This window comes from Plecotus auritus (assembly GCF_963455305.1).
Source record: "Plecotus auritus genome assembly, chromosome: 3".
NCBI classification, from domain to species: Eukaryota; Metazoa; Chordata; class Mammalia; order Chiroptera; family Vespertilionidae; genus Plecotus; species Plecotus auritus.
The window spans coordinates 172,514,233-172,585,289 of record NC_137772.1 but is presented as its reverse complement, the minus strand read 5'-3'; the positions used below and the strand labels follow the sequence as shown (position 1 = coordinate 172,585,289).

The window sequence follows — 71,057 nt, the reverse complement described above, 5'->3', positions numbered from 1 at the left end:
CCGGTTAAACTCAACGGAGCTGGGGCTCAGTAACATAGCTTTTCTTACTTTAAACAGAACATTCCGAGTAGAGTTAAGCAATGGGACGGAACAGGAGAAGAGCGGAAGGTGGTTAAGTTGTTTGTAGACAAAGGAGCTCGGGCGGCCCTCGGCCCTCGAGGGGACGAAGCGGGAACCGCCTGTAGCCGAACAGCTGCGCGGAGAACCCACCAGGCGGAGGGCAAATTACACAAAGTAGTTCTAGTTTGGGGTGAAATGTAGTCTGAGGTAACCGGTTAAACTCAACGGAGCTGGGGCTCAGTAACATAGCTTTTCTTTCTTTAAACAGAACATTCCGAGTAGAGTTAAGCAATGGGACGGAACAGGAGAAGAGGGGAAGGTGGTTAACTTGTTTGTAGACAAAGGAGCTCGGCGGCCCTCGAGGGGACGAAGCGGGGGAACCGCCTGTAGCCGAACAGCTGCGCGGAGAACCCACCAGGCGGAGGCTTGGGCGTGAAAGGGGAGAGAACAGATGGCGAAGGCACCCCGGCACCCAAAGTGAGTTATTTGGGGGCCCAAAGCCAGGGCCGCGACGTCTTCCTTACCTGAGTCAAGACACCCTCTCCACACAGTCGTCTCCACCCCACGCCCTAGCAACGCTCCCTTCCGGCGCCTGACGTTAGGGGTGGGGCCCCACTTCCGGTGACGTAGGTCTCAGCGCTGGCTTGGGCTGGGGGTGCAGCCATTGTTTTTCTTGGTGCTCCCTCCTCTGGCCCTTCCCAGTCTTCAGATCACCCCCCTCCCTTCAGGTCCGTCCTGTTGGGCCCCGGGAGGATGGCGGCCTTGCGTGGGTGGAACGCGCTTCTTCCCTGGTTTTGCGGTGGCCATCTTAGAGAAGAGAATAAGGGCTTAGAAATGGGTCTTTGAGGAGGGAATGGGGCAGATTAGAAGTGGGATGCTGGTTGGAAAGAAGCATTGTTTATGGAAATTGTCTAGAAGACAGACAGGTAATTGAGATTTTGAGGGGAGAAATGAGGAACATTGTAAAGGCGATAAGCAGGCAGATCATCCAAAAACCCCCAATCACCAAGGACAGGAATCTAATTGGTTTTGTTTGGCACAAGTTGTAGAACCTCAAAAGTCAGTAATAGTACCTGAGAATGCTTGGTAGGACGATGCCCTAGTCTCATTAAAGGGAATTTTAGAGTTGAGACGAGAGCCCTAGCTGGTTTGGCTCAGTGGATAGAGCATCAGCCCGCAGACGGAAGGGTCCCGGGTTCATTCAGTCAGGGCACATGCCTGGGTTGCGGCTAGATCCCCAGTAGGGGGCGTGCAGGAGGCAGCTAATCAATCACTCTCATCATTGATGTTTCTATCTCTCTCTTCCTCTCTGAAATCAATAAAAATATATTTAAGAAAAAAAATTGGAGAGCTAAAGAAGGTCAGAAAGTTATGACTTGATAGTGGGAATCCAAACATTTATATTCTGAGCCTTTGTTCTGGAAACTGATACAAATTTTTTTTTTAATAGTTCTTGTCCCTAAGGTGGCTAGGCAAACAGGCACCAAAGTGGGTGAAAGTTTAAATGGAAGTACAACAAAAGCCAAGAAGTGGTCGAGACTATAAATTCATACTAGGAAGAAATCAGTGGGGCCTAAAGTGACCAAGGAAGGCTTTATGGAGAAAGGGGACTTGTGGCCTTTGAAGATTAGATCGAAAAAAAAATAAGTAAAGTGTTGACACAGGTAGATCTGGTGATACTATTTTGCAAAATCAAGAAGTAGAAGTGTGATATGACAAAAATTTGTGTATGGTCCCAGGTGTAGGTGGCAGTCTGGGAGATCAGTTTGAATGCTGAAATATTGTATTTTTGGAACATTTACCTGGTTTATAGAGCTTAAATGTGACTTTGGAGAATCTATCCTGACAGCAAGGAACTGAATATGGCTTCAGTGAAAAGGATCATGGAAGGGAAGCGTTTTATTTTTACATGAATAATTTGTAAACAAATTATCAGGTTTTTTTTTTTTTTTTAAATTATCAGCCCTTGGGCTGAAGAGAGTGTGCTCTACAGCCTTTGATTCATATTAAGATCCTAAAAAGAAATGTGTTAATGGAAGTTGGGCCCAAGCCATTCTTGTCAGCAGATGATTCTTAATCTTGTCTGCATTAGAATCTGGGGAGCTTTTAAGACATAGTATGCCAGTTTCCCATCCTGGACCAATTAATCAGAAAGGGCTGGGCATAGCTATTTTTAAAAGGCTGCCCAGATTATTTTAAGGTGCAGTTAGTGCTGAAAACCACTGACCTAGGCACTGTTTTGAATTTACAAAAGCTGTTCTTTCACCTGAGTGCCCAGGATGATTTCTATGAAGGAGGAGCAAGCTGTTAAAGTGCTTCTTAAAACATAATTGCTAAGAGTAAAAGCTTCATTTCACGCTCAGCACAAAGCATTTTAGAAAAAGCTGCTGTTTTGGCAAATCAGTTTTAGATTGTTAGGAATATCTTAATGTAATCTTTATGAAATCCTCAACCTCTGAATTTACTCAACATCATTCATGCAGATTGGTGGGGCCAGAGTGATTTTAAGTGAAATGTGATTTTTTTTTAAGGCTTTAAATTGCAGTAACCTGGTGAAATTGTTGACACTGTTACTGTGACCCATAAGTACTTTTCATTCAGACACCTGCAGATCGAAATTGCGGAGGAAGAAAAAGCTAAGGGTTTGAGAGGATGGCGAATGGGTACTGAATCAGCATCTAAAGTCAGGCTTCACTGCATTCAGTAATGCCTTGTCCAGGTGACAGGATCATCAACTGATAAAGCTGTTCTATGTAGCACCAGTAAACAAGCCCACCAACTTAAAAAAAAAAAATAAGCAAAAAACCTAAACTGCCTTTCAGTGGAGATTTTAAAATAAAAATGCACCACACATTTATTCTTTCTATTTTTAAATGCTTTGTTCATTTCTTTCCAACCCAGAAAGTTCCTGCTTTATCTGAGATCCCTGCTGAGCTTTTTCAAACTTTTTTTTTTAAAGCCAAGTTGAATATCTTTGAAAAGGAAAATACAATGAGAAACCAAGGCATTTACACAGTGTCATTCTAGGTACAGGGGTGGGCAATCTTTTTGACTCGAGGGCCACAATGGGTTCTTAAACTGGACCGGAGGGCCGGAACAAAAGCATGGATGGAGTGTTTGTGTGAACTAATATAAATTCAAAGTAAAGGAGCGGAGGGGAGAGCAAGAGAACCGAATAGAACAGCTGGATCCGGCCCGCGGGGCCGTAGTTTGCCCACGGCTGTCTAGGAGCTAGCTGGGATTAATACCCTAAATTAAATCTCATCTGTGCTGGTTCTGTCTGGTGATATATTTTATTATATACTAGTGGCCCAGTGCATGAAATTCATGCACATTAAAAGGAAATTAATTAGAGGAAATATTTTAATATTGCTATTTGCCCTTTCTCTATAATAGAAGTGTCAGAGATGAAAGAAAATTAGTAAAATGTATAGGAAAATCTCCCTCCACTCAGAGTCTGGGGTGTGCCTTGGGACCTAGAGTCAAGTCCCCGCCTACCACCCACATGTGCTTCAAAAATGCAGGAGACCCAGACCCGGCCAGCCCCACCCCCATTTGGTGAAACCCAGACCCAGCCGATCCCACCCCCATCAAGCCCCTCTGGGTGGGGGGCGCAGCCTCAGGTCCCCTGGCTTGGCACCAGGTGGGGGGCGCAGTCTCAGGTCCCCCGTCAAATCCCGCTGGGCGGGGGGGCACAGCCTCAGGTCCCCCGGCCTGGCGCTGGGGCGGGGGGCACGGCCTGAGGTCCCTGTCAAGGCCTGCCAGGCAAGGGGTGCGGCCTGAGGTCTCTTGCCCTGGCCACGTGCCATGCAGCCTCAGGTCCCTGCTGTTCAGCCATGATGTTATGGCATCCCGGCTAATTAGCATATTCCTCTATTATATAGATAGACTAGAGGCCCGGTGCACAAAATTTGTGCATGGGAGAGGTGTCCCTCAGCCCAACCTTCACCCTCCCAATCTGGGACCCCTTGGGGGGATGTCCGACTGCTGGTTTAGGCCCGATCCTAAACGGGCAGTCGGACATCCCTCTCACAATCCAGGACCGCGGGCTCCTAACCACTTGCCTGCCTGGTTGCCCCTAACCACTCTGCCTGCCAGCTTGATAGCCCCCTAATTGCTCCCCTGCTGGCCTGATTGACACCTAACTGCTCCCCTGCAGCCCGATCACCTCCAACTACCCTCCCCTGCTGGCCCGATTACCCCCAACTGCCTTCCCCTGTGGGGCTGAGGGGACTGGGGGACTCTGGCTAGATGAGGCGAGGCTGAGGGGACTGGGGGACTCTGGCTAGATGAGGCGAGGCTGAGGGGACTGGGGGACTCTGGCTAGATGAGGCGAGGCTGAGGGGACTGGGGGACTGAGGCTGGATTAGGCAGGGCTGAAGGGACTGGGGGACTGAGGCTGGATGAGGTGGGGTTGAGGGAACTGGGGGACTCCAGCTGGATGAAGTACGTGGTGCCTGCTGCCCCCCAGTGGGGCTAAGGGGACTGGGGGACTGAGGCTGGATGAGGCGGGGCTGAGGGGACTGGGCGCTGCCATCTTGTGGCTGTGGGTGCTGCCATCTTGTGAGGATGTGGCAGTTAATTAGCATATCCCCTCTTTATTGGCTGTGAGCACCACCAGCTTGTGAGGTTGTGACAGTCAATTAGCATATCCCCTCTTTATTAGATAGGATTATATAGTCTTATATTTTGAAATTAATAATTATTAGTTAAAAACAAACTCTCTGGACTAATGAGTTAAAGTACATATCTCTAGTGATAGGAAAAAATATTTGTTAGAAAATCAGTTTTTTCAGCTTTTATTTATTTTTATTTTTTTTAATTTAAATTTTTTATTGTTTAAAGTATTACATGAGTCTCCTTCCGCCCCCCCCCCCCCGCCATTGGCTTATCCCTGGCTGCTCCCACTTCCCAGCACGTGCCCTCACCCCCCTATTGTCTGTGTCCATTGGTTATGCTCATATGCATGCATACAAGTCCTTTGGTTGATCTCTTACCCCCTCACCCCCCACCCTCACACACCACCTTCCCTCATAGGTTGGACAGTCTGTTCAATGCTTCTGTGTCTCTGGTTCTGTTTTTGTTCATCAGTTTATGTTGTTCATTATATTCCACAAATGAGTGAGATCATGTAATATTTATCTTTCTCTGGCTTATTTCGCTTAGCAGACTGCTCTCCAAGTCCATCCATGCTGTTGCAAATGGTAAGAATTCCTTCTTTTTTTTTTTTTTTTTTTTTTTTTTACAGCAGTGTAGTATTCCATTGTGTAGATAGATGTACCACAGTTTTCTAATCCACTCATCTGCTGGTGGGTACTTAGGCTGTTTCCAAATCTTAGCTATTGTAAATTGTGCTGCTATGAACATAGGGGTGCATATATTCTTTCTGATTGGTGTTTCTGTTTTCTTGGGATATATTCCTAGAAGTGGGATTACTGGGTCAAATGGAAGTTCCATTTTTAATTTTTTGAGGAAACTCCATACTATTTTCCACAGTGGCTGCACCAGCAGTGCATGAGGGTTCCTTTTTCTCCACATCCTCGCCAGCATTTGTCATTTGTTGATTTGTTGATGATAGCCATTCTGATAGGTGTGAGATGGTACCTCATTGTCGTTTTGATTTGCATGTCTCGGACTCAGCTTTTATTTTTTATTTTTTGCTTTTTTAAAAAATATATTTTATTGATTTTTTACAGAGAGGAAGGAAGAGGGATAGAGAGTTAGAAATATCAATGAGAGAGAAACATCGATCAACTGCCTCCTGCACACTCCCTACTGGGGATGTGCCCGCAACCAAGGTACATGCCCTTGACCAGAATGGAACCTGGGACTCTTGCATCCGCAGGCCGACGCTCTATCCACTGAGCCAAACCAGTTAGGGCTCAGCTTTTATTAATGAAGGAATTTGAGTAGTCCTTGAGATACTTTAGACACTTTCAGTCTTTCAGAAAAACCCTATGAAACTTAAACTTTAACCCATCAGAAGACTAAAATATTAAATTTCTTTGTTTCTGGTTTGAATGTTGTCAACTAAGTCCTGGTTCATCTAATTATGGTTTCTGGTTGGTAGTTAAGTATGTAATTAAAAATAGGAAAATTATTCTATAAATTGCAGTTGCAAAAGATTTCAAAATGAGAGATGGGGGAAGCATTGCTTTAGAGGAGGGTGAAAAGTTGGGGCCTGGTTACAACTTTTTAGGCAAAGTAGCAAGGAGCCATTCTCCCTTAATATTTATATGATATAGGATGTCCCCAAAAATGTATATACACACTTTGAATAATTATAAAGGCAGTGTTGATTAAAATACATTTTTATTTTCAAAATTAAGTAAATAAAAATATGTTAAGATGCCAACAATGACACAAATTACCTAAAAACATGACAATTAAAATTTCTCTAAAATTTGTTTGTTTGTTTATTTATTTACTAGAGGCCCAGTGCATGAAATTCATGCATGGGAGTGGGGGGTTCCTCAGCACGGCCTGCACCCTCTTCTATCTGGGACCCCTTGGGGGATGTCCAACTGCCGGTTTAGGCTGGATCCATGGGCAATCCGACATCCCTCTCACAATCTGGGACTGCTGGTTCCTAACTGCTCACCTGCCTGCCTGCCTGCCTGATTGCCCTTAACTGCTTCTGCCTGCCAGCCTGATCGCCCCCTAACCACTCCCCTGCCGGCCTGATTGACGCCTAACTACTCCCCTGCAGGCCTGATTGCCCCCAACTGCCCTCCCCTGCCAGCCTGATTGCCCACAACTGCCCTCCCCTGCTGGCCTGTTTGCCCCAACTTCCCTCCCCTGCCAGCCATCTTGTGGTGGCCATCTTGTGATGATGTGAGGGTGGCCATCTTGTGGCGGCCATCTTGTGATGACGTTGTGTGTGATGCGACCTAGGCTTTTATTATATAGGATTTGAGATAGGGAGGGTGGGAGAGAAAAACATTGCTTTATTGTTCCACTTATTTATGTATTCATAGGTTGTTCCTTTTTTTTTTTTTTTAGTTTCTTTTTTCTTTTTAATTTTGTTCATCATTTATCTATGTATACCCTCTTCCACCACCACATACCGTCCCTCCCCGCAGCAATCCCCACAGCGTTTTCCTGGTCAATAAGCTCTCTCTCTTTTTTTGTTCTTTCTTGCTCAACCCTCCCAACCCCCTAACTTAGTCTTCTTTTTAAAACAATCTAGGCTTAAAGATGAGCTGAGGTTAGGAGAGAAGAAGGAACATGAAATTTTCTAATGGACAGACAGACAGGAGGGCAGGTGGGCACAGGGTGGGGACCTCCATGTCAGATTTTCTCCAGCTTGGCAAGGAGGTCGTCATAGATTCTGATCAGCTCATCAGTTTCTTTAGTCTTTTGCTCCATGGCCTTCTCTAGTGAGAGGACACACATCTGCTCCTTCTTCAATCTCTCCTGGAGGACCAGGGCCTCTGCCTGGGCATAGGTTGCTTCTTATATGTGCTCTGACCAGAGATCAGACCCACAACCTTGGCATATTCAGACAACGCTCTAATCAACTGAGCTACCCGGCCAGGGCCAAGATTTCACCAAAATTTAATAAACCTTCTATCTGTTGTTCTTTTTGCTGTTATTAATTCTTACTTGAGGATATTTTTAGACAGAGTGGAAGGGAGAGGGAGAAACAGAGAAATATCCCTGTGAGAGTGAAACATTGATGTGAGAGAGACACATCGATTGGTTGCCTCCTGCACATGCCCCTACCGGGGCCAGTTATCCAGTCTGAAACTGAGGTATGTACCCTTGACCAAAATTGAACCCCGACCTTCAGTCCACTTGCTTATGCTCCAACCACTGAGCAAAACTGTCTAGGGCTATATGTTGTCTTTTTATTCCACAACTTCTCTGTCAGTTTTTCTGACCTATGGGTAGAAAGAATACATTGAGGTGGTATCATTTGATAGCAAGTTTTTTTCCCTCTGTTAATCCTCACCCAAGGATGTTTTTACTATTGATTTTTTAGAGTGAGTGGAAGGGAGAAAGGGAAGGGGCGAGAGAGAAAAAGAAACATTGATGTGAGAGACACACATCAATTGGTTGCCTTCTACCCAGGGCAGGGGAACGAACCCGCAACCCTTAGGTTTGTGGGCCAATGCTCTAACCACTGAGTTATGCCAGGGCATGATAGCAAGTGTTTTTATGCAAGGCCTATATTTGATGTGTTGTGAGTAGCATTTCAAGTAGAGTTCTAGACAGCTCTTTCTCCAAAGTCTGATTTAAAGCTATCAGGACTTTCCCTGCATTCTGTTGTAGGGGGAAGAGGCAATATGGTTTATTTTTTAAAAGAGTAAAAGCTTGTATAAGAATCTTTGAAGATTTAGAATACAACATTAGTAATATTAGTTAAAACTATGTTCATATGTTAAATACTATGTTAATGTATGTTAAAACTATGGTATTAGTTAAAAAGTTACTCTACTTTTTCTGTAGGACTTATACTAGTAGTTTTTAGGATGTTGATCAACCATAGTCTCTTTTTTCTTTGTCTCTTGAGTCACTTGAGAAAAACAGAGGAAGGAGATGACCAAAAGAGGAAAGTTAGTTGGAAGCCAGAACTAGAGAATTAGTCTAGATAACTAATTCTAGGAGATTAAATACTTTATAAAAAATAGTTGATATTGCCCTAGCTGGTTTTGCTCAGTGGTTAGAGCATCAGCCTGTGGACTGAAGGGTCTTGGGTTTGATTCCAGTCAAGAGCATGTATCTCTGGTGCAGGCTCGGTATGCAGCCCTGGTTAGGGTACGTGAGGGAGGCAACCAATCGATGTGTCTCTGTCACCTTGATATTTCTCTCTCTGTGTCTCTCCCCTTCCTTTCCATTCTCAATAAAAACATCAATGGAAAAAATATCCCTGGGTGAGGATTAGAACAAAACAAAACAAAACAAAAAAGAGTTGATATTACTAAATGTCAGAGTAGGACTTACTGATTTTGTGCTAGCTTGTTCCTCTGCACCTTCCCGTCTCCCTGTGTGTGTGGTAGGTAACTCCATTGATAGCTCCTCTAACTCTTGGATGTGCCCTTCAAGCTTGTTTGGTTGGGGAGCCTCACCTGGTTCATATAGAGTACACTAATTTCCCCTTTCATCATTTTAAAAATTGTTTTTTTATACCTTGAAAATCTTACATAGAATTCCCTTATGTAATCAAGTCCTTGATGGACTAAAGTCCTAAGTGGAGCCTTAGAAGAAGGAATGGAAGTACTCAGAGCGCATGAATACAGTTCTTTTAAAATTTGTAATTAAAGCTGAGGCATTTGCCATGTCTATGACTTAGTGGCCATCTCACTTTGAGTGTCCAACTTAAAGATTCTCTGTTTTCTATTCCAATACCTTCTATATGATGATTTATCTTACTTTTCGCAAACCAGTATTTTAGGAGCAAATGTCTTAAGAACAAATAAAGGAGAATGATGTTATTAGAAAGAACAGAGGAAGAAGTAACACATGTACTAAGCATTTTTATATTTTTATATTGTTGCATAGTAGGCTAGATGGCAACAGAGATTTGCATGTTCCTGGAAAGTGGCTGATCTGCCAAGGTCAACATTTCCACTTCATTTATATTCAGGTATGGTCATGTGACTAGTTTTTGCCAATGGAATGTGAGTGCAGTATTCTCTTCCGGGCTGAGGTGGTTAAGAGGAAGCTGCACCTTCTCCAATTTCTTTAAAAAAATTTTTTTTTTGGTAATGTATTTTTGATTTCAGAGAAGGTAGAGGGAGAGAGAGATAGAAACATCAATGATGAGAGGGAATCATTGATTGGCTGCCTCCTGACTCCCCCTATAGGGGATTGAGCCTGCAACCTGGGCATGTGCCCTTGGCTAGAGTCAAACCCGGGACCCTTCAGTTCACAGGCCGACGTTCTATCCACTGAGCCAAACCGGCTAGGGCTCCAATCTCTTTTTGTGGCAGTTGGTGAAGCGAAGTGTGGAAAGTGACAGTTACAAGATGAAAAGAGCCTGTGTTCTTGAATTACTATCAATACTTGCACAGGGATTGTATACAAAGACACTTCTGTAGTATTAAACCATGATATTAACACAGTTTGTACTTTATCTGTTAAAGGAACTTGCATTGCTCTAACATACATCTTAATTTAATATTACTCTACCTTGTGAAGTAGATATTATTTCTTTCATAGATGAGGAAGAGAAGTAACTTCCATTTAGGACAGAGCAGATTTGATTGAAAAGCAAATGAGTTCTCCATTATAAGATGTTGAATCTTCAAGAAAAGACATTAGTTGGGATAGAATAAACCCCAACCTTTCAGATTACGAATTTTAGTTTATACTAGTAATTTTTCTATGGGCACTGACAAGATATTGATAAGGTAAGAAAACTCTTAATTGTTGTAAGTGAATTTAGATTTTAATGAGGCTCCTTTTTAAAAAAATCCTCACCCAAGGATATTTTTCCATTCATTTTAGAGAGAGTGGGAGGGAAGGAGGGAGAAGAAGAGAGATAGAGGGAGAGGGAGAGAGAGAGAGAAGCACTGATGTGAGAGAGATACATTGATTGGTTGCCTCCTGCATGTGCCCTTACTGGGCTGGGGCTTGAGCCTGCAACCCAGGTACATGCCCTGGACTGGAAATCAAACCCACGACACTTTGGTCCACAGGCTGATGGTCTAACCACTGAGCAAACAGGCCAGGCTAGGCTCCTTTTTACTGGGTTGCCTATCTCAGATTTACTATTTTGATGTTTTGGGAAAAGGATTTTGTGGGAGGAGTAGTAAGACAATTATTCAGGGCTGCAATACTTATTAGCTATGAAGGCCTTAAGATCTAAGCCTTCATTTATGACTGTGTTCACTGTTTCACCCTTGCTCACCTATGTTCCAGATGTCAGGGTCAGGAATCTGATTTGTCAGCATTAAAAAGTTTTTCACTTGGTTCCAAACTCAGAGAAACCACTTTTGGAAGATTAAATGGCTCTGAAATAAAGCAGAACAGAAGTTGTAGAAACAGTAGGATGTTCCTTCTGTGTTTTATTCCTCTCACTCAGCTAAGACTTCTATAGCTATGAAATATGGAGGGCAGGGAGCAATAGAATTTGATACCACTTATCTGGCCCCCAAATGAAAAACTTACGTTTACCATTGGCAATTCTATGGACAGTTAGCTTCATGTTCCTTGAGCCTTTTGATTAGGACAACATGACAAGCATTATATTTGCCATTAGCTATCTTTCTAGATACATTTGGATTTTTCTAAAAGGCAAAAGTTCTTGTTAAACGGCTATCAGGTTTTGCCTGTATTCCACCCTCCATTCCTTTCTGGAAATGCTGAAGACATTAAGAACTGAGAACTGCTAGATGCTATGTATGGTCAGAAGCCTTTTTTTTAAAAAAAGTATTTAATCTTTTGTATTTTGAGTTTATTTTCCCCCCTCCAGTGACTTAACAGTTCTTATGAGGAAAACTCACCTTTCTGCATGAGGCCAGATGATATTGTAAACTGCTGGCTTGTAGCCCATTGTTTAGGTCAAAAGGACATATTTCTAAGGCTTTTGGTTCCATGCTGCCTAAATATCAGGGACCATGGATTGGCAAAGAAAATATTGACATTTGAGATCAGGTGGCCTATTTTCTGTTCTCAAAAGAAGAATGGTATGAAAGATATGGGTATCTCAAGTCCTACTTATGAACCTTTTGGATAACTCAAAGCAATAACCTAGCCAGTTAGATAATAGGAGAAATTCACTGCTTATAAGCCTTGGAAGACCAAAAACGAACATCTATACATCTTTTTTAGTCTTTTTTTTATTTTATTTATTTATTTATTTATTTTTTAATAAATCTTTATTCAGATTATTACAATTGTTTCTCCTTTCCTCCCCACCCCCCGCATAGCTCCTCTCCACCCGGTTCCCACCCCACCTTCTGCCTTTACCTCCCCCCCACTGTCCTCATCCATAGGTGTATGATTTTTGTCCAGTCTCTTCCTGAATCCTCCCATACCCCTTTCCCCCTGAGAATTATCAGTCCACTCCCTTTCTATGCCCCTGATTCTATTATATTCACCAGATTATTCTGTTCCTCAGGTTTTTAATTCACTTGATTTTTAGGTTCACTTGTTGAGAGATATGTATTTGTTGTTCATAATTTTTCTCTTTACTTTTTTCTTCTTCCTCTTCTTTAAGAATACCTTTCAGCATTTCATATATTACTGGTTTGGTGGTGATGAACTCCTTTAGCTTTTTCTTATCTGTGAAGCTCTTTATCTTCCCTTCAATTCTGAATGATAGCTTTGCTGGGTAGAGTAATCTTGGTTGTAGGTTCTTGCTATTCATCACTTTGAATATTTCTTGCCACTCCCGTCTGGCCTGCATAGTTTCTGTTGAGAAATCAGCTGACTATCATATGGGTGCTCCCTTGTAGGTAATTAACCGTTTTTCTCTTGCTGCTTTTAATATTCTCTCTTTGTCTTTTGCTCTTGGCATTTTAATTATGATCTGTCTTGGTGTGGTCCTCTTTGGATTCCTTTTGTTTGGGGTTCTGTGCGCTTCCTGGACTTGTAAGTCTATTTCTTTCACCAGGTGGGGGAAGTTTTCTGTCATTATTTCTTCAAATAGGTTTTCAGTATCTTGCTCTCTCTCTTCTTCTGGCACCCCCATAATTCTGATGTTGGTACGCTTGAAGTTGTCCCAGAGTCTTCTTACACTATCTTCAACTTTTTGGATTTTTTTTTCTTTTTGCTTTTTCAGTTGAGTGTTTTTTGCTTCTTTGTATTTCAAATCTTTGACTTGATTCTTGTGTTCCTCTAGTCTGTTGTTGGGTCTCTGTATAATATTTTTTATTTCAGTCAGTGTATGTTTAATTTCTAGTTTGTCCTTTTTCATATCTTCGAGGGTCTCATTATATTTATCGGCCTTTTCTAGGATATTCTTTAAAAGCCTTATAACCATGGTTTTGAATTCTATATCCAGTCGTTTGTTTTCCTCCATTTCTTTTGTTTGTGATCTGTTTCTTTGACGCCGCATTTTCATTGCTTCCCTGAGTTGGTAGGGTAGGTTTGTGTGCTAGGTTTCCTATATGGCCCAGTGGGTAAGCCTCCCAGTTAACCTGAGGTGGATACTCTTGGTGCACCCCTTTGTGGACTGTGTGTACAGCCTTGTTGTAGTTAAGTCTTGATTGTTGTTGGTATCACTGGGAGGAATTGACCTCCAGGCCAGTTGGCTGTGAGGATCAGCTGTGTCTATGCTGGGAGAAGTTCGGTGCTGGAGACAGCCTTATAGGATTAGACTTGCCAAATTGCAAAAGCCTCTATGCTCAGCTTGGATGGGGTGGAGTCTCAGGGCGGAGCAGACAGTCTTGGCTTCCCGTCAGCCTTGCCCTTGCATGCGCGCGCGCCTCCAGACCTCTGCCTTCCCCGGCTCCCGAGTCTCTGCCTGAGAGTCCAGATTCCCCCCTGCAAGAGCGTGGGTCCCCAGGAGCTCGCCTGGAACTGGGGTTCAGTGAAGTCAGAACTGGGGCTCAGTGCAGTCAGGAGCTTCTGACTCCCTTCCACTAGGGAAAGCCTGTGGCAACCTCCGCCTTCTGTGCACTGGTGCGCGCGCCTCCAGACCCCTGCCCGCTGGGGCTCCCCTGGGTCTCCTCCGGGTCTCCGAGTCTCCGGGTGACTTTCTCTCTACCTGACAGTCCAGACTCCCCCTGTATGAGCCTGGGTCCATGGGGTTTCGCCACGAACTGGGGTTCAGTGCAGTCAGAACTGGGGTTCAGTGCCGTTGGGGGCTTCCTTCCCCCTCCCGCCAGAGAAAGTCAGCCAGGCTCTCAGCCGCCCTTCCTCTCTGCGCGCACAAAGACCCTTTGCCGTACCTCCAATTCTCTGTGAGCTTTTCTCTTTCCTTCTAGTTGTAGAATTTCCACTCAGCCAGCTTTCCTGTGGTTCTGGATGGATTCTGTTCTGTCTTTTAGTTGTAGTTTTGAAATTGTTGTGCGGGGCAGCAGTTTAGGTGCTTACCTATGCCACCATCTTGGTTTCTCCACTTTTTTTAGTCTTATAGGTTGTTTTAAGTAGAGTACTTTAAATAGAGTATTAATCAGGCAGGCTTCCTGGGAATACTCATAGTACTGGCATAAGATGAAGTTTAACACCATAAGCTTGAGTGCTGGAGAAAGCAACCTGAGGCAGCTGGTTCACTTACCTGTTTAGCATTGCCCTCTTCCACCTCTTCTCCAAACGTATCTAAATTAAAGTCTTTGCCAGAGGAGAATGCTACTTGTCAGATAAGTCAGCATAGCTACTTTTGGGGGGAGAGGATTGGAAGAATGAACAATACCATGTTCAAGTTCAGGCTACTTTATACTTATTTAAGAACTAGAGGCCCAGTGCACAAAATTTGTGCATGGGTGGGGGGAGGGGTGTCCCTCAGCCTGGCCTGCACCCTCTCACAATCCAGGACCGCTCGGGGGATGTCTGACTGCCATTTTAGGCCCAATCCCACTGGTCATTGGACATTCCTCTTGCAATCTGGGACCGCTGGCTCCTAATTGCTTGCCTGCCTGCCTGCCTGATTGCCCCTAACTGCTTGCCTGCCTGCCTGATCGCCCCTAACCACTCACCTGCCTGCTTGATCACCCCTAACCACTCTGCCTGCCTGCCTGATTGCCTCTAAATGCTCACCTGCCTGCCTGATCACCCCTAAGCACCTCTGCCTTGGCCCCTGTCGCCGTGGCTTCATCTGGAAAGTCGTCCGGAATGACATCTAGAAGGTCGTTCTGCTGTCCGGTCTAATTATTATATTACACTTTCATTATTATAGATGCCAATCTGAAATCTCTAAAGTTGCAGATATTACCATATGAAGACTCCCAGAAGTGAACTAAGAACACACCATCTAAAATCTGTTGCATTTTACTGCCTATAGGAGGTCTACCTTCCCTTATGGCTAGCTGTCTTTAGCTATCCCAGCAGACATTCACTTCAAGGACTCCCAAGTTTCTAGGCAACAGCTATAGCTAAGATTTCTGCAAAGCAGGGACAGCATAGTCTGATAAGGGGGAAAAAAGGATCAAAGCAGACTGGCATAAGCAGCAAGGATAGAAAAGTGCCTAGAATAGCCCATTTCAATTCTGCTTTGTATCATGCCTCAGGCATAGACAAAGGGCACAGAACTAGACTGTTAAATGTCAGTTTTCCTGAGGGCATTTAGGTGATTAAGTCCAGGGATTTAGATTCAGGTACCTTTCAGGAACACAAACCAGGGTGGTTATTTAAAGCTTACACTGCATTTTAACGATTATATTAGAGCCATGAACACTTATTATGAAGTAAATTGGATCTCTGGAAAATAAAGACTACAGTGCGGCTTCTGGTCAAGATGGGGGTAGTAGGTAAATGTGATACACAAATCCTCCCATGATCACATCAGAATTACAACTAAACTACAGAACAATCATCATTTAGAACAGGGGTGGGCAAACTTTTTGACTCAAGGGCCACAATGGGTTCTTAAACTGGACCGGAGGGCCGGAACAAAAGCATGGATGGAGTGTTTGTGTGAACTAATATAAATTCAAAGTAAAGGAGCAGAGGGGAGAGCAAGAGAACCCTCCGCTCTTTCGGCTCCGCGGGCTGGATAGAACAGCCAAATGGGCCGGATCCGGCCCGCGGGCTGTAGTTTGCCCACGGCTGATTTAGAACCACCAGACTTCTAGCTGAATAGAAGTCCTAGGGACGTAAAGAAGAAGCCACATTGAGACTGGTAGGAGGGACAGAGATATGGCTGGTTCCCTGCTGAGTTTTATAACTTCTGGTTGTAAAACTCAGCAGGGATTGAGGCTGAGTGAGATGGAGGGCAGCTGGAGTTGTAAGAGTTCCTCTTAAAGGGCCCATGCATGGAATTACTCAGATTTTCTTGCTCTTAGTGCAGCACTGGGGCAACAGCTCAAAAGACACCAGGGACATACAGGGAGGAACTGAATTGTCTGGCATTAGGACAAGAGCTGGAGGGGCAGCTTTCTCCCAGACAGAAGTGCTGACAGAGGCCATTGTTCCTTTTCTGCGCCCTCCCCACATAGACCCAGAAGACTGATGTCATATCTGAGCCTCTATCAACCTGCCTACCACCATTAGCCCAACTCTTGGTGATTCCCTGAGACTCTGACCCACCCAACTTTCAAACTCAACCATGCTATTTCCAGTGACTTTTCCAATGGCCTGTCTTGGCTCATGCTTCAAACTTTCCTAAAAATCTCTCAAACAAGCAGCATCTGGCCTCGGTGTGCCCAGTATCTCATGCTGTGTGGCCTCAGGTTTGTCACTAGTGGAAGCTGGCCTTGGTCCAGAGCTTGGCTTTGCCTGGGCACTTCCAAGCCCAGCGCAAGTAGCAGCCATCGGCAGATCACTTTGTGGCTCATGCTGGGCAACCCTGGGCAGAACACATGTAGTGTCTGACCTTGGCCTGCACCTCCTGGGAGGCCCCAGAGATATCGCACCAGATGGACAGCTTCAGACCACATAAAAGCACCACCTCTACAAACAACACATTCAAGAGGCAGATTAAGCAGGCATCAGAACCCTGCTGAAGTAAGTCCTACTTTGTGGGTTGGGTCCCTGCACAGTTGGTCCTCCATGGTGGTTGCAGCAAGTCCTTGCAGCTGAATGGCCTTGGGTTAAGTCCCTCCCATTGACGTGCCAACCACAATTAAGGATAAACTACAACAGGAGGGTGTACATAGCCCACATGGTGGGGTGAGGATGTACCTGGAGTGCCCAGCTTGGGTGACAGGGGCGGCTGTGCCACTGAACCCTACAGAATATCTACTGCATAAGACCACTCTATCAAGCCCAGGAGATGTAGCAGTTCTACTTAATACATAGAAACAAACACTGGGAGGCTGCCAAAATTAGGAGACAAGAAACATGTCCCAAATTAAAGAACAGAACAAGAGCTACTAATAAAAAAGCTACCCCAGGAAAAGAGCTACTAGTAAACAAAAGGGAGACAAGCAATATAGTACATGCAGAGATCAAAAACACTGTGTATGAATTTAGGGGAGGAGTAGTTGAGCTTAGTAAGAACTTCAACAAAGAGATATGAAACATAAAAATGGAACTGGAAAACATAAAAAAGAACCAGTCAGAAATGAAGAATACACAGTGGAGTAGATGAAGCAGAGGATCAAATCAGAGATTTTGAAGAAGTAGAAACCACCCAATCAGAACAGCAAAAAGAATAAAGAATCCAAAAAGTGAGTATAGTATAAGAAGCCTCAAGGACAACTTCAACATAGCAACATTTGTATCATGGAGGTGCTGGAAGGCAGAAGAGAGAGAACAAGAAATTATCTGAAAAAATAATTACGAAAACCTTCCCTACCCTGGTGAAAGAAATAGACATACAAGTCTAGAGGATCCCAAACAAGATCAACCCAAAGAGGCCCACACCAAGACACATAAAAGCAGCAATAGAAAAGCAGTTGGTTACCTTCAAGGGAGCTCCTATGAGACTGTCAGTGGATTTCTCAACTGAAACTTTGCAGGCCAGAAGGGATTGGCAAGAAATATTCAAAATGATGAAAAGTAAGAACCTACAATCAAGATTACCCAGCAAAGCTATCATTTAGAATTGAAGGACAGATAAAGAGCTTCCCAGACAAGAAAAAGCTGAAGGAGTTCATTACCACCAAACCAGTATTACATAAAATGTTAACTGGCCTTCTTTAAAAAGAAGAAAAAAAGATTTAAAAAATGAATAATAAAATGACAATAAATACATTTCTATCAACAATCGAATCTAAAAGATAAATGAACAGCCCTATCCGGTTTGGCTCAGTGGATAGAGCATTGGCCTGCAGACTGGAAGGTTCCAGGTTCGATTCCGGTCAAGGGCATGTACCTTGGCTGCGGGCACATCCCCAGTAGGAGGTGTGCAAGAGGCAGCTGATCGATGTTTCTCTCTCATCGATGTTTCTAACTCTCTGTCCCTCTCCCTTTCTCTCTGTAAAGAATCAATAATATATATATATATATATATATATATATATATATATATATATGAAAAAAAAAGATAAATGAACAAGCAGAACAGAAACAGACTCATAGATAATAGAGACCATTTTGATGGTTGCCAGATGAAAAGGGAGTTAGAGGGATGAGTGAAAAAGGTGAAGGGAATAAGAAGTATAAATTGGTAGTTACAAAATAGTCACAGGAATGTAAAGTACAGCATAGGGAATATTGCCAATAATTTTGTAATAACTATGTATGATGGGTACTGGATTTATTGAGATGATCACTTAGTAAGTTATATACTGTCTAACCCTGGGTTACACACCTGAAACTAATATAATATTGTATGTCAGTTGTAATTGAAAAAGAAAAAAATATATAAAAACAGGGCTAGCTCTAGCTGATTTGGTTCAGTGAATTGAGCATTGCCCTGCGGACTAAAGGGTCTGAGATTTGATTCCAGTCAAGGGCACATGCCCAGGTTGTGGGCTCGATCCCCAGTGGGGGGCATGTAGGAGGCAGCTGATCAATGATTCTCTCTTATCATTGATGTTTCTATCTCTCCCTCTCCCTTTATCTCTGAAATCAATAAAAATATATTTAAAAATAATAAAGGCTACAATATAATACAATACTGTATATAGTTATCTTTAGATTTTTAAAGATAATGGGAAAAGAGCTTTAATACCTAAATATTATCCTCAGATAACCCCAAACCTTTATTTTAGTCAACAGCCTAGAAAAGTATGAAGTTTGACCACACTGATAAGACTGGTCTTAATAAATAAAGAGTGCTTCAGAATAGGCAGTGAGAATCAGCAACTTTGAATTATTCACCTAATCGTATATAATAAAACCCTAATATGCAAATAGACCGAATGACAGAACGAACGCTCTCTATGACGCGCACTAACCACCAGGGGCAGATGCTCAACGCAGGAGCTGACCCCTGGTGGTCAGTGTGCTTCCACAGGGGGAGTGCCACTCATCCAGAAGCCGGGCTTATGGCTGGTGAGTGCATCGGCAGTGGTGGGAGCCTCTCCTACCTCTGCGGCAGCGCTAAGGACCCCTTGGGGGATGTCCAACTGCTGGCTTAGGTAGTTGGACATCCCTTGAGGGGTCCCGGACTGCGAGAGGGCACAGGCTGGGCTGAAGGAACCCTCCAGTGCATGAATGTCGTGCACCAGGCCTCTAGTTATTAATAGTTGAATATTGAAGTAGGGAGGCCAACATTATAATGGATGCCATTTGGTTTAATATATGTAGCCTTGGTGAGACCTTGATGTATCTTGACACTAAAAGATCTTGAGACCTACCTTATTCTTGAAGCATTTATCTCAAGAGTCCAAAGGGAAGTGTCATTCGAAGAGGGAAACAATTCTCTGTAAGGCAAATAGCTGAAATTTGAGGAGAGGGAAAGCACAGTACCTTTCATTCAAGTGATGTGAATAAGTTTTGTTCAGGCTACTCAATTCCTCTTTTTCCACCATATGTTCTATGGGTTCTCAGAGGTTTGGAAGTTTTTTGTTTTTTTAAAAAAATACATTTTATTGATTTTTTACAGAGAGGAAGAGAGAGAGAGACAGTTAGAAACATTGATGAGAGAGAAACATCAATCAGCTGCCTCCTGCACACCCCCTACTGGGGATGTGCCCGCAACCAAGGTACATGCCCTTGACTGGAATCGAACCTGGGACCCTTGAGTCCGCAGGCCGACGCTCTATCCACTGAGCCAAACCGGTTAGGGCGGTTTGGAAGTTTTTGATATTATATTTAAGTCTTGGAGAAGTGGTTCTCAATCCTGCTTGTGTATGAGAAACACTGAATAGTTTTAAAACGACAGATCCTTTGGCCCCACTCCAGAATGATTGGGTTAGAATCTTCACGAATGGGGGCTGGCTAACTGTGGCTTTAAAAGAGTCCCACAGGGGGTTCTGATTTGTATCTAGGGTTACGAGGCCCTGCTCTGGTGTACTTAAACTACCTTTGGATGGGCTCCTTTAGTTTCTAGGAGGAACTCCAATGAAGTTTCTCTAAAGACTACCAATTGGCATGATTAATCCCGTTTTATTTTTTTCCGATTTCCCAAACGTTATTAAAGAAAAAGCAATGATGGTAAATCTCTAAAACATAGGCAATTTTCTGGGATTCTTCCCTTGAAAATGTGATGTTTGATTTTGAAATACATACCACGGTGTGCATGGTTCCCAACTGTACTAAATAGGCGAGAGGCTGAAATCTTAAAAGGTTCATCTTCCAACTTTCCCCAGTCTGTGTTCTGTCTTTGGTTCAGCAATAATTGCCTGAACAGCTACTATGTCTTCATTAATTTTTGTCTGTAGCTCTCTGAGCTCTTTTATATGCAGCAATCACAGAATTTTTTTTATTAATTTCTTTATTGATTAAGGTATCACATATTTGTCCTCATCCCCCCATTCCCATCCCAAACCCCTCCCCACGCATGCCCCCACCCCCCTGTTGTCCGTGACCACTGGTTAGGCTTATATGCATGCATACAAGTCCTTTGGTTGATCTCTCCCCCTTACCCCCACCCTCCCCTACCTTCCCTCTGAGGTTTGACAGTCTCATCGATGCTTCCCTGTCTCCGGGTCTGTTTTTGTTCATCAGTTTATGTTGTTCATTATTTCCCCTAGATGAGTGAGATCATGTGATACTAGAAATACACTTATAAGAACCGAAAATGAGACAAGCAATAATGGTTATGCTGGGAGGCAAATGAATCAGTCTGTAGTGAGTTTCTTTCTGGGCCAACAGTTCTTTTGAGTCCCAATTTCAATGTCAAACAGTTCCTTATGTGTACATGTCAGCGATGATATTTCAGTTTGGATGGTGGATAAATGTGGTAATGCAGGTCCGACCCTCTCTGGTTTGGTCCTGGGCAACCTGCCGCGACGCACAGCTGCTGACTGCTAGTATGGCAAGGCGTCGTCAGCGTCTTCCATCTCTGGACTATTTCTCTTCTGTCTTCATGGCTGGAGCATTCCTGTCAATTCCTCTCTGTTGCAGGAATCCACATGGTCTTGGAGGTGTTTTTGCTGCCGAGCGGTGCTCCTTTGGAGGTGGAGGTCCCAGGGTCCGTGGGTCTGCAGCTGGGGTAGCAGGATTTTGGCTGGAGTGGCTGCTGGGTCGTGGGGCAGTTCCAAGGCCTGTCTGGTTGGTGGTGTTGATGAGTTCCTAAAAAAGGCCGTTCTCCCCTTCAAGATGGCGTGGGCTCCGTGCTGGAGTCCCGCCATCCGGGGAGTGCCCGCAGCGGTGGTAGTCTCTCCTTGTCAAGGAGAGCCTGTCTGCCAGCCCCTGCTGCTCCTGCAAGATTTAACTTTCCCTCACTCACTCAACACACACCACGCACATCCACACACTCTTCTTTCATACCCTCACTCACTCACTTCCTCTCCCTCACCTCCGTCCTGCCAGCTGCCATCTTTTTTCCGCAATCACAGAATTTGAGCAGCTTCATTAAGAACTGCATCTTCTGTGTCAAAACCAAGAATATGCTTGTGTAAAGCAACAGGTAACCCCTCTTTTGCTTGATTTGCTTTAGCAACTGCATCCTGTGTCAGGCGTTCCTGGACCAAAATGCGAATTGCCTTAAGCATTACCAGGTAATCATCATGACATTGAATCTGAAGAAGGTTAGCCAAAGCTATTACACCAGTCTTAAAATCAGGATTATTTAAAAAAAAAATTTTTTTTTATTGATTTCAGAGAGGAAGGGAGAGGAGAGAGATAGAAACATCAATGATAAGAGAGAATCATTGATCCGGCTGCCTCCTGCATGCCCCATACTGGGGATCGAGCCTGCAACCTGGGCACGTGCCCCTGACCAGAATCGAACCCGGGACCCTTCAGTCCACAGGCCAACGCTCTATCCACTGAGCCAAACCGGTTAGGGCAAAAATCAGGATTATTAACATCCAAATTGATCAATGGCTCTGCATTTTTAGCTGCATTGTCAGCATTTTTGTATTATCAGATACCAAGTCCTTATATTTTTTAGCGTTATCTCCATATTCAAGTCTAACGGCTAAACCAAGAAGCCAGTCAATTACTTCTTGTCGATCTTGAATCTTCAAAGGACAGCTAACATCTGTGAGATACTTTTCAAAGAACTTGGGCCAGTCACTGCTGTGGATGTTTCTTAAATTACCTCTGTCTTCAATCTTGTAGTGTCTGATTTTCTGGTCTTCAAGCCAAACAACAAAGTTTCTAAATTCTGTTTCATCTTTGCAGTTGAAACCAGTGGGGTTGTGGTAGTCGAGGGCTGTCAGCTTGCGGCGGAACATGGTCCTGGCTTCCCGCTCTGTCCCCCCTTCATTCCACAGGCTGACACTCTATCCAATGAGCCAAACCAGCTAGGGCCATAACTACCTTTAAAAACCATTGCAGTCCTAGTTGGTTTGGCTCAGTGGATAGAGTGTCAGCTTGCGGACTGAAGGTCCTGGGTTCGAGTCCAGTCAAGGGCATGTACCTAGGTTGCAGGCTCGATCCCTGGCCGTGGTCAGGGCATGTGCAGGAGGTAACCAATTGATGTGTCTCTCTCACATCAATGTTTCTCTCTGTCTTTCGCCCTCCCTTCCACTCTCTAAAAATCAAGTGAGAATTAACAAAAAAACACACACCAAAAATACCACCATTGTATTAGAGCAGTGTTCTCAAACTTGAGAGTGCATTGGGGTCACCTGGAGGACTTGTTATACCAGAGTACTGGACCCTACCCCAGAGTTTTGGATTTAGCCTCAGAATGTGTACGTCTAATAAGTTTCCAGGTGATGCTTGTGTGACCACATTTTGAGAATCACTGTACTACAGCATTTCGAGGAGTATAAAGAAGTATAAGATACAATGCTTATCATTAAAGAGCTTATGATGTAATTGGGGGAGATAATACATACATTTAAAAATATAACAAGAGCCCTAACTGGTTTGGCTCAGTGGATGGAATGTTGGCCTGTGGACTGAGGGGTCCCGGGTTCGATTCCGGTCGGGGGCATGTGCCTTGGTTGCGGGCACATCCCCAGTGGGAGGTGTGCAGGAGGCAGCTGATTGATGTTTCTCTCCCATTAATGTTTCTAGCTCTCTGTCCCTCTCCCTTCCTCTCTGTAAGAAGTCAATAAAATATATTTAAAAAAATATAACAAGAAATTCAATGTTATATATATAATATTTGACATTGGATGGGATAATTAAGAGGAGTTGGGACTTAATCTGGGCCCTAAAAAATGGATGGGCCTAGGGTTCAGGAGAGAATCACATAGGCATTCTTGATGGGGATATAAAAAAAGGAAATATAAAGGTGCACGGGAGTGGGGTGGTCAATATTTATTTATCTGCTATAGAGCTTTATATAGGACACTAGTGGAGGAGTAAGGCCGAAAAGGTTGATGCCAGACTCTGAAGAGCCTTGAAAGCCTGTCTCCTTCCCCTGCCTCCACCCATTTCACAGCCTGAGCTGCACAGCTAGAAAGAGGAAGTCTCCCCTGCTGAATGTGCAAGAGGAAGCACAAGAGGGTTCTGAGGGCCTGTGAGCCGCACTGACTGCTTTTACCCATGAGCCAATTGTAGAGGCAACAGGAAGACCAGCACACGAAAAGGGCTGGGTGCCTCCGCCCAGAGGGTGTCACCACCCAAGCTGAAAGTGTCTGGGGAGATCAGGCATTACTGTCCCATGTTCCGCGCTCTTGGTGGCCACCATGTCTTTGACCTCTGCCTACCAGCATAAATTAGCAGAAAAGCTCACTATCCTGAATGATCGTGGTCAGGGGGTTCTCATTCGTATGTATAACATCAAGAAGGTAAGCATGAGCAACTGAACTAGCACTAATTATTCTAGCAGTAGTAGGGCTGGGAACCCTGAGGCCAGCAGGTCCAGTGGTGAGACTTTCTCCTCTTTCCCACTGGCTTAACTGGCCTTCAGTCACTTGGATTATATAGGCGAAGTGGACAGGGCGGCTTTTTTCAGGGCTCCCCCTTTCTAGGTATGATTCTCACCCCAGTGAGAGTGTTTGTTTTCTGCTGGTTATGGGGTAGGGGTGGTGTGGTAAATAATTGTGTTATGAGTGACTTGGGTAACAGTCTGGGGTCTAGAATTCTGGGTTGTATTGTTTATTGCTGATCCCTCAGCCTCTGAAGATATCCAAAGTTGGGTCTCAGCAAAAACATCTGAAGAAGTACTTCCCAAAAAGGAAAAAAAAAATTGTTGTGATATTTACATGAAAACAAAAAGAGTAGTTGCTTTCTGAGGTACTTAGAGTCTGAGATAGCTCGTGCTGTGGTTGTATATTTGTGTGTTTAGGATAGGAACTGTGGCAAGGGAAGTAAAGAGATAAAGACGGGTGGGAGTGGGGTGGACCTGGGGAGGGAACTTATGTGCACTTTTAAAATAAAGCATATCACCAGGAACATGGTTTCTCTGTCTCCACGTCTCCTTTAATAGCTCTTTGGGATGACTTACTTATATAGTGGACATAATTGTGACACTGAGTCTCCCGCAAAGTCTAACTCCTGAGCAGCTGCTTTTCTCACTACTTCCGGCTTCAGCTGAAGGGTGGGGAGAGCTTCCTCTTTGTGCTGGGGACAAGCAGACATTAAACTTTACACAGCAAGACAAGATGCCAGGTTATTTAGCTCTTCTGATAGTTGGCTTAATGCCCTTGAACTTGTTCCTGACCTACTCATGCTTTTATAATGAATCCCCAGATTCCCTTTCCCTAAGAGAGATTTTTGTGAGAATGAATGATGAAGGAAGAGGTATGTTTATGGGGGGCAGGAGAAAGGGTTGAGATACAGTGTGGTTTTTCTGTGCAGACTTGTTCAGACCCCAAATCCAAGCCACCTTTCTTACTGGAAAAGTCCATGGAATCATCTCTCAAGTACATCAACAAGAAATTTCCCAACATAGATGTCCGAAACAGCACGGTGAGAGTGCGATCCCTCTTCTCTCCTTTCTCTGAAATAACTCTATGCTTGGATGGCAGGAAATAGCATAATCTTTTAGTTTTCCTAGGCTCAATCACAGGGCTTCAGGTTATTGTAGTTTTGAGAATTCTGAGAAAGATAGAATTTTCCCAGGGTAAGTTGGAGCAAAGCATTGCCCCTTTCTCCATCGCAAAATTCATGAGAACACGTTTTTTTTGTAGAGGAAGAGAGCTCTACTAACTCAGCAGGGCGCGTATATTTTATTGTCGTTCCTGTTTCCCCCTCAGCGTTTCCTTGCAAATTATCTTAGAATTATGCATCTGGTGGGATATCCCTTATGAATGTTAGCACTAGATTCCTTATCATCTCACCTGTAGCATCTTCTCATTCTGCTTCTTTTGACTTTGATAAACCTCTAGGACAGCTGTGGGCAAACTACGGCCCACGGGCCGGATCTGGCTGTTCTATCCGGTTCTCTTGCTCTCCCCTCCGCTCCTTTACTTTGAATTTATATTAGTTCACACAAACACTCCATCCAGGCTTTTGTTCCGGCCCTCCGGTCCAGTTTAAGAACCTATTGTGGCTCTCGAGTCAAAAAGTTTGCCCACCCCTGCAACCTTGAATTTTCCTCTCACTTAGCATTCTAAATTTAGTCAGAATCACATGCAACTATCCTACCTCCTAGGTAGAAAACCTCCTCTGTTTAAAGACCCGCTGAGAGTTGGAGATTTCCCAAGTTCCTTTGTCAGTGTATTTCAAGTCTCTTCAAGAATATTTTAGGTATAACCCCTATTCTTGGGTTACTTTGAACACTTGTCTTCTTACTTTAAAAAACAATTTGTTTTGTATTTCTCTCAGCAACATTTAGGACCAGTACATCGGGAAAAAGCTGAGATAATTAGATTCCTTACCAACTACTACCAGTCATTTGTGGATGTCATGGAATTTCGGGTGAGCTCCCTTTAACTCGGGTCCCAAGGTGGGCATTGTCTTTCTGAGGCTATTCCTTCTTAAATAAATGTTCATTTATGTTGCTTAATATGATTTCTTTAAAAAATAAGATGTACTAATATGGAAGGGTATCTAAGTTGTTAAATGAGCATGAGTTACAGAATAGTGTATGATACAATTATATTTTTATTTTAAAAGATACTAAGCTTATACACTACACATAGTGTTAGTATATACATAGGAAAGATTTGGAATATTATACATTAAACTAAAAAATAACTAATTTATTAAACTTTACATTTTGTATTATTTGAGTTAAGAATTTTAAAGTATTATTCCCCAATATTTTATTACAAATATACTTCTCCTGGATTTCCTAATTGTTAGTATTTTGCCATGTTTGCTTGTCTTCATTTTTTTTTCCTGAACCATTGAGTTAATTGCAGACATCATGACATTTCCCTCCTAAATACTTTAGCATACAGCTGCTAAGGATGAGATATTTTCTTTCATAACCCAAATACAATGATCATACTCAGGAAGTGTAAAATTTCTACAATATTATTAGTTAATATATAGCCCATATTCACATTCCTCTAGTTGTTTAGGGATCATACATTGATTTTAGTTGTCATGTCTCTTTAGTTTATTTTCTTTTAATCCTCACTGGAAGATGTTTTTCATTGATTCTAGAGAAAGAGAGAGAGAGGAGGGGAGAGGGGGAGAGAGAGTAAGAGATAGAGAGAGAGAGAAACATTGATGTGAGAGAGAAACATAAATAGGTTGCCTCTCACATGTGCCCCAACTGGGGATCGAGCCTGCAACCTAGGTATGTGCCCTGACTGGAAATTGAGCCCACGACCCTTCAGTGCATGGAATGGTGCATAGGTTGATGCTCTAAAAAACTGAGCCACCCATCCAGGGCATGTCTCTTCAGTTTTTAATCTAGAATAGTTCCCAGATATTTTTTTGGTCTTTCTTGACACTGACCTTTTTGAAGCATCCAGACTAGTTATTTTTGAGAATACCCCTCAATTTGGATTTGTCTGATTGTTAACAGTGTTTAGTAGCAATACTACACGAATGATATTTTATTTGAACTTTAAACCATGAGCATGCATTATTTTTGTCAATGTAAACAAACTAAACATTATTTAGTACAATATTTTTGAAAGGCAAATTGATAATGTGTTTCAAATGCTTAAAATACACACTTTAAAAATATTTTTATTGATTTCAGAGAGCAAGAGAGGGAGAGAGTCAGAAACATCAATGATGAGAGAAAATCATTGATCAGCTGCCTCTTGCATGCCCCACACTGGGGATTGAGCCCACAACCTGGGACAATATTATAGTATTACTTCAGATAGTACCATAACATGGGACTCTGCTTCATGACCTGTGTCTAACCTAGGGAGATAATTCAGGCCATTGATCAGATCACATAATAAAGAGGGAAGTGGGGACATGAAAAACTGTAAGATCTGAAGGAGGGTCAGGTCAGAGGTTATTAATCTTGGAATTAAGAGTAGTGATTAAGAAGGAGGAAGACATTGGTAGAGGTAGTGGAAAGCATGCTGGAAGCACTGGGATGATAAGATCAGGAAGAGTATATGTGACCTGTGCCTGTGGAAATATGGCATTTGGCAGGGTAAAGCCCTATAGGGGCCCACTGACAACTTACTGGGGAGGAACTCCCTCTATTCAGCAATGCCTCTCTTATGTTACTCAGTGGTTTCCTAAGACTTATAAGGAAGAGAACCCTTCTCTTCAAATTCTGGTAGTAGAAGTCATATTCTCTTTATTATTTACTCATTCTCATCTCCAATTCTACCCTCAGGATCATGTATATGAACTTCTCAACACCATGGATGCCTGCCAGTGCCATTTTGATATTGTAAGATTCTGTGCAATTCTCATTTATCCACAGAAAATGTCTCATTTGGGACTGTGTGAAATGGGAGGGAGTAGAGGAATAGCTATTCCTCCAGGACTATATAATATATAATAAATATATAATATATAATATATAATATATAATATCTATACTAATAAAAGGCTAATATGCTAATTAGACCGGGAGACCTTCTGGGAGTCCTTCTGGAAGTCCTTCAGGACAAAGCCATGGTGGTGGGGCCAAGGCAGAGGCAGTTAGGGGCGATCAAGCTGGCAGGGGAGGGCAATTGGGGGTGAGCAGGCCAGCAGGGGGGACAGTTGGGGGCTAGCAGACCGGTAAGGGGGGGCAGTTGGGGGAGATCAGGCTGATGGGAGGGGCAGGTGGGGGAGAGCAGGCCAGCGGGGAAGGGGCAGTTGGGGGGAGCAGGCCGGCAGGGGCAGGCAGTTAGGAGTGATCAGGCCAGAAGGGGGGGAAATTAGGGTTGATCAGGCTGGCAGGCAGAGTGGTTAGGGGTGATCAGGCAAGCAGGCAGGTGAGTGGTTAGGAGCCTGCGGTCCTGGACCTGAGGGGTCCCAGATTGGAGAGGGTGTTGGTTGGGCTGAGGGACACCCCCTCCCCCCATGCACGAATTTTGTGCACTGGGCCACTAGTATAACATATAATAATGTATATACAAAAGTGGGCAAAAATAGGTTTATAGTTATGAGTATGTGAAACACAGAGTTTATTCTTTTTTAAATATATATTTTTATTGATTTCAGAGAGGAAGGGAGAGGGAGAGAGAGATAGAAACATCACTGGTGAGAGAGAAACATCGATTAGCTGCCTCCTGCATGCCCCACACTGGGGATGGAGCCTGCATGTGCCCCGACCGGGAATTGAACCATGACCTCCTCATTCATAGATCTACACTTAACCACTGAGTCACACGGGCTGGGCCAGAGTTTATTCTTGTATTATTATTTATTATTGTACTAGAGGCCTGGTGCACGAATTCGTGCACGAGTGGGGTACCTTGGCCTGGCCAGTGATCGAGGTTGATGGGTGGAGGAGGAGGGGCTGTGGAAGGTTGGCCAGCTGGCCAGGGCTGGGGGCTGCAGGAGCTTCCAATCAGGGCGATTGGGGCCGGCCTGCCAGGGGGAGGGGCTGCGAGAGGTTGGCTGGCCATGGGAGAGTGGCTGTAGGAGCACACTGACCACCAGGGGGAAGCTCCTGCATTGAGCATTTGCACCCTGGTGGTCAGTGCGCATCATAGCAACTGGTCAACCAGAACCACTGGTCATTCGGTTGTAATGGTTGCTTAGGCTTTTATATATATAATTTATTTGTATTACAACTATATACCTACTTTTGTCTACTCCTGTATATAGTATACTATGTAATGAATGAATAGCTATTCATTCCAGGACTATAGTTCTTTCATAAAAAGTGCTGAAGTTAAAATGTGTTTACATGTGAAACAGATTATCAATGTGATTTTATTTAATATAGTCTTTATTCCACTTCCTCCAACCTCTAAATTTTCCTTATTTCCTGGCCTTCTTGTATCCTGATCTCACTTTTGGCCCCTGACTTATTCCAATTTTCTCTTGAATTTTTAGTCCTGTGAATTCCTCCTTCTAAATAGATCCTTTGAGAGTTTATTTGGTACTCTCTGGAATAGTTGGGGTAGTAGGGATAAATTGGCCTTGCTCTTCTTGGGTTCCTATGTATCTTTCTTATAGAGTCTCAACTTTGACTTCACTCGAAGTTATCTGGACTTGATTGTGACTTACACCTCAGTTATTTTGCTTCTGTCACGGATTGAGGATCGACGGTTACTAATTGGTGTGTACAACTGTGCCCATGAGATGCTGCATGGGCATAGGTGAGTTAAGGGGATATAGATGGTGAAGAATCTCATACATGATGCTATGAGGTAGGGGGTGGACACAAAGGAAATGATGCCATGCTTCCTCATATGAGAACTTGTAATCTACGTGATGACCCAGGTAAAATCAGACAACTTAGAATACTTATAAGTGCACATACCAACAAGTGCACTTTTACATGTAGTTAACTTTTAAAAATATGGTTAACCAGTTTTCATTGTTTCTGATCAGTTAAAATTTTTTTTTTAAAAAAAATTCTTTTTTATATATATTTTTATTGATTTCGGAAAGGAGGAGAGAGGGAGAGATAGATAGAAACATCAATAATGAGAAAGAATCATTGATCGGCTGCCTCCTGCACGCCCTACACTGGGGATTGAGCCCGCAACCTGGGCATGTGCCCTGACCGGGAACTGAACCATGACCTCCTGGTTCATAGGCCAATTGATCAACCACTTAGCCAGGCAAGCCAGGCTCTGATCAATTTTTAATCCTGGGCTGGCTTCCCTTTTGCTCTTCAGGCTATTGTAAAAGTCAAAGAAAAAAAATTTTTATAGTATTGATTGGAATAATATTAGCAAGGTAAAGCCTTTTGAAGTAAGCACTGTATGATAATACATTTGAAGCAAAATAGAAATGGATTTTGGAATATCTGCAATTCTGTGCTCCTCCGTTAGTGCAAATAAAAGTATTTAAGGGCTGAAAAATGAAGACCAGAGGGATCAGAGTAGCCTGTGGCACATTGTTCTATTCATGGTGTGTGTTTCCATGTGTCTACATGAATACCTAGGCATATGCTGAATGTGTTTATATCCTTTTGGGTTGTATACAGATTTGGGTCCATATATATTACTTGATTTATAACTAATTGACATAAGTTTATAGAGTACTTATCATGTCTCCAACCCTATTTTGGGTGCTTATATGGAATACATTTTCATGGACCTGCTCAAAAATATGTAGTTCTACCTAATCATAGCTGAGCCTGGAGTGGATTTTCCATATATGTAATTCAAAGTTTTTAGTATTTCTTTGGAGGTGGTGGAGAATGCCAGCCAGCCTATGCACGTGTCTTTATCCTATATCAAACATGAGAGTTTATGTCATGGTTAAGGGAAGCTGAAACTCCTCTTTCCTCGGTTTTCTTTCAGTGACCCCAGCTTTCCCCGTCTAAGTCAGATGGTCTTGGAGTATGATCACCCTCTGAAGAAGCTGACAGAGGAGTTTGGGCCTCACACAAAGGCAAGTTCACCAGAGAGGAGAGAATTCCTCAGGCAGAAGTATATTTTCCCCATTGTTGACATTAAGGATTCATTTGTTTTTCCCCACAGGCTGTGAGTGGTGCCCTCCTCTCTTTGCACTTCCTCTTCGTTAGAAGGAACCAGGGAGCTGAGCAGTGGCGCAGTGCCCAGCTTCTAAGTCTCATCAGCAGCCCCCCTGCCATGATTAACCCTGCTACTTCAGACACAGTAAGTTCTCCTTTCCTCTTGTCAGTGGAGGCGTTCTCTCTGCCAAGGCCATCTCTGTAGAGGGTGTTTCTTTCAGGAAATATCAGCCCTAAGAGTACTTTAGCCCTCTTCTAGGACATCCTCTAAGTTGATCACCTCTTGTAGCTTAAAAAAAATCGTGATTAGGTTGGATCATTTGTTTGGACCAGGATTAGTGTGTGCCTGCCCATAGAAGGAATTTAGTAAATATTCACAGAATGAATGAATGGATGGATGGATGGGTGAAACTGAGTCATTAGGCACCTATTCAACCCAGTAGGAACTTGAGCATAGGCATAAATTATTTAACAAATGTTTTTATTCGACTACTGTGGACCCAACGTCCTTGCTTCAAAGAACTTATTGTCTAGTAGGAAAGATATGACAAGTAGTCATAGAAATATAACTTATTGCACAAGATGAATGAGGAGTACCAAATTAATGATTTATACTTTACATGGTAAAAGAATCCAAACGAGGGAGAAATCATGAGAAGGTTTTGAGTTTTGCTTTCCTGTTATTAAAAATATTTGAACTGTTAAAGAGAAGTTATGTTAAACTTTTTGTTTGTCCTGACTTATATCCCAAGCTCCTTTTCTTTTTCTCAACTATATTTTCCCCGCTTACTTCACTCCCATAATTAACCCTGCTAATTCAGACATAATAAGTTCTTGCCAGGTTTCCTAGCTATTGGCTTATCAGAGTGCTGTAATCCAGTCTGGTGAAATAAAAGTTGGTTTTGGTACTCACATTTTAGCTTGACTGCATTAGTCCTTAGGGGAAGACCAAGTTAAATAACTGCTTGACTACCTCTGCTTCTCTTCCTGCAGATGGCCTGTGAATACCTGTCTGTGGAAGTGATGGAGCGCTGGATTATCAGTAAATTTTGTGGGATTAGGTGGGAGGAGACATAGCAGCATATTTCATGGATAGCAAGCTCTGAAATCTTCCTCTGCACTGTTTTACCCACCTGCAGTTGGGTTTCTTCTTTGTCATGGGTGCCTCAACTCTAATAGCCAGTGCCAGAAGCTGTGGAAGCTGTGTCTGCAGGGCTCCCTGTACATCACCCTCATCCGGGATGAAGTGCTACAGGTGCACAAGGTCACCGAGGACCTGTTTAGCAGTTTTAAAGGGTGAGACATGAGAACCAAACTCTTCTTTTGGGGCTTTTAGCCCCTGCTCACATGCTTTTCAGTCTCCACGAGTGTCCTGAGTATGGGTGGTAAGGATTAATTCTAATTATTGAAAAAATACTTATTGAATACCTACTATTTACTAGTCACTTCAGTGAATTTTAGGGATATGTTAATTACTAACATAGCATAGAAGTTAAGAAGATGGACTCTGGAAATAGGCTACCTGGGTTTGAATTTTAGCTCTACGACTTACTGGCTTTGTGATCTTGGGCAAGTTACTTAACTTCTCCTTGCCATACCTCAATGTCCTCATCTATAAAATGGGAATAATAATAGTACTTCCTTGTGACCTACGTCATAGGGTTGTTATGAAGAATGAAATAATTGGTACTTATAAAGCACATAGAAAATTGCCTGGTACATTTTAAGTGCTATATATGTGCTTATTAAATAAAAAAAGACAGAATCTCTGCTCTTAAGGAGATTACAAATTGGTGAAAAATAGACAAATTGTTGTGATATAGAAAGGGATTATGATGTATGAACACAAAGTACAATAGAAGCATTTAGAAGGACACCTAAACTGGCTTTGGAGGATCCAGAAAAACCTGGAGACTGATAGACCTGAAGAGTTAAACAGGTGTAGTGGTGTGTGTGTGTGTGTGTGTGTGTGTGTGTGTGTGTGTGTGTGTGTGTAAAGGCAGGGAGTTGCTCCAGGCAGAAAAAGATATTCTAGGCAGAGAAACTATCAAGATTTTGAGGCAAAGGGAGCATGTCAAGTTCTAAGAAATACAAGTAGTGCAGTGCATGGGCAGCTGGGTTACAAAGGTATGGATGTCAAGAGACTGATTTAGCCCTGGCCGGGTAGCTCGGTTGGTTGGAGCATCATCCCATACACCAAAAGGTTGCAGGTTTGATTCCTGGTCAGGGCACATACCTAGTTTATGGTTTGATTCCCAGTTGGGGTGCCTATGGGGGGCAACTGATTGATATTTCTCTCTCATATTGATGTTTCTCTCTCTCTCCCTTCTGCTTTCTCTCTCACAAAATCAATGAAAACATATTCTCAGGTGAGGATATATATATATATATATATATATATATATATATATATATATATATAGAGAGAGAGAGAGAGAGAGAGAGAGATGATTATTTCTGGCTTTGTATGTCCTGTCACAGATTTTGAACCTGTCCTAAAAAGGAAAGGGAGTCATTGAATGATTTCAAACTTTCACAGGGGAGTGACATGACCATATTTGTATTTTAGAAGAAATCACTCTGGCTGCCGGGAAGAAAACTAGAGGGCAAAAGTAGAAGCAGAGATTAATTAAGTAAATTAGTAGGATTTGAGGATGAAGTCAGGATTTCTGGTATAGATACTTGATATTCCTTAAGATAAAGAATATGTGAATAAAAGCAAGTTTGTGGGGGAAAGATTGTGAATTCAGTTTTGAGCAGGTTGAATTTGAAGTATTTATAGGACACTGAACATAGATGTGTGTTAGACCATTTACTTTGTGGTTGTGGCTCTGGAATTTAGGAGTGAGATCTGGATTCAGATGAAGATTGGTAAAATGGTGTTCAAAGCCATAGGAGTAGGTGAGATTACTCAAGGAGAACATGTAGCGTGAGAAGGGACTTGGACAGAACTCTGGGGATATTGATATTTTTTGGCCAGTGGAAGCAGAGAAATCAGTGTGATGTTGAGAAGAAGAGGGAAAGCAGAAGTCAAGAGAAGACATTACAAGACAGAAGGATTGGTTATCTATGTTAGATGATGTTGAGAAGTCAAATAAAGTGAGGACTGAAAAATGTTTATTGGATTTGGCTATACATAAAGATGGTCTTAGTGTTCTTCCTATGGACAAATTCAGTTGAGTGGTGAGGTTCAAAACTGGGTTACAGCAGGTATAGGAGCAAGTGAGAGATAAAGAATTTAATAAGTAACTTTCAAGAAGTTTCACCGTGAAGGGAGAGCTATAATGATGAGGAGGTGTGGGATTAGGGGAGGGGTAAAATACCTTCATTATACATTATAGTTGCAAAATGAACATCCAGAAATGTAAAGAATACAAAGTAGAAGTTGGCTACAATCTCATCTCCCAAAATAGTTTGGTGTATGTCCTCCAGATGCTTGTGTTTATATATAAATTAGAGGCCTGGTGCACGAAATTCATGCATGGGTAGGGTCCCTAGGCCTGGTAGGTGATCAGGGCAGATTGGGGCTTTCCGACTGCCGGCCGGGGCCTTCCTTCATTCTGCGCTACCCCCTGGTGGTCAGCACATGTCATAGTGAGCAATCAAACTCCCAGTCTCCCAGTTGAACTCCCGAGGGGACAATTTGCATATTAGGCTTTTATATCCTATATAATATGAGAAGAATATACTAATTATCCGTTACGCCTTGAGGCTTAACAACCAACTGCCTAATGACCAGATCATGGATCTGCAGGAGGGTGGGGCAGTGAACTACAAAGGGGCAGCAAAAAGCTACAGGAGGAGGCAGGGCAGCAAGCTATGAGGGAGGGGATGGGTGAGGGGGCGGGGGCAGTGGGCGGAGAGCTACAGTAGGGAGGCAGAGAGTTACTGGGGCACGGATTTGTGCGCAGGGCTACTAGTATATAGATAAACATGTGAAGGTGTGTATGTACTTTCAACCTATGTAAGAAATTTTAAAAAAGCAATGGATCCACACTCCACATTATGCTCTACAGTTTGCTTTTCCCCCCACTTAGTGTATTTTGGATATCTTTGCATATCAATCTATAGAGACTTAACATTATTTTTAATAGTCAAATAGTATTCCATTATGTTGTTGTAACAATTTATTTACCCAATCCCCTATTGATGGACATTTGAAATGTTTCATCTCTTAAAAATATTTACAGACAAGGCTGTAATGAACGTTCTTAGATGTATACCTTTGTGAACATTTCTATAGGGTAAATTCTCAGAAGTGGAATAACTGAGGTAAAGTTATATTTCAAATTTTAATAGCTTAATAAATTGCCATATAAACAGATATATTATCTATAATCTATCTGAATACTGATTCTTCATACTCTCAACAATTGAGTATTATAAAAGAAATAATTGCCAGAATTAAGAGTAAATCTAAGATTAATAATCTGAAGTTATAGGAAGTGAATTTGGATCTATATCTGTATATATAGATCTAGTTATATCTATATACCTAGATAAATCTAGATATATAGAAAAACTTTCTAATGAATACCAATCTGAGGATTAGAAAGGATGTTTGACTTATGTTCAGTTCCCCATCTCTAAGAACAAGAACTAACACATAAGGTTTATAGTTTAGGGAGCCTTTGGCATAAATGATATAATTTGATCTTCACAATACTTATAAGCAGGTATAAGTATTAATATCCTTTAAAATAAATGATAAAATGAAAACAGTCTAAATGTAATTCAGTTAAGAGGTGGAATTAGGAAGTAATTCTAGATTTTTCAACTCTTAATCCTGTCTCTTTACATCATACTGTGTAGAGGGTAAAATAATTATTTGCCAGTGGAGTTGAATCCTGATTTAATTAAGATACTTTCCAGCTCTAAATTCTTTGTGTGCTAAATTCAATAAGGGTGTGGTTTGGAGAAGGGAAATGAGAGGTTATGAAGTTAGACTAATGTGGTGGCAATAGTGATAGAGGACAAGAAAAGACAGATATGAGGAACATAGAGAGGAAAGAGCCTAATGTAGGATTTTGGAGCACTGGTCACTCATAGAAAAAAAGAGATGTTGTGAGGAAAGTAAAATATTACATACAGACCAAGGACAATGAAAAGACCATTTAATTTGGTGATTCCAGAGTTCACCTTGACCTTAGAGCAATTTGTTTAGTGTCAAAGGTTTGTGGGGTTCAAGGGTGAAAGGTAAAGAAGTAAAAAGAGCATAAATGTCCCTTTGGATGAGTTGGTCGTGTGAGAGAACAGCCAAAGTTTAGTAGATTGTCATGGTCAAGCCAGGGGTTTTTTTAGAATAAGGGAGGCTTTGAACTTATTTGTTGGGGTAAGAGAATAAGCCAGTGGAGAGGGAGAGATTTAAGTGACAAAGGGATAACAGATAAAGTTAAATTCTAAGAGGTGAGCGTTGGGTAGGAATGGGATCCAAGGTAGAGCTAGAGTAACTGTTTTACTTGAAAGCAGGGTCTGTGTCATATTTATGTACTGCTGTTTTTATCTCCCTCAAACCTGGAAGAGTACTTTGTCTTGAAAGTGTCAAGGCAGGAGCATAGGACAAGGAGTCTACTCCCAGCTTTGCCATTAAAACCCTATTTGATCTTGGGCAAGTCATTACCCGCCCCCCAGGTATTACTTTATTCATCTGCAAAATAATGACGGGAAATGAATGGTCTCTAAGCCCTATAAATCTCTTATTAATTAACTAGAGGCCTGGTGCACAAAATTCGTGCATGGGTGGGCTCCCTAGGCCTGGCCGGCGATCAGGGCTGGGCTGGAGAGGAGGTGATGGTCGCCAGGCTGGGTGCAGAAAGAACAGACATTGACGCCACCATTGTCGGTGCCCCACCACCGCACAGTTCCCCACCTCTCCCCTCCTCCTTCCCTTGCCACCACACCACCACCGTGGCGGGCGGGTGGTGGGCCGATTGGGGCCTGCTGTCAGGGGGGAGAGACAGAGCACAGGAGGTTGGCTGCTGGCCCCAAGGAGGGAGCCAGCCCTCGGCCCTCCTGGGAAAGGGGCCACGTCCACTGCCACCCACTCCCAATTCCCCGGCCCAGGGGCCAGCCCCAATCGGACCATTGGGGACTGCCGGCCGGGGGGAGAAACCACGGGAAGCTGGCTGGCTGGGGGAGGTTGGCTGTGGGAGCGCACTGATCACCAGGGAGAAGCTTCTGTGTTAAGTGTTTGCCCCCTGGTGGTCAGTGAGCGTCACAGCGACCGGTGGTTCTGGTCGCTTAGGCTTTTGTATATATAGATGGTCCAGGGTTAAAGTAGGGTTTGGAAAGATTCTGACAGTGAGGGCTGTCCATGCACCCCAGGCTGTAGTTTGGCATCTCTGGGGAGGACTGGGAAGGTGCGACAAGGCCTCTGACCAGTGGTATGGTCAACCCTTCTGTGCTTGTGTCAATCCTCAGGTATGGCAAGCGAGTGGCAGACATAAAGGAAAGCAAGGAACATGTAATTGCGAACAGGTAAAGGTGGGTGGTGGATTCTTCAAGAGGGGATGGAATAGGAATCTCTTCTAGTCTTTGTTCTTACCCCCAGTTTCTGAAGAGTCTATTGCCTCAACCCAAGAACTTGCTGCTACTCTCAGATTCTTGTGTTTTCTTAACATTGAGCCTTCCTCTACCTTTGGAGAGTTTTTAAGGGTGGGAGAGGCCATGTTCTCATGTCCACTTTTGTTTCCCAGTGGCCAGTTTCACTGTCAACGACGCCAATTTCTGCGGATGGCAGTGAAGGAGCTAGAGACTGTGTTAACTGATGAACCAGGACTACTGGGTCCCAAGGTAAGAGAAAGAAATGTTGGGAGGGAAATGATGATAAAGTTGCTATGTGGGAAGTGACTTTGCATTCATGAATTTTTGCATTTCTAAGTCTTCTGATATCTATTTGTATTTGTATATGCTAATCCTATCAAATCTTCTTGGAGTACCCCAGACTTCTTGTATCTCTTTTTTGAGCACTATCATAGTACAGCATTTATTTTAATATTTGTGTACTTATCCTCTATTTGAGTATGAACTAATTGAAGATAGAGCTTGCTTTTTTAAAAATCACATAATGTCTAATAAACTTTTCTAAAATTTAATTTGATAGGGAGGAAAGAGGATTGACTGTGAGCTAATGTCAATATATGTACACTAGAGACCTGTGCATGAAATTCATGCACGGAGAGGGTGTCCCTCAGCCCGGCCTGCATCCTCTTGCAATCCGGGACCCCTCGGGGGATGTCCAACTGCCGGTTTAGGCCCGATCCCTGTGGAATTGGGCCTAAACCGGCAGTTGGACATCCCTCTCACAATCTGGGACCGTTGGATCCTAACTGCTTGCCTGCCTGCCTTCCTGATCCACCCTAACCACTCTGCCTGCCTGCCTCATTGCCCCTAACTACTTGCCTGCCTGCCTGATTGCCCCTAATCACTTGCCTGCCTGCCTGATCTCCCCTAACCGCTTGCCTGCCTGACTGATTGCCCCTAACCACTCTGCCTGCCTGCCTGATCTCCCCTAACTGCTCACCTGCCTGCCTGATTGCCCCTAACTGCCCCTGCCTCGGCCCCTGCCGCAGCAGCTTTGTCTGGAACGACGTCTGGAATGACGTCCAGAATGACGTCTGGAAGGTTGTTCGGCTGTCTGTCTAATTAGGTTATTACACTTTTATTATATATGTACATGTCTGATTCTGTGCCACATAGTTTTTTGTGGGTCTCTGTGTTTATTGGGCACTATTGTTGATGTGGCTACACAATTGTATCCATATGCATATTATGATAGTTTTCTCTGTGCTTTGAAATCAATTTTTAAAGTTGGAAATTCTCATAGTCCCTGTCCTCTCCTTAGGCCCTTTATATTTTCATGGCCCTGTCTTTCATTCGTGATGAGGTCACTTGGCTGGTTCGCCACACGGAAAATGTCACCAAGACAAAGACACCTGAGGACTACACTGACTCGTTAGTACTTGACATGGTTAAAAATCTTGACCTTAAATGGACTGGGAAAAGGGACAGGGAGGCATCAAATGACCTTAGGAGACCTCTGTTTCCGCCCTGTTATCACTGTCTTTTCTCAGTTCATATTTCTAGTCTCATACATCTCTCTGTTCTCATTGACTTTGTAGGAGCATTGCAGAACTGCTTTTCTTGTTGGAGGAGATTAGGGGGCTGGTCCGAAGACACATCAAAGTGCTACAGCAATACCACCTCCAGTACTTGGCCAGATTTGATGCTCTTGTGCTCAGTGACATCATTCAAGTATGTTTAATTGATTATACTTTGGAAATTTCAGGGTGATCCCTCGTCATTTCCCCTGGGGAACACCCTGGCTGAATCTCAAAAAGCGAGATTTCACCCTCTACATTTGTTAAAAGAAAAAAGAAAGACTAATAATCTCAGCAGTCTTCCCTCTCCCCCTACTGCCCCCACGGTGAAGCTACACAGAAATAGGAGAGAAAAATAAAGAGAAATTAGGTGTTAGCATGGCAGGGAATCCAGGAAGTTTCTGCTATCTTTTGCTTGGTTCTTTCTGTTTGTGGTACTTAATAGTTCTTTCTACCTTCATACACTGACTGAACCCTATAGTCCTCATTTCTATCCTCGTAAAACCTCTGTGCATTTGATGGTAACTCCAACTTCTCTCTTAGAACCTGTCAGTGTGTCCTGAGGAGGAGTCCATTATCATGTCCTCATTCGTCAGTACTCTCTCTTCTCTGAATCTCAAACAAGGTAACTGGAGGGAAGTGGAGGAGGCAGGGTATATGTGAGGGTGAACATCTTTCTTTTTCTCTCTAGAAATATTGATCTCTTGAGCCAGGGAATGCGACAAGATGACTTCAAAGAGCATTCAATATAGTTGGATGTAGAGTGCTGCTTTATTATTTCCTTTTGAACTTCTTTTATTTTTCTTGCAGTTGATAATGGAGAAAAATTTGAATTCTCTGGATTGAGACTGGACTGGTTTCGCCTACAGGTAAATCTGTTCCTGTTAATGATCTCCCATTCTCAGGTTCTCCCTCCCCCATAATCCCTTCTCTTTTTATCTCCTAAGATCTGCTATATGGAGTGATTCAACATTGAAAACTGTTAATTGGACAGGAAAAACCACAGCCAAACTGTAGCTCCAAGGCTGTTTTTTTCCCTTTCATTTATCTTGTTTATCTCCACCCCTTTCCCAACTCACACCATAGGCATACACCAGTGTGGCTAAGGCTCCCCTGCACTTGCATGAGAACCCTGATTTAGCCAAGGTGATGAACCTTATTGTTTTTCACTCCCGAATGCTGGATTCAGTAGAGAAAATGCTGGTGGAAACATCTGACTTGTCTATTTTCTGGTATGTCCTGATTCAGAGCTCTTTGTCAGTTCACCTGATCTCTCGCATGGCCTCTGTAATTGCCCTAGACAGATGGGAAAGTCTTGTTTTCTTTGAGATTTCCTTAAATGCAGATGCTCAAACTCTTCAGCTTGCTCATTCCAGCTTCTACTAAGTAATAGGAATGTGAAGCTAATTCCTTTTTGTTCTGGCTTTCTTTAGGAAAACCATTTGGACTTTACACAGCCTTCCTTTTTCTTTTATTCTTAGGTTATTGTGATTTAGTAGAGACATGCAAAACTTGGGCGTTTAGTGGGGAGAACTGAAAATAATCAAAAGGGCTGGAGAATAAGGCATTTGGAGAATAAACACTAGTTTGTATTTCTTAGTATCACTTATTAAGTGACCACCCTTGTACATAATTTTACCCATTGAGCTGATCAAACAAACAACACAGTATGTTGTCTCTTCTCTCTGCATTGAATATAGATGGAGAGATATAACACCCATGTGTGAAAGGGACATCATAATATTTGCAAATGTAAGAAAGTGTAAAAAAAGTGTATGATATTCAGAGAATGTAGGTTGAGGAAAGATCAGTCTCATGAAATTAATCTGAGAAAGTTTTTTTGGAGCCTGAGTGTCCAATTTTGGAGTAATGTGAATCAGTTATACTGAAAGACTTCTAAATTAGGGGGAATGGCCCAAATTATGCAGAGGTTCTGAGGGAGGAATAGCAAATTTTGTACAAAGAAAGGGAAGAAAATTAGCACTAAACTGCTCTTGAGTTCAGTATAAGAGTCTGAAAGGGTTGTTTCTTGAGTTCCTGTCTACCTTAAGGGTAGGAAAATTAAAAAGGGAGTGATGAATATCAACAGATATTTGTTGAAAGAATGAATACTGTCTCCACTTCAAAGTGACCTAAACCTTGATTTAAGTCTCCTTCCCTTTTTTCTGCAGCTTTCATCTCCGTACCTTTGAAAAGATGTTTGCTATGACCCTGGAGGAACCTACCATGTTGCGTTATGCCATTGCCTTCCCCCTAATTTGTGCTCATTTTGTTCAGTGCACTCATGAGATGTGCCCAGAGGAGGTGGGTACCCTGAACTCCAAACCCTGTCATCTCTCCAATCACATCTCATTCGTATTCCCTCAAAACACAATTCCAGGGGTTGATTTTGGTCCCAAGAAGGGCACAAACATAGGCATGTGATATGAGTGTCTCAGCTTTATGTAGACTACGTTCTCTCTTGGGTTTCAGATTCCGTTTCTGTAGAAGGAGTAGGTAGCTCTGGCCAGAGGAGCAGAGCAGTATAATGAGGAAGAAGTGACTCTCCTGGTGATGATAATTTTTTCTGGGGTTCCTCTTTCCCCAAGTACCCCCACCTGAAGAACCATGGCCTTCATCACTGCAACTCCTTCCTGGAAGAGTTGGCCAAGCAGACCAGTAACTGTGTCCTGGAGATCTGTGCTGAGCAGCGAAACTTGAGTGAGCAGGTAGGTTCAGTCCTCTCTCTGTAGAAATTTCCCCTTTGCCATCCCTCTGTGCCTTTCCCTCCATCTACTTTTTTCTTCTCATCAATTGTCAAGTTCTCTAGACCCTTTCTCTCAAGTAGAGCTAGAGCTTCGGTGTACTTGAGTTTATGGTAGGAATCTTTTCTTAGTGTAGTCCCTTAAGTCTTTACTCCTGTAGGACTAGATAGAGATATCTAAAAATATTTATTTGAACAGCTGCACTCCAACAAAATCTGTGCTGTCATTTGTAGAGTTCTGAGAGATGAGTTAACGTTCTAATTTACTTCCCTTCTCCCTGCCTTGTGTACATATACTACTTGGACAGTGGGCCCTAGATCACCTGTTTCGTCTCACCGTTCTATCTATGTGCACTCTAATCTGTGGCTGTCTGAACATTTTTAAGCACCTCCTCTGTGTTTACCCTCAGGGCTGCTTTCTTGTTTTTGTCTGCTTGTTTTTCTCTCCCCTCCCCTTCCTTCACTGACTCATAGCACCTGGTCATGATTAGCTCAACCTAAATTTCAGAAAATGTGAGAATGAGGAACTTGTTTTACAGTGTCCTGGAGTCTTTTAGGTTGCCCAGACTACCCACCCTTCCTGAGTTTGAGTCAGGCTTTGAAGCAACTTTGGCAGAAGGGGAGCCAGGTGTGTGTGTGTGTGTGTGTGTGTGTGTGTGTGTGTGTGTGTGTGTACATATGCACAGTTATATTATTACATAACCTTTATATTTTCTTATTTGTAAAATGGGGATAAAATAGTTTCTTCATAAAGATTAAATGAAATAAAGTATGTTACATATTTGGTATATAACTCTCAATAGATGTTAGCTGTTACATTATTTGGTACTTATTGGGTACTTTTTTGGGATGGGGTCCTGGAAGTCCCTGCCCTAGGGGAATGTCCCAGTTTAAGGAAAAAAGAGGGAAAACACATGTTTAAAAGACATTTAAGTAATTAATGCAAGGAAGATATGCAAGCAAGTACATTTATGTATATATTCATCACTCAATTTGAATATTTACTGCATGCAAGGGACAGAGTTTTGCTCAATGCTGAATCAGGATGACTAAAACATGTGAGCAGTGGTTTTCACACACCCCAGAACTTTTGCAATCAAATGAATATTGATCCTTCCAAAGTTACAAATTTGATTGAGTAATTAGTGATATTGCCATTAATAACGGAATTACATTTTTTTTGGCATTACTTTTGGAATGTATCACAGACACTTTCACATGATTTTAAGGTTAACACATCTTTGTCTATCAAGGTGGACTTGGATTTTTTTGGAACAGTAAGATCTATCTTAGATTTTCTGTGTGGATAACTGGGGTGTCTATCTGAAGAAAAGAGATCCAGAATTGATGTTTAAACTAGCTAGCAATAAATATGATACCTTATTTAAAAAAAACACGAAAGAAAAGAAGTAGGAAGAGAGAGTTGGCCACATTGTGAGCTCTGAGTTTCCGGTGGGCTGTGGTAGTGTGGGTTACTGTCTCCACTGGACGGTATGTGAAGGAATGCAGCAGGTGAGATGGTTGTTCCATAACAGCAAAAAGCAAACTATCTTCTAGGTTGGAAGACCCTAGAAAGTGCAGTTGAGTGGAGCTCTTAGATTGCATTATTTTTACTTGAATTTTTCCATTAGGAAAGACTCTCTTTCAGAATGTGAGTAGGGGATTGATGATCTGATCCCTGAAAGACATGGCCATGTTAAGACTTTGAGCTGAAACATGGGGAGATATTTAATAAAAACGAAAAGAGGTGAGCATTTTGTAAATAGCCCCCATTAGAGAAAGAAATGCTGGGAGGAAAGAGAGAGAAAGGCAGAAAGATAAAAGGACAGACAATCATGGAGGAACCTTTTTATAATTGTTAGATGGGCTACTTGGCAGGTTTAGGAACTAATCTCATTTCTTTATTCACTGGTGTTTTTTCTAAAGCTTCTGCCTAAGCACTCTGCTACTACCATCAGCAAGGCCAAGAACAAGAAAACCATGAAGCAGAGGCAGACTCCCAGAAAAGGAGAGCCTGAGAGGGAAAAGCCAGGAGCTGAGAGTCACCGGAAGAACCGCAGCATTGTCACCAAGTGAGGATCTGGGCCCTAGAGGACCAAATGGGCACTGCATCAAAGAAGGGAGAACTGGGAAGAGGGAAGGTGATACAGCAAAAGAATGCAGGAGTGGTGGTGAGGAATGACATATGGAAAAGCACTGAAATGTGAATTTTCTACTTTGCCTTTGTAGCTGGTATCAATGTATACTGTTCTAGGCTGAGTGTTCCTAGATGAAAGGGGTCTGAAGGTCATGGCCCGACAGATCCTTTCCAGATAAAAGCAGGCAGAGCCAGACCCATAATCAAGGCTCATTATACTTTCTCAATTTTACGCAGCATGGACAAGCTACATGTAAACTTGACAGAACTGGCACTGACAATGAATCATGTACACAGCTTCTCTGTATTTGAACACACTATTTTCCCTTCTGAGTATCTCAGCAGCCATCTGGAGGCCAGACTCAACAGGTATCACTCTTTCCTTGTCTTCTAAGTTTGTATAGTATGGTCATTTTCAAAGTTGGGTTCCATTAGATTCATCTTGGTGGTCATGCTACACCTGGAGATTTTGATTTCGTCAATCTGGCATAAGTTCCCAAGAATCTCTATTAAAAGGGAATAAACAAAAAAGAATCCCAAATTTCTACAGGTGGGTTTGATGAACAGCCAGAGTTGATCACCACTGGTTTAGTAGAATGAGCAGAGCCTTTGCAGTCAGCAGAACTGTGTTGAGGTCCTGGTTATTAGCTAAGATACTCGAGTAGGTTATTCAACTTGATTGGGCCTTAGTTTCCTACCCTGTGAAGTAAGGATAATGATATTTATTTTATAGACAGAGAATTGAGAATCACCTGTAATTAAGAATTGGTAGAGATTATAATGAGTGCAAAGTTCCTGATATACATATGTATAATAGGCCTCCATAAAATTGGTTCTTTCCCCTCCACTTTGCCCCTCATTTCTTTGCCCCCAAAGTAGGAGGAAGATTCCTTATATTGGAATTGGGCACTATAGTCAGCAATTCGGGGAATGAGGAGAAGAGTTATTGTGAACAATCTCCTAATATTCTATGTTTTCTTTGGGAATATGTAGTATATTAAATCATTCATTCAACAATTTTTTATTGAACAAGCAGTATTCAAGAAGCTGTTAATACAGCAGTATGCAGAACATAAAATTCCCTGCTCTTAAAAGCTTGCCTTCTAGTGGGGGAGCTTGCCTGGTGTGTTCAGGGGACATGGAGGAGATCAGTGTGGCCAGCTCATGGAATAGAATGAGCTAGAGGGAGATGGATAGGACGTGAGGTTAGAGAGGCTGGAGGAGCGGCATACTGCGCAGATGCTTCTGTGTCAATGTAAGGACTTTGGCTTTTATTCTGAGTGAGATGGGGAGCCATGGCAGGGTTTGAGCAGAGCAGCACAAGATTTCACTCAATATTTCAAAAGGATCACTGGTGCTGCACTAAGAGAGCAAGGACAGAAGGAGAGCGAATAGTTAGGAGTCTGTGTTTTCATTGTAGGGGATGCAAATTTATTTTTCAGTTAGATTTTGCTTGTGTGATAGCAAATTTAGTGTTTTTCTTTTTTTTCATTCTATGCTCTAGCTATATGGAAAGAAGTATCTCAGGTGCATAAACAACACTAAGAAGATGACAAGTCAATAGTTGTCCATGTAGAAACCTGGAAAAGCTGGCAGTGGTTTCTAGGCCTTGGGGTAGCATGGTGTGATAGTCTAGTTTCCCCTGAATATCTCAAATACTTTCTTTACTGACATTACTGTTCCTAAAGCGCCAACATTGGCCTGGGGTTTGGCATCAATGAAAATTCTAAAATAGATTAGGTTTGCTCCCAGTCTGTCACTTCTGTATTCCCCCCCTCAAGTGGTTTCTCTGGGGAGCAGGCCCTCCTGTTCCCTTCTTCTTTCCTACCATAAATATTTTTCCCAAAACAAAAGCAAAAAGCTCCCCAAATATCTGTGGCTTTAGGAAGAATCTGACTAACTCATTCATGTTGAGGTGCAAATGTCTGACAAAGACTTTGGCAAAGTGCTATGTTTCTCCTTTCCCTACCTTTTAACAAGGAAAAAATCCTTAGGACTGAATGCTCAGGTTCTAGGGGAAGGTATTTTGGAAGGAAATGGTGGTGCAGTGGGAAGGGGTGTTCCTATGTGCCCCTAAAATAATACAGTAAGTCCTCATTTAACATAGTTGGTAGATTCTGTGACTTTCAGTGAAACAACATATAAGAACCAATCTATGTATATAAAAGCCAAGCAACTGGAACAACTGGTTGCTATGATGTGCACAGGGGAGGCCAACTGCCTGTGGCCTCTTCCCCCAGCCGGCCTGGCCCTGATCAGCCCCCCACCCCAATAGGGGGTGGGGCTGGCTGGCCAACCTCCTGCAGCCCCTCCCCCTGGCTGGCCCTGCCCCCGATCGACCCCTCCTATCTGGAGTGGGGCCAGCTGGCCTGCGTGCTCCCCACCCTTGCCGGCCAGGCTGATTGGCCCACATTGGGGCGGGCTGGCCTCCACCCGTGCACAAATTTGTGACCAGGCCTCTAGTTTTGCCATATAAACAAGAGTTCCTATGGCATCTCATCAATTTTTTAATGAAAAGATCAATGCTAAAACAAAAATATATTCTTCAAGGACCTGCAGCACAGTGTGAACAGTTATCCCACCTCCTCTAGAGTTGGCTATAGCTGCATGCCAGCCAAGTGTGCTCCTCATCCAGCTCTGGCATCCTATTTGGCCACAAGGAATAGCACTGCACTCCCAAGGATTGCTGGGTGTGGTTTTCCATTTCTGACAGTGATTGGTCCTGAGAATGCAGGTGGTATGAGCCCTCAGGTAGAGTTAGATGATATTTGGGAGCCCGGTCTTTTGCCACCTGACCTAATTTCTCCAGAGAAGGCAGAAGAGCATAGTTAGGAATCAAATGTTATTGGATTCAAGTCCCAGCTCTGCCATTTACCAGCTGTGTGGTCTTCACAGATAGTAAGTGACTTACTATCTCTGTGTCTTAGTTTATTCCTCTGTAAAATGGGGATAATAATTATGTCTGTGTTGTTGGGTTGTTATGAGCTTTAAATGAGATAATGTATGTAGTGAAATCATAGCACAGCACCTGGACCACAGTGTAAATGTGATAACTGTTACTATGTTTATCATTTTGATTGTAATTATGATTTTTGTCACCTAGAGCCATTGTGTGTTTGGCTGGCTACAATGCCACGACCCAGGAGATTGCAAGACCTTCTGAGCTATTGGCAGGAGTCAAAGCATACATCAGTTTCATACAGTCCCTGGCCCAGATTTTGGGTGCAGATGTTTCCAGAGTCATCCGCAATGCCCTCCTACAGCAGACACAGCCACTGGACTCATGTGGGGAGCAGACTATCACCACTCTCTACACAAACTGGTCAGTGTTGCTCATCCTCTCTCTGCCTTACCTCTTTGTTACACTTTTTCCTTACAGCAGGACTCGGATCCAAGTATTTTAGCTCCTAGGGTCACAAACTCTCAAATGAAAGCTTGTTTCTGTTTGAGGACCGAAGTTGAGATAGCCCAGATTCCCTTCTGTCCACCACGAGGTTTCTTTCTAATCTTCCAGGTAACATTCACTGACCTACTCTGTAACAGTTGGACCTTTTCCTCTTAATTTCCAGTTCCTGACCTTCCTTTTCTGGATTCTGTTTTATTTTCAAATGATCTTTCGTCCTCTTTCTGAAGTTCTCTTGTTCCTCTTTTCACCCAGCTTCTTCCTCTGAAAACCATTCTAATATTATCTCTCTGGAACACTAGCTTTTCATTCCCAGACATGACCATTTCCCTAGTAGGTTGTTCTTAATAGGAAGGGGGTCTCTTCCCCAAAACCAGAGGTAGGAGCAAAATGTCCTTTGAGATTTAAGGTTGGAAAGGAGCTGGATTTCTACCTCCCCAAGCCACTGGGTGGCGCTCTTAATCCAATATCAGCTCAGCAATAAGGCTGTAAAGAACCCTAGGAGTAGGGGGAAAGACAGACTAGATTTGCAAATACAAATGTCAACAGGGACCCAGGAGGGAAGGGACCTGGGTGTTGTGGGTTAGGTGGGAACTTTGAGTAGTTGGGGAAGGCATGCCTCTCTAAAGGGGGCAGTGGCCACTTAGCTCCTCCTGCTCGCTGCCCCACTAAATCCTTATTTTTAATGTAACATCATCAGTTTCAAACTTTTGAACAACTAGTTTAAATTTAAAAAACAGATCACATTTAGTGAGTGAGTTTGATCCACCGTGGTTAGCTTGAGACATAAACCCAGAGCTAGTGCCTGAGTGAGTGGCATGGGTTGTCCAGGCCCTCCTCTGCTGACAATGGCTGGAGGCCTTCTCAGCTTACCCTGAGGTCAGGAGGGTATATTTGGAGACGGGATGACTAAAGTTCCTGGGGCTTCTCCCTGTCCAGGAGGTTTGACTTGAGATCCACTTCCAAGATCCTAGGTTTTCAGTCCAATATTCTCACTGGAGAGATTGAGGTTAAGTATATTTCAGAGAAGCCCAATTAGTAGGAACTTTTTTCTTGTCATCTTGGGCTTGCATTACCTGACGGAGGAAGGCCAAGGGTGAGGGGAGTGCAGTAACTGGAAAAGAGCAGGGGTGGGGGGTGAGGGGGAGGGGAGAGTGCATTTGATAGCCCTGCAGATTAGAGGCAAGGTGGAATTACATTACTGCCAGTTGTTTTTGCACCAGTGGTTTGGGATGTTAATTAGGGTGTTTTACTGTCTTTTTTGAATCTCTTCTCTCCACCCCAGCCTTTGGTGGAGTTTCTCTTCCTGAGCCCAGTGGTAGTGGTAGGGAGCAATGGTAGGGAGAAGGGATTGAACACTAATTTTTGTGCTTTCTTGGCCAACCCTTTAGGTACCTAGAAAGTCTGCTTAGACAGGCGAGCACTGGGACCATCATTCTCTCCCCAGCCATGCAGGCCTTCATCAGCCTCCCCAGAGAGGAGGAGCAACACTTCAGCGCAGAGGAGTTCTCTGACATCTCTGGTAAGCCCAAACCTAGTTGCCTCATGCAGGAGCTGAGTCTTTCCCCTCAATACAGTATCTCAGCCTGTGGACCTTATCTAAATTCTCTCATCTTTCCAGAAGCTCATTCTAAACTCTCAGCATCTCTGCTCAATTCCACTTTAGGAGCAATAAAAAAGATTCTAAGCAAGACCCAGAATTGAGGAGTGGTTTGGTGGTTGAAGGTGGAGAGGGAAAATTAGGGGAGGCCCCGCTAGCGTGGCTCAGTGGTTGAGCATTGACTTATGAACCAGGAGGTCATGGTTTGATTCCCAGTGAGGGCACAGGCCCGGGTTGTGGGCTCCTTCCCCAGTGTGGGGTGTACAGGAGGCAGCCGATCAATGATTCTTTCTCATCATTGATGTTTCTATCTCTCTCTCCCTCTCCTTTCCTCTCTGAAATCAATAAAAATATATTAAAAAGAGAAAGAAGAAAAGAAAAAGAAAATGAGGCGGGTTGGGAATGAGGCAGAGGTACTCCAGTCCCTGAAAGGATTTATTTTTTGAAGGGTTGTAAATAGTTATTTTTCCATCTCCCCAAAGAATAAAATAGTAGGACATATAATGAAGAGTAAAAGATAAATGTAAGGAGGATATTCTCATGGTTGGAATTATTATTATTTTTTATTTATTATTAAAATATTATTTTAATATTTGTATTGATTTCAGAGAGGAAGGGAGAGGGAGAGAGAGATAGAAACATCAATGATGAGAGAAGATCATTTATCATCTGCCTCCTGCACACCCCTTACTGGGGTTTGAGCCCGTAACCCAAGCATGTGCCCTTGACCAGAGTCAAACCAGGGACCCCATTCAGTTCACAGGCTGATGCTCTATCCACTGAGCCAAACCAGCTAGGGTATGTTTGGAATTATTAAACACTGGTCTGATGTTAAGTTATCTTCTTTCTTAGGGATAAATGTTAGAGCCTTAATGAGTGCTTAGATTATTGATGTTTAATAATGATGATGAAATAATGGGTGGCATTTATTGTGGGCTAAGTTGTCAGTGTTCTTGTGTATAAACTCATATAATTCTCACAAGAGCCTTCAGGTAGATACTCTTATCACGCCCATTTTACAGATGAGGACACTGAGACACAGAGAGGTTAAGGAGCTTGCCACAAGTCACACATTCATAAATGGTAGAACTGGAATTTTAACTCAAGGCAGTCAGATTTCAGAACTGGGTGCTTAATCACTATATAGTGCTGCTTCCCAATGTGTAGAAGTGCTTTTCTGCTCAAGGGGAGCCAGGTAATGAATGTGCAGTGACTGAGTTGGGAAGTCATTCTCTTTTTAAAGAGGGCTTTGAGACATACAGATCCTTTTTCATAGATTTGTTTTACTGACTGGCTGATTGATGAACTCTTCTCCTTCCTCTCACCTCCATATAAATCATGGCTCCTGCATGGTATCTGGTATAGGTAGGAGATGTTTCAGTGACCTGCCCTTTCCATTCTTCCCCTTCCTTGGGATGTTATGAGAGTCAGAGTACGCAGTTCTGCTTTTCCAGCTCTGCCTTCTTCCTATGCTCATTCTGACTCCATCCATACTCTTCATCTGCTGGAGGCTTCAGGTGTCCCCTTCTCATCAACTCCACCCACAAACTGTAGGCAGCATCTAAAATCAGCTTTAGGTTTTGCTGACAACTGACAAGCAGCAGGAGATAATGCCAATTCCCCAATCTACCACCCCCACCCCAATTTCCCTGAGTTACCATGGTAATGGGACAATGCTACTCCAAAAATAGATAGATGGAAAGAGGAGGATGCCCTAGGGTTACTAGCCTGAAGTAGAAGAGACTAGAGTAAGGAGGTTTGGCAGATCCAATCTGTCTCCATCTGCTTCAGAGAAGACAATTCAGCCCCTTTTCCCTTTGTCAACCATTTTAGCATTATTTAAGTTGACTGGTTAGGAAATCCTTTTCTAGTTCTCAACTTAATCTTCCTACTGTGAATCTGTGACTCTAGAAATGTATTTGCTTTGGACAAGGCTCTGTGTCAGCTGCTGTGACCAGTTCCATGTCCTCAATCATTGGTAAGGTGGAGGTCAACCAGTCCTGCTGGAGGTCAAGACTGGAGTGTGGAGCCTTGATTTTCTTTTTCCTCTGAACTTGTATTAACTATGTTAAAGTCACTTTTTTTCTACTGGTCTCTTGTTACTTCTGGTCTTTTATAGTTTTCTTTGCTGGGATAGTCCACACCCAAAGATCACAACTAGAGCTCCTCCCTATCTGAATTTGTCTCTGGTGTTTCTAACATGGGATTTCCCAGGCTGTTTTATTTGATTAACAAAGAGCCAAAAGCAGGCTGGGTAGGGAGGGGTAAAGCATTGGAGCAGACTAGAGGGAAGAAGGATTTAGAGGGAAAAACAGTTGGAACTCTGGGGGTATGTGTTGATTATGAAAAAAGAAAAGGTAGCTTAAGGAGAGGAAAACTTGGACAGTGAGGTGTTAAATAAGGGGAGTAGAGGGAGGAACATAGAAAAAGCCAAACCTTAGGTAAGGAACTAGTTGTGGTATCTGCTGGGACACAGGAAGGGGCAGTAAGGTAATGTGCTAGGTTTCTAGTACCAGCTCTTGACTTGGTTAAGTGACCTTGGACAACCACTTGGTCTGTTTGTTAAATACTTACCTCAGAGAGCTGCTAATAATCATAAAAGCCCTTATTTCTATATATCTTTATAGTGTTCTAAGGTTTTTATACTGTATCTTATTATGAAATTTATCTTATTTATTCTAAAATAAACTTTATGATGTATTAGGGCAGATTTTAATTTCTTCAATGTACATAAAAGTAAACTGAGGCTCAGAGAGGGTCAGTGACCTGTTTAAGGTCTTACATCTAGTAAAGCTACAACAGCTGGTCCAGCAAGAGTGAAATCCAGGTGCCACATAAAGGGACTTGGGAAAGTATAAATTCTTATAAAAATGTAAAGTAAATAGTTATCATCTGTGGTAAGTCTTGGTGTGAGTACCAATGGGAAGAGGGTAAATTGTCCCACAGGCAGGCCAGACCTATCACTTTAATGCAGGATATCAGGTCACTTTTGCTCCTCAACTTCCTACTTCCTTTCCTTGCTGAAAACATTTTAAATGTTCAAATTGCCCTATAGCTATTGTGCAAATGCTCCAGGGCCCTCGGAGCCACACCTGGGACTCTGAAACTCTTTTCCAGAGATGCGGGCCTTGGCTGAACTCTTGGGCCCCTATGGCATGAAGTTCCTGAGTGAAAACCTGATGTGGCATGTGACCTCTCAGATTGTGGAGCTGAAGGTACTGTGGAAGCAAGCCCCGGGTGAAAAGTTTAGCCGCAGTGGAAGAGGGTCAGGAGTAGGAGATGGGGGGAAAATGTACCATGGCTCTTGTCTTTTCCTACTTAATGTTTCTGTGTCCCCACTGCAGAAGCTAGTGACAGAAAACATGGATGTACTTGTTCAGATCAGATCTAACTTTAGCAAGGCGGACTTAATGGCTTCTCTGCTGCCCCAGCTGACGGGTGAGCACCTCCCCTAAAGGGAAAAGGAATTGTAGGAAAAGCATTGTAGATGACAGGGGTTTTGGGGGATCTGGGGCTAGCTTGGTCTGAAAGAAGCAAAACCATCACTATTCTGTGTTCTCTTCTCTAATACTCTTCTTTCCCCTCAGGGGCTGATAATGTGCTGAAGCGCATGACCATCATTGGAGTTATCCTCAGTTTTCGGGCCATGGCCCAAGAGGGACTTCGGGAGGTGTGTTGGGGGAGTGAGGGCTGCCACAGAATCTCAGACACCTCCGTGGGTAGGGCTTGTATGAGAAGTTGTGGAAAGGGTTGGTGAGCATTCAGGAGAAAGGAGCTTACTTTGGTAGAGGCCCTGGAAGATCTCCGGGGATAGATGAGCTGAGGAAACCTAGAGGCATGAGGGAAGGGGTGGGGAGTTTATTTAAGCTGATGTTCTTATTTAAGCTGAGACTCCCCTACCCCCTTTTTTGTTTGTTTTCACCTGTTTTTGAAGGCATTGGACGCTGTCTGTTAATTCCTCTATGTTCTCTTTCCTTCAGGTTTTCTCCTCCCACTGCCCATTCCTTATGGGTCCCATCGAGTGCCTGAAAGAGTTTGTCACTCCAGACACAGACATCAAGGTAGAGTGGAGTACGAAGTGGACTCCAATGAGGAGATATGTTCTTGAAAAAGGATGTAGCTAGGATCTTATAAGGGAGAGAGGGCTCTGAGGAAATACTGTAGAGAGACGAGCCAGGCTTTGAATAGGAAAACACTGGGGGAGATTTTATGAATAGAGAGAGGGGCATTGGTCAGATGAATATTCTTGGAGAGAGAGGGCAGAGATGGGGAGGCATGGGGAGATGGAGAGAAGTGGGAGCCTGTTGAGGCTGGGGAAACATTACAGGAGGGAGAGGGGTATGCTCACAGTGGTTGGCAAACTCATTAGTCAACAGAGCCAAATATCAACAGTACAACGATTGAAATTTCTTTTGAGAGCCAAATTTTTTAAACTTAAACTTCTTCTAACGCCACTTCTTCAAAATAGACTCGCCCAGGCCATGGTATTTTGTGGAAGAGCCATACTCAAGGGGCCAAAGAGCCGCATGTGGCTCGCGAGCCGCAGTTTGCCGACCACGGCTCTAGGACAATATCTGTAGGTTTTCACTTAAGATGTGCACACAAGTTCTCTCTTTAGTCAGGAGCTTAGGTACTTCTTATAAAAAGATTTGTTCCTTCCATTCCCACCCACCCTGCCTGCTGTCAGACTTTCCTTTCTTTTTCTGGCCTATTCTTCCTACTAGTTCCGAAACTTTCTGGTTCCTCTATCTGTGTCACCTGCCTCAGGCCCCATTCACTACTGTGATGGAGAAAGAAAGAGGGGCTTCCGTAGACACCCCAAGTTAAACAATCCCCCTCCCCTTCTCTCCCCTACTTGCATTATCTTATCTTCTGAATCACCTGGAACAAACAAGTATATTATGCAGGAAATACAGCTGAAGGTTGGGAACAAGGGCCTTCAAAACACATAGGGCAGGCTACTCTCTTGTTGATTCCTTTAAGGGAGGGAGATATATGCTAAGAGGAAATTGGTCAACAGGAAGAATTAAAGTTAGATGTTAAAAAAAACATCTACAGGTAACTCTAGATCAAAATAGTTGGGAAATCTCTCTCTCTTTCTGTGTAAAATCAGGTAAGGGTCAAATGGTTATGGGGGCCGTTAGAGGGCGATGTTTCACTGGATGGCTGTGCATTTTGACCAGTCTTTGAATTTATGGTGAGCCTGGATTTCTGGCAGCTGCTGTAGTTTGGGCCAAATGCTCTAGCCCCGTGGTCGGCAAACTGCGGCTCGCGAGCCACATGCGGCTCTTTGGCCCCTTGAGTGTGGCTCTTCCACAAAATACCACGGCCTGGGCGAGTCTATTTTAAAGAAGTGGCGTTAGAAGAAGCTTAAAAAATTTGGCTCTCAAAAGAAATTTCAATCGTTGTACTGTTGATATTTGGCTCTGTTGACTGATGAGTTTGCCGACCACTGCTCTAGCCTGTCAGGAGCTTGTCTAGGTGATGTCTCCCAGGGAGCCCTGAGGCTTTAGGCTCTACCTGCTTGTGAAAATAAGCAGGTAGAGGTGGAGAGGGGGATGACCTGTCCATCAGAGATTCTGCTACTGCCTCAGCGGGTAAAAAGATTAGGAGAAGAGAAAATAAGACCCTTCAATCATCCCTTTCTTCATCCAGAAAACCACGCATCATGGTCCAGGTCCCTGATCTCAGGCCATGGTTGTCATAAGCAGGGTCATCTAGTTAGTAGGGAATTTAAATAAAGGACAAAGCAGAATGTGGCTAAGGTTTGCCTTCTGTGTTAAGTACCATAAGCAAAGTGTGTGTATATTGTTGTTTGTGGGATTCTTTGCATATGATACTCTACTTAGTTGTCTACAATTATCCTTGTTCTCTCAGAACATTTTAAAGGTGTGTTTTTTTTTCAATGTCAAGAGGGATATAAGTACTTGGTGTGGGAGTGGGGCATTTGGGACAGGCCAGGAGGGGAGGGCAGTTGGGGGTGATCAGGCTGGCAGGCCAGGAGGGGAGGGCAGTTGGGGGTGATCAGGCTGGCAGGGGGGGCCAGTTGGGGGCGAGCAGGCCGGCAGTGAGGAACAGTTGAGGGTGATCAGGCCAGCGGGGGGGGGGGGAGGTTAGGGGCGAGCAGACTGGTGGGGGGGCAGTTGGGGGTGATTAGGCCAGCAGGAGGAGCAGTTGGGGGCAAGCAGGCTGGCGGGGGGTGGTAGTTGAGGGCCAGCAGGCCAGCAGGCAGAGTGGTTAGGGGCGATCAGGCAGGCAAGCAGGTGAGCCGTTAGGAGCCAGCAGTTATGGATTGTGAGAGGGATGTCCGACTGCCGGTTTAGACCTGATCCCTGGATTGGGCCTAAACCGGCAGTCGGACATCACCTGAGGGGTCCCAGATTGGAGAGGGTGCAAGCCGGGCTGAGGGACACACCCCGCCCCCCCCCCCCCCACGAATTTTGTGCACCGGGCCACTAATCAATCAATAAATATTAATTGAGTGCCTTCTATTTGCTTAGCATTGTGTTAAAAACTAGAGAGGATAAAAAGAAATGTTCCTAGCTTTGAGATAAAGGAAGAAGAGAAAGGAATAATTTTTATTAGTTTATTTGTGACTCCATCAGTCCCTAGGTTTAGACAGAGACTTTACATGTGTGGTCTAATTTAATTTTCACAAGAATTCTGAAGTGAGTACTAGTACCCCAGTCTTACAGATGAGAAAACTAAGGCTCAAAGAGGTTAAGTAACTTTTAGCTAAGATCACACATTTAATAAGTTTAGAATTTGAACCAGATCTTCTTACTCTAAAGCCTTTTTCTCTCTTCTCCATACCATAAGGTTTGAAAAAGAATTATAATCTAATTAGTGAGATAAGTCATATGTTCCTATCTGAAAAGACAACTGAAATTACCAGGTATTTTGGGCTGAAGTACTCAGGGAGACCTTCACAGCGAATATGAGATTTGAGTTAAGCCTCAAGGAATTGGTGTCACCTAGATATAGTAGGGGAGAGGAAAGGACACTGTGGAAGAGGGAAGCATATGAACCAAAGTGTGGAAGTAAGGAAGTAAATTGTAGTTTGGAGAGTGAATAAATTACCCTTGCTATATTGACTGTAGGAAGTGTTTGGGGAAATAAGGTTGTCAACATAAGGAACATTCAAACCTGTAAAGAATTTTTGTGAGTTTATTTGAGCCAAACTGTTGACAAATGCCAGGAAGCAGACTGTCAACGGATTGAGATGATGCTCAGAGAATGGCAGTTTTGCACCTTGTTTTATATAATACAATCAAAAGAGAAGACGTAAGTGGGTTACTTGAAATCCATTGATGATAGATTATGGAGGCAGGAAAAAGCAAAGCGGGGAAACCTCTGGGATTGGATAAAAAGTAAAATGATAGACACAAGCTTAGGTGGGTGCAGGATAGTTAACTGTCAACAATTAACTCAATAACAATGAAGGGATCTGTGGTCTCCACCGAGCAGTGCCTGTGCTTTGAGGGGTTCAGAAAAAGGAAAATTACTTTGACATTCTAAAATGATATGTTATTGTAGAAGCAAAAGACAATAGACAGGCTCAGGTAAGGTAAAGATTGACCTTTGCCAGGGAAGATACCTGCCTAGGACATGACTACTCACGATAAACTGCTTTTGGTTTAAAAAGTTTTTTTAATTTTAATTTTTAAAAATTGATTTCAGAGAGGAAGGAAGAGGGAGAGAGAGATAGAAATATCAATGATGAGAGAACCATTAATTGGCTGCCTCTTGCATGGCCCACACTGGGGATCAAGCCCGCAAGCAGGGCATGTGCCCTGACTGGGAATCGAACCGTGACCTCATAGGTTGACACTCAATCACTGAGACACACTGGCTGGGCTAAAAAAGTTTCCATTTCAGACCATCCTTTGTGCTTACTTTAGGTCTCTGAATTTGCAAGGCCGCCATGTAGCCTGTCCCTGAGCCAGTCAGGTTAGCATGTGGCTCCTTTTTGTCCACAAGGTCGAGGCAGTAAATTTGTACCGTGGCGTATGTGAATGATAAGCTAAAACATTTGGGTTTTCCCCTTGTAAGTTAGGGAGAGCTATGAAGGAATACCTAGAAAAGGTGATAGTACACCAGAAGTTTAAAACCTGTCATCTAGGAATCCTGACTTCCTGTAGCTTTTGCCAAGCACTTCTCTCCTGGGAATTGTCTCCAGAATGTTGTTTTCTTCTCTATCAGGTGACCCTGAGTATCTTTGAGCTGGCATCTGCTGCAGGAGTGGGCTGTGATATCGACCCAGCCCTGGTGACTGCCATTGCTAATCTGAAAGCTGGTAAAATTGGGGAAAGGGAGGGCTTGGGCCATATTTTGGGGTGGGAAAATGCCAATGTCAATGGAGCCTTTTGTTTGGGATTGTGAATTCAGGGAATATAAACTGGTAACTAAGAAAAGGCTTAAAGTGTGGTCCCTAATCCCCACAAAATATTTATACAGGCAATTTAGATTTCTAGTCAGAATCCAATCAGTTGACCTGTCAATCAGCTAAAAAGTATTGAGAGTCTGTTTGATGCTTAGCAAGTGCTCAAAGGAATTTATAATCTGGTTGGGGAAATAAGATGAATGCAAATGAAACAATGAGAGAACAGTACACAGTAGTATATAATTTCATGCTGAGTTGAGTGGTATAGCATCTAGTTCCCCAGAGTGATCTTGTGCTCTCCTCCCATATAATCACCACGACACTGCTCACTTCTTCCCCAGGTTTCCCACTTGTTCCTCATATTTTCCATTACACATTTCCCGTGATTAGCACATTCATACTTTTATACACTCAGGACCAAGGGATTGGTATTAAGCCCTTTTATAACTTCTAGATTGGTCCTCCTTCTTCTCTCCTGGTTTTGATGAGACTCTTACCTTTCCCTCCTGCCTCTGTACCTCATCACAGGTGACAGAGTGTCTCCAGACTGCTTGTCAGCAGAGCCCTTTGCTAAGAGCTCTGCTCAGTCACCAGAGGAGGCCTCCAAGGACTCAGGCCCCTCACTATAAGTGCAGGCTAATCCTGTCCCCTTCAGCAATAAATGACCTGCCTATAGTGCTTTATAAAGCAGCCGTCACCAACCAGTGGTCTGCGGACCACTGTGGTCCGTGAGGTGTGAAAGGTTGGTGACCACTGTTATAAAGTACTAGAGGCCCGGTGCACAGATTTGTGCACCAGTGGGATCCCTCAGCCTGGCCTGCACCCTCTCACAATCTGGGACCCCTCAGGGGATGTCAGACTGCCTGTTTTAGCCCTATCCCCCTAGGCACTGAGCCTCTAGTATGCATCTAAGATCTTTGGTTAATCTCTTCCCGCCCTCCCTCCTACCCCCTTCCCTCTGAGATTCATCAGTCTGTTCCATGTTTCCATGCCTGTGTGTTGAGCATCTTCCCCCTGGTGGTCAGTGCGCGTCATAGCTACTGGTCAAACAGTTGAACGGTCGAATGGTTTCTTAAGCTTTTATATATATAGATGTTCATAGATATTTCTTATGTGATCCTCAGTAACTCTGTGAAGTAGGATCCCTGTAGAGGATGATTCCTGTTGGCCGACCTTACTTCTACTCTTTTCCTTCTTACCAGATACTTCATCCCTTGAAGAAGAATATAAGGTGGCCTGCCTGCTCTTGATCTTTCTTGCAGTTTCCCTCCCACTCCTTGCCACAGACCCTTCTTCCTTCTATAGCATTGAGAAGGATGGTAAGTAAGGAGTAGGGTTGAGAAACCAGTGCTGTTTAGATTACTGTCCTAGGGCAGGGAGATGAGATGGAGTCAGGTATCTATCTGGAAAATACAGACTTCTGGCTCAGGTGTAAAGTTCTATTTCAAAAAGAACTTGAGAATGGACTATCCATAAAAGTCAATTCCAGTGAAATTTCATAGGAATATTCTTCTCTTAATCTCCAAATGCCTCCTATCGGTGTTAAATAGGGGTGGCCCAGACTGAAAAAAATGAAAACTTCTCAGCTGGGTCAGCCTTGGGTGACTCACTTTGTTACTTACTTCTGTTTCTCTCTCCCTCTATCAATAATAACCTAGGTTACAACAACAATATTCACTGCCTGACCAAAGCCATCATCCAGGTGTCTGCTGCACTCTTCACACTCTACAACAAGAACATTGAAACTCACCTCAAGGAATTTCTGGTGGTGAGTGGGTCTAGTGATAAGAAATGGAAGGTTGCAAAGTCTGGTGAGAATTGGTTTGATTTAAATCCATAGATGGTTATTGTTGAGCAGGCCTTGGAGTCTAACCTCCCATCTAATTCATTCAGTTAGCAGTGAGAGGCCACTTTGTGAAAGTTCCCTAACAGCTAGTGTTTCAGCCTCTGCCCAAATGCTTGGAAAGAGCATCGGTCTAAGAGTCAGAAAAATCTGAGTTCAGGTTCTGGATCTGCCAGTAAGAAGTTGTATGACCTCTGAAGAGCCAAACTTTTGGGGCCTCAGTCTTTTCATTTATTAAATAGGGCAGTTAAACTAAATTCACCACTCACTACCTTATCATTAGGATCCTGAGGAGCTTGTTCAAATATAGATTCCTTATACCAGTTCTACTGAATCAGAATATCCTAGGGTGAGTCCAGGTCTCTGTTTTTATTTTTCTCTCTCTTTTTAATAAAAAAAATATACTTTTATTGATTTCAGCAAGAAAGGGAGAGGGAGAAAGGAATAGAAACATCAATGAAGAGAGAGATCATTGGTGGCTGCTTCCTGCATACTTCCCTACTGGGAATTAAGCCTGCAAGTGGGCATATGCCCTGACCAGGAATTGAACTGTGACCTCTTGGTTCATAGGTCGCTGCTCACCCACTGCCACACCAGCCAGACCAGGTCTCTGTTTTTAATAAGATCTCTAGGAGATCTGAAGCACAATAAAGTTGGAGAGACACTGAGTTTTATAAGGTCCTTTCCAACTCTAATACTGACAAAAAAACCAAACATTTTTCAAATTCTCAAACTTTATCATAAATCAGAACCACCTAGAAAATTTCTGAATCAGTGAATTAGAGGCAGGGCTGGAAAATTCCCATTTTCAACAAGTTCCCAGGTTATGTTGATGCTGCTCATCCTGGGATCTCACTTTGAGAATCACTGGTCTAGATTATTACTAGGGTTTGGTGCTTACAACCTTAGGCTATGTCCAATTTGTTAAAAAATTGTTTTAAAACAAATTTTAGCCAAAGTTAGACTCCCTATAACTATCATCATTGATCTTAGCTTTGCCTCTGGAAAAACACAGAATAAGTATAATATCTTTCCATTATTAAAAAAGGTCTGGAGTTTTCCATTCTAAATCCTTCATGGAGGAATCACATCCATACACTTCTGATACAGTGAAATTTCATAGGAATATCCTTCTCCTAATCTCCAAATGCCTCCTATAGGTGTTAAATAGGGGTGGCCCAGACTGAAAAAATGAAAACTCCCACTTGTCTCTCATATTTTCCATTACACATTTCCTGTGATTAGCACATTCATACTTATACACACTCAGAACTAAGGGACTGGTATTAAGCCCTTTTATAATTTCTAGATTGATCCTCCTTTACCCACATGGTCCATTACCCTCTGTCTCCTTGAGCATTCTTAGCAATAGGGAGCTTATTCATTTGCAAAACATGGTTCTGACTTAAGAACCAGGGCCTCATCTGCCTCTTTTCAAGAGGAAACTCAGTAGGTCATATTCTCTCAAGAATCATACCATTGTCTTGAGAAGTACATGTTGGGGACTTGGAAGCTTAGTGAGTGGGTCTCTATTTAAACTGAAACAGCCAGTCAGACAGATGAATTCTGAGCATATTAGATATAAAGAGGACTCACACCAGATCTCTATGTTTCCATTTACCCTTTTTGTTTGCTAAATGCAGGAAATCTGAATCTGGGATACAATTAATCATGTTTATTCCTCCCTCTTTGACTTGCTGGGGACCTGGAGGTGAATGGAGAGGACGGACGGATATTCAGGAGTTGACAGGAGGAGAATAACAAGCGGACTGTGTCTGAATCAGAGGCCAGGCTCTGTCTCTAGTTGGGTGGGGAGTCAGCTGTAAACAGCCCGATGACAGTGGTGTCTGGAGGCTGCCTAGGAAAAGAGATGAATCTCCTGGTATACAGCATTACCTGCCTTTGTTCTAAATTCTTTCCTCCCCCTTGCAATCTCTCTCCCAGCCCCCCAGGCAACCTCCTGTTGTCCACACTGGCTGGCTTACAGGCCACATGACTCTCTGAAACCTAGGGAATTTGCCACCTTTCCACCCTGAGTCTCCAGGAACATCCCAGTCCTTCTTTTCTCCTGATCTTTTAAGTTCCTGTAGCCTGAGGCTGTCCTACTCTGACCTCCATAAAAAACTGCTTCCCTTACAAACTCTTCCCTCACAGGTGGCCTCCATCAGCCTCCTGCAGCTGGGCCAGGAGACTGACAAGATTAAAACCAGAAATCGGGAATCCATTTCTCTGCTCATGCGCTTGGTATGTATCTGGTTTAAGTTGCTCTCTTGAAAGAGAGAGGAGAGCTAGAGGGTTTTTTGATTCCTGGTATTGTCATCACTCAAAAGCATTAACTAACAATTTAATTCTGCCTGATCCTCTGGGTCTAGTCTTCATATCCGGTTGACATTCTAGACGTGTCCTATAATCTCAAGGTAGAGTCTTCAAGGACTTCTCTGCAGGACAGGGCCTTCCTGGCCCTTAGCTGACTGGGTCCCTTTTCCTGCAATGTTCTAGAGCGAGACCTGGTGGGGCAGCTGTGTCCCTTCGCCATAACTACTTTCCCAGTGCACATTTGGCTTTACTTGACCACTTCTTACCACCTTATTTCTTGTCCTTAAGAGTATTATGAAGAGGATGCTGAATAGCACAGAGCTGAACTGGGGGAAGGGGAGGAGGGCTCTGATGAAGAAGGGCTCTTAGATGAAAAGCTATCAGGCAGGGAGCGAGGTGAGCCAGGCATCAGGCAGCTCCTTCTAGCTCTTCTTTCTTCACAAGCTGTGGGCTTTTCCTTTTCCCTGCTTTGGCAGAAAGTTCTGGGAACTCTGACTCAGTTAATTTTTTGAAAATCTTTTCCCCATGATCCTGTTTCCCTCCTCAACACACTTACTCATTATTTTGCTCGAAAAGTCCAATTCTCCAGGTTAATACTGCACTTGGCTGTGGTGGAGGGGTTCCTGCCCTGGGTTCTGTGTGTAAGAGGCCCTCCTCTGGCCTATGGGGAGAGGATATGCACACCTGGAGGTTGAAATATAGACTAGGATAGCTTATTTGATTTATTTAGTCATATGGTATGTGGCCTTCCATTTGGACTCTTGGCCCAGGACCACAAATGCTAGGAGCAGGCATACCTGGGACTGCCCCTGGTTTCCTTTAAATATATGGGCACTGTGGTATCCATGTCTCAGTTTCTCCTGCTAGAAAAAGGCCTAGGTTGGGCTGATTAAGGATTATGGTGGGGAAAAGAATGGACATGAGGGTATGTGTGTGGTGGTGTGTGGGTGAGGGGTGAGAGGACAGAGGAGGCAAATGAGGGCAAATGCTAGTATTGTGCTAGAGAGAGCACAATTTTTGGAGCAAGTTAATTAACCTTTGTGAGACTGATTCTTTGTCCATAAAAGTGGACAATAATTTTTAGGATAGAGTGGTTAGTATTCATGAAATAATACTAGTATATGTGAAAGTGCTTAGTATATAATAGATGCTCAAGAAATGTTAGTTCCCTCTCTCTGCTGTTCATTTTAGTATCTGGATGGTTAAGCATGTCTCTTCATTTTCTTGGGCAGTTTTCAGCTCTGTAGGGTTGGAGGTGATTCTATATTACCACCCAGCCTGACCTCTTCCTTCTGCTTTGCTCCCTCCTCCCCCACCATCCCCAAAGTGTGAGGAGGTGGCTGCCCCTTGTGGCATTGCAGTGAGGCCTGCAGAGTGGCTGGAACAGAGAGCTAGGTACTAACCAGGCGCTTTTTATTGGAGGGAGTGACAGAGGGAATAGCTGCTACAAAGCAATTTAAATGCAAATGTTTTCACAGAGCAATTGGAAATTACTGAAGGGGAAGGAGCTGTATTCTGATATTAGAGGCTATTCATGTGGCCCCAAATCCTAGTCAGGCACTTCTCTTCCGCCCCCGGGGGTCTTTCTGTCTTGGCTATCAAGCCTGGGCAGTTCCCACCCCAGTATTGCCAACGTGTTCCTGGGTTTCACAGGGGAAAGAGATGACTCAGTCATAGAATCATGGAATCTTCGATGTCAGAACGAGGCCAGATCCTGGCAAGTAGTCCAGTCCTTACAATTCATAGGTGAGGAAACTGAGGACAGGAAGAGAAAGGTGACATTCAAGGTCTCCCCCAAGATATATGGGCAGATTTGGGACTACAGGTTTCTTGGCCTTCATTCTAGGGCTGTTTCCACTACTATGAATCTCTTCAGTCAAGAGCCCTGTTATCTTCTGTGCTTAATGAAGCAAAGAATAGGAAGTCTTGGGCCAGTGAATCCTTCTTGAAGCTGTCATTCACTTCCCTGTACCCGAGGGTTGTATCCTGGAAAAGAGATCTGATCTCTGTCTGGCTTAAGGTTTCAAAGTCTTGCCTAGCAAAAAATTCTTTCCTTTATCCAACCTAAGACCAGAGCCACCGTGTTACTGGCAGATTTCCTCCCCTCAGCCTGCAATGTCTGCTCTTCTGGGGCTGTTGTGTGTATTGTGTGTGCATGTGCTCGAGAATAGCAGGACCTTACACATTTTAAAGCCTGAAAAGGACTTCAGAGAGAGAAACATGTTAGAGTAGATATGGTAGGTTCTCTTTTCTGAGTGAATTTTCAGGACTTGAAACACCAGCCATATTGGGGAGGCCCCATCTGTGTGAATTGCCAGAGGATATGGGACACTTCTCTCCAGAGTATGTCTTTTAGTCCCAAGCCTCTTGATGAGGAGAGTACTGAAGGAAATACACCCTGTTCCTTCCTCAGAGGCGGGGACCCTCCAGCCAAGGCTAGGTGGCACAGCTCTTTGCTAATATGCCCTCCTACCCCGTCTTATCCAGGCATCTTGATCTATCTTTCTGCTTGGCTGTGGGGGCTGCTGGGATCATTACCACAGTACATGAGCTTCTAATTAAACTAATTAATCATGCCTGCTCCTTTATGCAGCATCCTTACTGCTCCACAAGCACTGCATGAGGGAGGGAGGGCACCGAGGCCCAGCACAAGAGGACTGTTGGGGATTCCAGGCCCCCTTTCTTGGCCTGAAACAGCCGTTATTTCTTTCTCTGCCAAGCTTTGTCATTATCACTTTTACTCATCCTTACCTGCATCTGTGCTGCCCACCTACATATGCTTTAGCCTCCAGAACAGGAGAGAATGGGTTTTTCTGCCACAAGGGAAGCGTTTCTTTCCTGCCTTCTGCTTTGGAGCCTTTCATATAACCTTGAGGAGGGGGACAGGGGCCATTATAATGGAGGTGAAGAGGCCACATTACTTTCCTAGAGCTGAACCAAGTGGGGGGAGACAGGAAGTGTGACTTGGAACCCTGTTCACTGTAACTGAATGAAGAGGAATGGGTGTCACAGAGGTATGCCCTCCCTGAGGTTCTCATCTCTTGGCCCCTTCTCTTCCAGGTGGTGGAGGAGTCCTCGTTTCTGACCCTGGACATGCTGGAGTCCTGTTTCCCTTATGTCCTGCTTCGAAATGCCTATCGGGAGGTATCTCGGGCCTACCACCTGAACCGAGTGTTGGCCAGTGCCCACTGAAGGGCCCTTTGGACCTGCCTACACCCATGCCATACTGGAAGCTGTGGGCATTTTCTCAAGGGGTGGGGTCTGGAGCCAGAGCAGATGAACAGGCATATGGACGAACAGTCCAGGGCTGAGAAATCATCGAGAAGTGGGGCGGGCTGGGGGAATGGAGGACAGTTAGTAGGAGCATGGGGCCAAGAGTGTGAATTTTTACAATGAAAAAACCAAGTACAAAATATGTTTCTGTTTCCTGGTGAGTAGAGCTTGAGCTCTGACTGGCATGGGTTTCTCCGACGACCTTCATCACTATTGTAGGATAATGCAGGCGGACGGAGATGATCAATCATCATATTAAACCATAACGAGCTTATAATCCTCCCACTGGAGCTGCTATTGTCTCCTGCACATTCATTAGGACGATTATCTCCTCTCTTCCTTTTCCAAACGTGTTCAGCAAATATTCAGTCTGTTCCTACTGCAAAGTCACAGCAAAGGAACCCCTCTTTTCCTTTGTGGGGTCACTTTTAGGAGTCATAGGTCTCTTCCTCTGCCTCCAGCTCCCCTGCCTACACAGGCAATGAGAGATAATCACTACCCCAAAACTTTTCACCTGCCCCACACACTTTGTGGGTAACAAGTAAGTTCTTCCATCTGCTTAATTTTCACCCCTCCTGACATCACCAAAACCCAGAGCAGAGGGTCAGTCTATGTAGTTCTAGGTCACATGACAACAAATTGGATCAGAGTCATGTGGTTTCCTTCCTGGACCATTTCGGGTACTTTTCCTTCTATCTGGAGGGACTTATTTAACCCAAATCCCCTTGTTGTCTTGGGTACAGCTGTTGCTCCAGGCAGGGATTTCTCTTCTAGATCTTAAATTTCACAGACCTCATTAGGTTATAGAGCCCTGAGAGTGGGTATACTTGAGGGAGTACAAGCTGTTTCAACTTAGCCCTTTTCTGCACTAATTAGAATTTCAAGTGTCACAAAGCCTGGGGCGTTCAAGATAGCACTAAACTAGATTTAGTTAACCCCATGGCAGGAAACAGTGGCCTTCATTGCATCACTTCTGTGCACCCACTGCCAGGTAGGCTGGAGCAACAGATCATAGATGTCACAGGTATAGAGTGGTTGGAATGGCAAATAACTAGTTGATTAATCAGGGTCATGTTAGGACTTCCACGATAAAAGGGAAGCAATTATTGATTTTCAGCAAAACCGTCTGGCTTTTATTAAAGCTATTTAATAGCTGTTTTTGGACTTTATATGCATGTTTGATTTTTATTTCTCGAGACCCAGGCTTAGTCCATACTTTTAAAACTTGGCACCCATAATCAGTACCCAAGTTTTTCTTAGCAACAACTGTCTGCTCTTTAGGATAGAAGCAACAGAGGATCCTGCTTCGTGCCTCAGCAAGTTGCCCTTCCTTGCAGCGGAAAGGACATTATGTTCTAAGGAGTGATTCAGGGTCAGGCCTACTGAGACTGAGGGCAAAGTTGATGAGGAAGAGAAGGCTCAAAAGTATCTGAACAGCCAAAACCGGTTTGGCTCAGTGGATAGAGAGTCGGCCTGCGGACTGAAGGGTCCCAGGTTCGATTTCGGTCAAGGGCATGTACCTTGGTTGCGGGCACATCCCCAGTGGGAGGTGTGCAGGAGGCAGCTGATCGATGTTTCTCTCTCATCGATGTTTCTAGCTCTCTATCCCTCTACCTTCCTCTCTGTAAAATATCAATAAAATATATTAAAAAAAAAAAAGTATCTGAACAACCTCTCTTAAACACATGTCTCTGCTGGGATCATCATCTTGAGGAGATGGAGACCCCTTTTTCATCTACATGTGGAACTGCTTAAAAGGAGCCTCCCAGAGGACCGAAGACAAGTTGCTACAGGGGAATAGAGGGTAGACATAATATCTTTATTTTTTAAATTAAAAATTATATTGAGCCCAGCCGGCGTGGCTCAGTGTTGAGCATCAACCTATGTACCAGGAGGTCGAAGTTCGATATCCTGTCGGGGAGGAGGGGCACCCATGCAGGAGGCAGCCAATCAATGGTTCTCTCTCATCATTGATGCTTCTATCTCTCTCTCTCCCTCTCCCTCCCGCTCTGAAATCAATAAAAACATATTTTTAAAAATTATATTGAAATAGTTAATCCAATGAACTAATGCAGAGAGATCCTGTGTATCTTTACCACTTTCCCTCAATGGTAACATCTTGCAGAAGCGATAGTATACTATCATAACCAGGATATTGGCAGTGACACCATCGACTGAGCTTATTCAGATCTCCCCAGCTTTACTTAGAATCATTTCTCTATGTGTATGTATTTAGTTCTGTGCAGCTGTCTCACGTGTAGGTTTGTGTATCCACCACCTCGATCAAGATACAGACCAGTTCCAACACCACAAGGATCCCTCATGTTGCTCTTTTATAACAACACCCACTTCCCTCCTGCAGCCTCTTCCCCTTCCCAAACCCTTGGCAACACAAATCTTTCCTCTTTTTGAAAATGTCATTTGTCATAATATTTTTTTATAAACATATAATTACACATACATTTCTCTACCACATATACTTTTTTCAAAGTGTTCTTGCATCCTTATGATATTTCTGCAAGGTAGCCAGGGGAGGCTTCCTTATATCAGGCCAGTAAACAGATTTGGAGACGTTAAATGACTTAATGAAGGTCATGGTTAGCAGTACATGTAGACCTGGGAGCTGAGTCTGATACTCAGTCCTAGACCTTTTCTCTCTGTGCAGACGGCCTCTTATTCTGGGAAGACTTAGTTGTCAGCATCCAGAGACCCTAGAACAAGCAAACATAGGAGAAGGTTAGGAAAAGATGGCCTTAACCTCTTGAAACAAAAGGTGAATGCCTAGAGGTAACAGGACCTATCAGCACTTTAGGCAATTTTCTTTCTAGGCCAGGATGGTCTCTGACCCCTTGCAGTCTAGGACACAATCAACGGTGAACTTCTTTCTGCTCTCAGATCCCCAACTTGCTTTGTTCAGGCCTAAAAGGATCTGAGGCATGAGTATCAGGGAGAAATTCTGACCTTGATTGCTTGTCTTGCAGGCAGAGTAGGCTGTAGCCTCAGCGATTTCATTAGTGCAGTGTTTTTATTACAATCTCCATTAACTTGTTTGCAGCAATGAGATGGAATTATCCTTCCTACCAGGCCTGTGGCGAGATGCTTGCAGAGGAGCTCCCATTCCTTTGGGCAATAAAGACACGATGGTGTTTAGTCCAGTGGGCAGGTGAGGGCAGCCTCTAAATGCAGTGGGTCTGCGGCCTGGACAAGGGGGTTTATCTTTGGCACTTTGCCCAGCTGTGGTTTGAGCTGTACCTGGGAGAGGGAGATCCCAGCTAAAGTCAAGACTTCCTTAACCTTAGGTCCTCATGCCTGTATCAGTTCTTCTCCAACAAAGTTTCACTTTTAAAAGAAGCTGGCACATGGTTGAGATGCACTCAGGAGGTTGGGGGGAAGAGTGTTCTTCCAGTCCTCCTCCCCACAGGGCCTCCTGTTCCTCCTAAGTATCTGTCATCAAAGGAGATGAAGATGAACCCCCCCCCCCCCCCGCAGCCCCCACACTTCAAGGAGTTGTCAAGCACTCTCCCTCCCACCTGCATAGGAAGCTGGAGCAGCAGGCCACGTTGCAGGTTGAGGAAGTCAGAAGTTAACTTGAGCTGAGTTTGCAGCTCTGGAGAGACTGAGGAGCAGGCTTTTCTTTTGTCACTTTGGAAGGAGAGGATTGTGAGGCCTCCCCTTGAAATAGCATTCCCGTAGGAGGCAGATCACATCCATCCGTCACCACTGCCAACATGTCATTTTTGGTTTCCATCAAACTCAAATCTTGTTGGGAAGGATTGTGGGGTTAGGGGAGTGAGGAGGCACGGTCTCCAGGGAGCAGGGGCAATTTGTAAGCTGAAAAAGAGAGGAAGGAGTTTGGGCAGAGGAGCCTGGGAAAAGTGGGGGCAGGGGACAGGAGGAGAAGATAGGGAGAGAAGAATAGCAGGTTTTTTAAGCCTATGAATGGAATACATATACCTTGTCTAGAGGGAGGGTAAAACAGAAATGGGATTGGATTGCAAGAAGAATGAGGTTGAGGTTAGACACCAGGAATGATGGCTAGAGAAAGAGAAAGAGAAAGAGAAAGAGAAAGAGAAAGAGAAAGAGAAAGAGAAAGAGAAAGAAAGAGAGCACAGAATAGAAAAGCACTAGAAAAAAGGTTGGGAGACTTGGCCCAGGCTTTGTTGCTTCCTCCCTGTGGTACCACATAATTTTTCTGGGCTTAGTTTTCCCATTTGTTAAATGAAGGGGTTAGACTAGATGGAGTCTAAAGTCTCTTTTACAAGTGTCTTTTAAAATAAATATATTTTTATTGATTTCAGAGAGGAAGGGAGAGGGAGAGATAGATAGGAACAGCAATGATGAGAGAGTCATTGATCAGCTGCCTCCTGCATGCCCCACACTGAGGATCAAGCCCCCAAACCCCCAACCCAGGCATGTGCCCTCACCAGGAGTCGAGCTGTGACCTCCTGGTTCATAGGTTGATGCTCAACCACTGAGCTATGCTGGCAGGGCTACAAATAACTTTTGGGGGTGTGTGGATTTTTCTTTTCTTAAAATGGGTTAGAAGATGGGGGCCTGGGAGAGCAGGGTTGAAATATACCACTGTGTTGACATGAAAATACCTGCTTAATTTGGGAATCTCTTTAGTTCTAATACTAATTTTCTTTTCTTGTTAATCCACACCTGAGGATATTTCTTCCATTGATTTTTAGAGAGAGTGGGAGGGAGGGAGGAAGAGAGAGAGAGAGAGAGAGAGAGAGAGAGAGAGAGAGAGAGAGAGAGAAAGAGAAACATCCATGTGAGAGAGACACATGGATTGTTTGCCTTCCACATGCGCCACGACTGGGGCCGGGGATTGAACCTGCAACCCAGGTAGTGCCCCTTGACCAGGAATTGAACCTGAGACCCTTCAGTGTGCCGGCCGATGCTGTAACTACTGAAACACACTGGCCAGGGCTCCAGCCCATTCTTTTTCAATTGATAAGGACTGCAATTACTCTCAAATGTTGAGAATTGGATTGTGTAGGAGTCTGACTGGGATCTCAGATGCAGCTATGTCTTGGCTGGCACTGTTCCTGGCAAGAGGGGAAAGGTGTGTGTGATGAAGTTAGATGGACAGAGACGGGGGGAGTCCCAGTATTCTTTCAGAGTTTTCTCCACCTCTGACTCTGCCATCTCCTGCTGTCTCTGTACTTCTGGGAGCTGGTTCTGCTGATACTTTCCAGTCCTGCCAGATCTGAAGGCCTGGCCTAACCTAATTGCCTAAAAGGCAGTTCTTGAATGTTGGGAGCTTCACCCTGTCACTTCTGTGTTTTTTTTTCTTCCTTTTCTTTTTTCTACTCCATTGTTTGGGAAGGCGGCAGGGGCGGGGGTGGGGGGGGTGGGGGTGGGGGTGGCGCGGAGCCTCCACCTGATATTTAGAATGGAGTAAATATCTTCTTCTCATCACCTCTCCTTCCAATCGCCAGAGTCTTGGAATTAAAACTCACACCCTGATATAAGCATAACCAATGGATAAAAAACACTGGGGGGTGGGGTGGGGGAGGCATGTACTGGGGGGAAGGGGAGGCCGGGGGAAGGTCAATGGGGGGAAAAAAAAAAGGAGACATATGTACTACTATTTGTAATACTTCAAACAATTTAAAAAAATAAAAAAAAAAAATAAAACTCACACCCTGGGATCCTGGACTAGCTAGTGCATACATCTCCACCTTCTGTTTACATAGGATTTCCCTAATGCCAAAGCAGGTGATCATTAAGGGGAACAATTCTAAGGAATGCTGAGGTGGTTCCTGCCAGAGTCCAAAGTAGGACTCAGTTTGATGGAAGAGGCTTTGTCTTGAGTTAAATTCCAGGTCCTGCATTCTAAAAGTGTTTTGAGCAGCTAGGCTGTTTTGTGCCGGGCCCCCAGCCACTAGATTTCTTTCACTGAAGACGGATTAAGAGGAAATAATCTGGAAAGGCTGCAGGAGGGGCTGAGATGAACTATTGGGAATGATTTCCTGGCCCTTAAGGAGTTATATTTAACCAAAAGACAACGTGATGCTGCCTGCTCTGGTGGATTCTCTCTGGAAAGCTTTAAACTTTGGAGAAACTTCCTCAGCCAGGAGGGAAGTTAGGCACCAGCAGGAAGGCCACAGAGAGGAGGACATGTCAGGAAGACCAAGCAAATGGAAAAGAGCTAAGCGCAAAAAGGAGTGTGGTACCATGCAACTCAAAGCAGACCCTGAACTTTTCTCTTCAAAGGCTGGAGCCCAATGGGA

At 43.6% G+C, this 71,057-nt stretch overlaps 2 protein-coding genes and 1 pseudogene across 3 annotated transcripts; 1 reads left to right on the top strand and 2 right to left on the bottom strand.

The window, feature by feature from the left end:
- Nucleotides 1–8,519: 8,519 nt before the first annotated feature.
- Nucleotides 8,520–11,603, bottom strand: GTSF1L (gametocyte specific factor 1 like; the record flags this gene model as incomplete). The annotated part of the gene is given in 8 exon segments (XM_080660219.1): nt 8,520–8,564; nt 8,566–8,578; nt 9,436–9,495; nt 10,906–10,952; nt 10,954–11,018; nt 11,176–11,198; nt 11,200–11,294; nt 11,511–11,603. Coding segments are annotated over 8 exon segments (441 nt in total).
- An 8,685-nt stretch (nt 11,604–20,288) lies between these two features.
- Nucleotides 20,289–22,351, bottom strand: LOC308244364 (RNA transcription, translation and transport factor protein-like; annotated as a pseudogene). Its single transcript has 3 exons — nt 21,934–22,351; nt 21,499–21,716; nt 20,289–20,409 (listed from the first exon to the last, which is right to left on the bottom strand). The product of its transcript is annotated as an RNA transcription, translation and transport factor protein-like (transcript).
- Nucleotides 22,352–23,686: 1,335 nt separating this feature from the next.
- Nucleotides 23,687–66,462, top strand: NCKAP1L (NCK associated protein 1 like). The gene is made up of 31 exons (XM_080659341.1): nt 23,687–23,852; nt 24,865–24,975; nt 25,834–25,926; nt 27,767–27,823; nt 29,548–29,690; nt 30,846–30,936; nt 31,026–31,163; nt 32,012–32,060; nt 32,158–32,314; nt 37,439–37,495; nt 37,714–37,810; nt 38,862–38,971; nt 39,139–39,271; nt 39,661–39,742; nt 39,928–39,986; nt 40,204–40,349; nt 41,289–41,421; nt 41,706–41,825; nt 43,787–43,932; nt 44,235–44,366; nt 47,101–47,319; nt 48,792–48,922; nt 52,118–52,215; nt 52,345–52,438; nt 52,588–52,670; nt 52,981–53,061; nt 57,203–57,296; nt 58,586–58,702; nt 59,042–59,151; nt 61,381–61,470; nt 64,603–66,462. Exons 1-31 carry the CDS (start codon nt 23,751–23,753, stop codon nt 64,732–64,734), a joined length of 3,405 nt encoding a protein of 1,134 aa, XP_080515467.1. The 5' UTR covers nt 23,687–23,750; the 3' UTR covers nt 64,735–66,462.
- The last annotated feature ends 4,595 nt before the right edge of the window (nt 66,463–71,057 follow it).

Coding starts and splice junctions, on each gene's coding strand:
- NCKAP1L (XM_080659341.1), top strand. CDS start 23,751: ATGTCTTTGACCTCTGCCTACCAGCATAAATTAGCAGAAAAGCTCACT. Junction 32,315..37,438: donor CTGTTTAGCAGTTTTAAAGG/GTGAGACATGAG, acceptor GTCAATCCTCAG/GTATGGCAAGCGAGTGGCAG. Junction 57,297..58,585: donor CATTGCTAATCTGAAAGCTG/GTAAAATTGGGG, acceptor CCTTCTTACCAG/ATACTTCATCCCTTGAAGAA.